Genomic DNA, 60,028 nt, shown 5'->3' on the forward strand with positions numbered 1-60,028 from the left:
TGTCTTCATGAGAATTGCTGCTATGGAAATAATGCCTGCACAGCTTTTTTAATGGCAGACTTGGTTCAAAATCCTTCTTATAAATCCAAAAAGTTCCTTCGTGAAGCTTTGTGTAAGGACTGCCATTGTCAACACTTCCTATCAAACTCCACACACAAGGATGAGTCCTCCTCTTTTACGTCACGTTAATACTCAGATCTGGAATATCAGAATGATGCGGTTCAGTTTTAATTTCATGCTAAGGAAATCTCAAAAAAGGTCCCATTTGAACACGGTATTTTCCAGACAACAAGTTCGTCCCCTTAACCACTGCATCATACATATATATCCAGGAGGGCATGTTCTCATCTTCTTGCCGAAACAAAGTCTCCGGGGTCAGAGATCGTCTTCTAAAGACGTGGCCGTGTTTGGACCACAAAAACTGGGACAAAATCTCACTGTCAAAACCCATTACACACACACACACACACACACACACACACACACACACACACACACACGAGGGAGAGAGATAGGCAAGGGGAAACAGAAAAAGATGTAATGAAAAAGACATGATGAGAGGAAAGGAGAAAATTCTGCGGGCTCAATTTGGCCCTTCCCCCTGCACCCTAAGAAGGCCGCAACATCAAGGAGTGCCATTTCAGCTGGGCCTGAAGAACAGTAAATGGACCAGCAGTGGTGTGTCTCGAGGGGGGTAACTGCATCTGTGACTTGAGCACCCCAGGTATCGAAGGCTCAAGCTGCCCTGAGGTAGGGACTGCCCCTCTGCCCCCCAACACACACCCCATCGCCACCACATCCCGCCATCCCTTTTCTTCTTAAAGAAGGGCACTTCAATCATCGTCCTCCGTACGACTGGTTAATCTCTAACTGGCTGGCGATTGTGGCCCGTCTCCCGCGGAGAGGAGTGCAGCTGAGAGTTTCACCTGAGGGAACAGGAGAGGAGGGGATCCTAAAGGGATCCTGAAGGCACAGCGCTGAGGTTCACTGTGAGGCCACATATCCAAGCCCTGCTAATAATCAGAGCGGCCTGTGGTATCCGGATAACAAATAACTTACAGACGGAGTCAGAAGCTCAGGCCTCTCCTCTCACTGCCTCCACCGTGAACCACCTCTTCTGCTCGGAGTCCCTGTGTGTCCTTGACTGTCCGGACCAGAGCTCTGAAGCCACTACAAACATCATCTCTCCTTTCATGTCCTCCAAGAAGCCTTGGTAGATTTCTGTAATTCATAATACTCCTTTTTAACTTCATGTTCTCTCATCCTGTTCTTTTTTAAGCTTTCTGATGATATTTAAGTCCATTCTATGTTTAACAAAAACAATACAAACACACACTCCTAACTAAAATGTACTCAAATACACATTTTATATTATGTAAGATATATAAACGAAAATTATATATATTAACATATATTGAGACAATAAAAATGTGGAAGTATTAACCTAAAATCTCCTCCGTGAAACACTGAACCCATCTCACTAAATGTCAGTTATGTCAGTTAGTAGTTTGTGAGGGCACATAATTTTTGTATAGCAGAATTCATAATCTGAGATCCATTATGTGTTTTTATTTTTAACAGCAAATGTCTCTCAGTAAACATATTTCAACTGTGAGTTCATTTCGTACCATAATAGATCATAATTAATACTTAAAAACATAAGGTATAAATATCGGTTGGTAATAACTGAGTGAAATAGGGCTGTGTGTGTTTGTGTAATTTGTGTTTAAGTATACAAAACCTAATAAGAAATACAGTTCCTTACACAAACAAAACACACAGTATCTGGGAGCGTTAAAACTCAGCAGAATAAATTAAAATATTATTATTATTTCGAGATGTCTGTGTGACGCCGCTCAGATTCTAAACCCTTTTGCTGAGATTATTTAGTTTTTCATCTGAACAGAAAGATTCCAGAGCGTTTTTTCCGAACTCTAATGCTGTTGCTTTCATTCCGATCAGATGAAGAATTTGTCTAATATTAAGATCTAAATGTAAATTATATGCCGACTTTTATTTTTAATTGCTGCGCTCATCATATAACACACAAGTAACCACAAAACGAATAGTTTTATTTAAATTCTAGCAGGATGAACTAATTAGGTCTGAAAACAAATTACACACTTCAGTCATGCATTTACCTGATTAAATTGAAATATGTTAATACGTTTCTGTTATTATATAAGGTGAGGAAACCTATTTAAGTCATTTAGCCTCATTTATACAAATATCATTATACTCACTTCACAACTTATACCCGTTGCATACTTTAAAATATTCTCCAAATCCTTTTAAGAACCAATTAAAAATTGATAAAGTTTTGTATGTAGAATAAGACGGAGCAAAAATGAATCATTCTATGTGGCTAAAGACATTTTTACAAGTTCATCGTTTGAAAAGGATGAGCAACATAAATTCGTGCCTTACGTTCTTTAATGTCCAGCCTTATTCATAAAAATGTTGACAGAGGTAAAGCTGCACATTCAGGAACTTTCCACGGGAGCGAGAAGCTGCATATTTATTATGCGTTGCGTTCAAAGGTAACCTGGATAAGGCGCATATCTCGGTTTTTATTTATGATGCAATTACTTGTGAATTTGTGAATTTGAGCCTCGCTAATGGATTTGACACGGAGATCCAATGTCACTTTGGAGAAAAGCAAAGTGGATATATAATATATTTCCTTCTCTTCTCTTCTCCTTAGAAACAGCATTTCGCTCAATCTTGCATTGGACAAAAGAAAATATTTTCTCAGCCAGTCGATTGTGAGAAATGCGCTAAACACTCAGTCTCAATATATTTATTATCAAGATGTTCAGATGTCTTTTTAAGTGCGACCCAGTGGAAGGAACATTTTTTACTTCTTTACAGTTTACTCACTGAAAATGAAATCGATTTCGGAATAATAATTTCATGAGCCCTACTTTTGCTCAGTTACGCAAACTCTACTTTGAATAAGAGGCTATAAAACACCATAAAACACAATGACATAATACCAAGTATCTTATTCTAAAAATTCTTTCTTACTTTCAGATACATTTCAACATGTCAATCGGGGGTGTTGTCTCACACAACACACCTTCAGGAGAGCAGCAGACCCAAAACCACCTTTCCCGCGCTTACTTATCACACTGTTGCATTTTTGTATCACACCACTTAAGACGAATCTTTGAAAATTAGCTGAAGGACGCGCGGCGCGCGCGGGGGCGGCTCGAGACGCCGGTGCGGCCGGATGGGTTGTGACAAGACTCATTAACGGTTCCTCACTTAGCCCATTTACCATATTAATCATCTCAGATTACGCGATATGCAGAGAGGCATGGAGGCGCAACTGGTTCCATCAAAACCTTAAGGAGCTCTGACGTTCAAGACGTTGCTCTTGCGCGCGCTGCTGTGTTCGCGCGGGATGCTCTTGGCGGCGTGTATTTGTGAAGCTCATGAGGTAGAATAAAGTCGCCCTGAGCACGTGAAAGGAGCCCAGTTTACCCCCTATCCGTCTTCCCTCCTGCCCCCCCACCCTCTCCCCCCTTTGTTCCTCAAAGGAGGCCAAAAGAAAACATTTCAAGTGTCTCTTCACATCAACAATGATGTCAGATGTTAATTGAGTCTGTTGTGGGCTGTGGGGTACCTTTTCTCCCTGGTAATGGAGGTGTATGACTGTACCTAAACTGCCTCTTCCTGCGGAGCTTCTTAAACTGTCGAAGCACCCCGTGTGGAGGGCTGAGGGTTCGCGATGGATCTCTCGGAGAGGTTATCCAGCCACCGCTGAGCGGGTCCGGACCAGAATCAGAAACTCAGAGCAGGAATTCTGAAGAAACCGCACGGCACGGCTGAAGGTGCGGCCTTTCTGACATTCTGTGAAAGGGAAATACTTGTGCACAATATATATCTATAGGATTGTACTGTGCGATAGACTGGCATCCCATCTAGGGTGAACACAAATTAGCTGTGCGTCCTGCGCTTCCCGGATAGGCTCCAGACCCCTGCGGCCCAGAAGTGGACAAGCAGTTGAGGACAGTGACTGCAGTCTGAGTACAGTATTTCCGCTTTTACACAAAATACAGATATGTGCTTATATGTTCAACTAGAACTGGGTCAAAACCTGCTCATCAGAACCCTCCGAATAGCTCCGCAAGCTGAGTTATTTTACAACATGTGCCTTTTTTTAATCTAAATCAAGTTTTTCATCGCATTTATTTACATTTATTCACTTAGCAGACGCTTTTCTCCAAAGCGACTTCCAGTGAACTCTATGTAGTGTTATCAGCCCGCACACCTTATTCACCAACGTAACTTACACTGCTAGATGCACTATTTACACCGGGTCACTCATCCATACATCAGTAACAAAAATTCCTAATTGCAATGCAATTGGTTTGTTTCTTTTTCCCCTACAATATCAGGATGCCATGCTTTATTATTTCACTGTTTCTTTTTCTTTAGTGTATCATTTATGTCTAAGCGTGTTCACTGAAAGCTGTGAATGGAGGAGAGCCATGCGTGGCCAGATGACCTTTGTCCGCACAAGCTCATCTTGGATAATCCAGTTAAAAGTGCACACTGCTCGGGACAGCTCGTGAGCTCTGTGACCGGGTGATAAAAACAGAGCTCATAACCCTCAGTCATGTATTACAGTCGATCTATAACATAGTTTGGCAAAATTGTCTGTTCCTTCAAGAAGTTCCAATAATTGCGTGGCAAGATAACCTTCTGAATAACTTATGATTCCTAAAAAATATTAGTTTATGGAAAAGTGTGAGAAGGAAAATCTACATTGTGCTCTTGTTCTGTTTTAGGCATCACTGAGAAGTGATGACCATGCATTTAGCATTAAATGATTGTCTGAAAATTCAACCATTTTTATTCAATATCAGTTGCGATTCCCAGTGGCTTTAATTGTCAAGCAAATAAACGTGTATTTACATTATATTCTGGTTGGCACCAAATTACATATAAACTGGACACCAAGCCCTTAATCATCCGAGACTGTATATCTCATTTTTAATTCGATCCACCACCTGTTCTTCTTTAAGGCATCATTTCAAAACATTTATTAGCCCCCCTCCCCCAAGGCCCTCAACGAGCTTCCTCAGGGTGTCACGTTTTTCCCTAACTTTACTGTCATGTTAATTGTTCTCATTCGCCGAGATCAACCGGGAAAACTTCCACACAAAGTCAGCGCTCCATCGGAGGTAACACTTCACGACAGAGAAAGAGTTCCGACTGCAACTGCACCAGGCCCCTGGGAAGAATAACAAAGCGGTGTGGTACATATCTGGGACTGGGAGTGGAGAGCAACCTTTTGGTGGAATCTGGAGGAAAGAGGGTCTTTGTTTTGTTTTCACTGAATGGCCTTACGGGGAATGATCCCCTATCCCTTTGATTGATTGGATGTGCTCAATGCGCGGGCCTTCTTGACTGACAGAGCCTCTTCAATGGACACTTTAACCCGAGAGAGAGACAGAGAGGGATGGAGACAGACAGAGAGAGAGGGATGGCGACAGAGGGTGAGAGAGGGATGGAGAGACAGAGAGAAAAAAGGGGGAGATGTTTTTTCTTCACTTTTCCCTGCCCATAACGGTTCCTTCATTCCAACCATGGCGGGACTTGACTTTAACTGAAATAATTAAGCGAGTGTGACCTTCATCGGCAATTAGTTTCCTTTTTTTAAAATTTGCATAAACTGAAGAAGAAGGCGTGACGCTTGAAAACCGGTTAGTGAAAGTGGAGAATCGGTGCCATCATCAGCCTGGGCTGTTCGGAGAGGGTCTCTGGGTGAGAAATAAAGACCCTCCACAAGTAGACGGTATTTACGGCACTGCTGGCGTCACACCCCGCTGCGGCCGCACACCGCAATCTCAACACAACAATGATACAATAAACTCTTTGAAACGGACAAACGTTTGGGGATGTTCACTTTCTGGAGACCAGAGAGACTGAACATCCGAGGTGTGCCGCTTAGGTGGTGTCCGCACGTCCCAACTCCCGCAGGTCCTGGAGACGAGCTCAAACGCCGCTTTTTCGTCTGCAAAGAATAATTTTCTAACGGGATTAAATGCCGCTCTCGTGGAATGGGAGAGTCAAGAAACAAGCATCTATAACGTGCACTCTGACAAATTCCAGAGTTATGAAAAACGAGTAAGAAATATTATAAGTTGACACTTGGGCACATTTGATAGAAAAATAAAGTTAATCCATTATTTGGATCTCATCTATCACCTTAAACGGGTCTGGTATCAGTCCACGCCGCGTTCCTCGCCGGACCTTCGGACATCGCAGCCTCCCGACTCGCACAAGTGAGAGGGAAAGAAAGTTTCCAGTCTCGACCAATCAGCGAGCTCCTTGTGGAACGTGGACGCTCCCTCTCAGCCAATCAGAGCGAGCGGAGAAGTGATGGAGCTGCGGGCGCTGCAACTCATAAATGTTGCTCTATTGGGCAGCGCTGCACTCGCTGCCAGTGTGTCAACAACAACAAGCGCACCAGTCTCCTCAATTTTGTCACGTCCTACACCTTCCCACGATCATTTCTGCGCGACTGGCTTGAAAACCACCGTTCCACTCCCGTTTTTTTTTTTTAGAGTTTTCCAAAACTTTCTTTAACTGTGCTTTTTTTTTTCCTAGAAGGGGGGATATTACATCATTTGGACGAGGAAGTACCCTGTTGCTCGTGCAGCCAAGCACACGGACACTGGAATACCAGACATCTGATCTTGACTTTTCTCCTCTGATTCCTCAGCTTCAGAAATATTTTTTCGTTCTGCTCCTCGACTGGTGGGACGTGGTGCGCAGTCGGCTAGAGTGTGGAGAAATGACAGCTTTGGCGGGGGCTGTGCCCAGGATGATGCGCCCCACGCTGGCCCAGAACTACCAACGGAGTGGCTTCCCCTTGGAAGGTACAGCAAATTCATAAAACCAAAAAAAAAAGAAAAAAAAAAGAAAAAACGCAGGTCATACAACACAAATAAAGGGTCCGCGATGAATACCTGTATGTACTTGTAATGTTATTGCTGCTGGTGCTCATTATTTCCCAAGAGTAGTTAATTTAAGTGCGAACATTCAAAGCGTCTTTAGTTCTGTGGAAATAATAAATGCATCTTTTGTGTATAAAGGAACAGAACTGTCCTTGTTGTTGGCGAGTTTGCTCTCACATGTGTTGTGCATCTGCCAGACTTACTGAGACTTACTGTCAACACAACTTCACATTTTTGCCATTCTTTTGTCCCTCCCGAACAAGTTCTTATGTGCGCACAATTTTATACCTCACACGGGACCTCCTTACATTGCTGACTTCAACATTAAATTGTAATTTGAAAAATTAAATGAATTTCAGAAATGTCCAGATGCTCATGGTTTAAATGATTGCTTTTAACCTTATTAATGTATACACACAACACATGATCTAAATCAAGTTTTGGATAACGTTAATCACTTTAACAGCGGGGTCGTTTTTATAACAATGTATCCGAAATTAATTTAAAACTTCAGACCTTCAAGTTCCCCTCCCATAAAGCAAACTCATTTTAAAGCTTCCTGGCTGTCGCATTTGTTTAGGAATATTTGTTTGATGGCTTTGTTGTTTCAGATGTCTACATTTTATGCATACGTACATTTTCAGACTACCAGCTGCCAGGTGCTTATATCTCATGTAATTTTTTTTTCTCGTGCGTCCACAGTGGAAAAGTGTTTCAGGATCATATTATTATTATTATTATTATTATTATTATTATTATTATTACAGCTCTTGTTTTTCTTTGTTTTGTGCTATGCAGTGTCCACCCCGTTGGGTCAGGGCAGAGTGAATCAGCTCGGGGGGGTGTTCATCAACGGTCGACCTCTGCCCAACCACATTCGACACAAGATCGTGGAAATGGCTCATCACGGAATCAGGCCCTGCGTTATCTCGCGCCAGCTGCGCGTCTCCCACGGCTGCGTGTCCAAAATCCTGTGCAGGTACCAGGAGACGGGCTCCATCCGGCCCGGAGCCATCGGGGGAAGCAAAGCCAAGGTGAGCCGAGACGAGCCGAGCCGAGCCGAGCCGAACCGAGCGGGACCGCTTCGAACCTTCAGCGCATGCAGCGCTCATGATGCTGGAGAGAGTTTGGTGTTTAAAACCCGTGCGTTCGGGAAAATCACACTTTCACTCTCCACTTTGTATACCCTGTTTCGGTCGAGCGAAGGACAGAGATCTCGCGTGGACTGCTCAGTTTTGCGCAGCAACAAGTTGAGAAGTGAACTCATGAATCGATGATGAATTGTGAACCGATCAGTGATGTGCGTTGAGAGCCAATCAATGGGGCCCAATCATATTGATGCACAGCAGATCAATGAAGGAATGTTGTTCTATTTTAATTAATCTCGAGGAACGTCGTGCAAAACAGAGCAGAAGCTCTGATTCTGAGTTCTTTACAGCAGGTGACCACGCCGGAGGTGGAGAAGAAGATCGAGGAGTACAAGCGGGACAACCCGGGCATGTTCAGCTGGGAGATCCGGGATAAATTACTGAAGGACGGAATCTGTGACAGAAACACCGTCCCCTCAGGTACGGCAAAGTGGGCACCTTGTCACACTGTTGTTGAAAACACACACACACACACACACACACACACACACACACCTCAAACATTAATGTTCACCAGTCATTGTGTCTCTGTAAATGTCTTGTGTCAAGAATTTCTCTCAAACCGAGTCACACAGTGAGACAGGCTACTGGGATTTATGAACAATAAAAACATGCAGCATTCACAGAATATTAATAAAACATATTTAAATACTGGACCCTAATGTTATAATAACTTTTAGAAGTTCGAAAACTCTCGTCACCGCAGTTATGCTTTCCACCGCAGTACGAATAAATGCTACATCGCTAGTTAAATAAAATAAAAAAGTTTATTTTTTTTTTACTTGTTTACAATCGAAAATGTTCAGATGATTTGCAGTATATTTGAATATATCATAAAAAGCAAAAGCCGAATATACGCACATACACTCCTGCGCACTCAGTCCAAGTATCTTCATTCATTTGTAACAAAGTATTTCAGTAAAATGCATATAATCTAAATAATACCAAAATAATAATAAATAGTACATTGATTACCAGACATCAACAGGTGTCCGTTTCGCTGAGATTTTCCAAAAACATTTTTTTCTTCTCACGGACATAAATATTTTGGAACTATTTTAGAACTAAACACGGCCTTCTGTTGTTTCTGTTCTGTTACTTCTACTGTTTTTGATATACATATATTAGTCTTATATAGATACAGATCTTCCGTTGTGTATTGATTGGAATATTAATGCGTGCTATGAAATGCCTTAATTATTAAGCCACGTGTTTTTTTTTTTTTTTTTGATCGTATCGTTTTTGCTCATTTCTTGTTAAAGTGAGCTCTATCAGTCGCATCATGCGAAGCAAGTTCGGAGGAAAAGGGGAGGATGAGGACGATGAAGATGAGATGGAGAAGAAGGAGCTGGAAGACAGCGAACGAAAGGCGAAGCACAGCATCGACGGCATCCTTGGAGACAGATGTAAGTGGAGAAAAGTTGCCCTTAAACAGAAGCTTGGAATCATAACTAAAATTATAGCTCCAAAGTTGAGGAATTCCCAGATTTCTTTGATAGTTAGTTTTATTTAATATGTTTTTATCAGCATGTACACGAAGAACCTTTTTATACATGTATTTAGTTGCGATGCGTTGGTTTCTTGTGTTGTGCAATTAATTAAAAAACGGACAAAATGTGAGTTGTGTGATAAAATGTGTAGATTTCGTTGATGTTAAGGCGTCCGGCAGGAAGAAGGTGTGTGAAGTTGTACTGAGGAAGTGTGTAGAGTTGCAGTGAGAGAAAGTGTGTGACGTTGTACTGAGAAAGTGTGTAAAGTTGTAGTGAGAGAAAGTGTGTAAAGTTGTGGTTAAAGTGTGTGAAGCTGCAGTGAGAGAAAGTGGAAAGTGTGTGAAGTTGTGGAGAGCAGCTCTTTGTCAGTGTTTTCTGAAGGTGATGCTTTTCCCAGGAGGTGCTACAGTAATTCAAACAGCAGGTGACAGGACAGCTTCTGGCAGGAGAGATTGGTTCTGTGTGTGTGTGTGTGTGTGTGTGTGTGTGTGTGTGTGTGTGTGTGTGTGTGTGTGTGGGGCGGGGGGCTCCTCTTCAAAGAGGGAATAAACCCATCTGTGGCGAAAGTCCAGTCCATGAATAGGTTCTGGTGCAGTACAGTAAGGCCAGCAGTGATTTACAGTCAAGTGTCCTATTAACGAAGTAAATACATCTATTAATATTTTACTCATCTGGTACGTTAATGTACACACATGTATATCGAACATGTTCTCTCTCTATATAAAACTATATAACAATATCCAGCGTTGGATTGTTTTTCTGTTTTACTCATGAGATTTTTTTAATTAAAAAAACGTTTAGGTTAAAAACTGATTTGTAATGAGAATTGGTTTGAAATGAGGTTTATAATAGAAATCATCTCGTCTACAAAAAACAGCGGATTGTACCTTATTTTATGTTTTTTTTTTTTTGTCATTTTGCACGTAATAAAATGCTTTTATTCCGTCTACAAGAAAAGTAGTTAAAATACAGTGCAGTTTCCTACAGCCTATGCAGTTATTTGTGAAATGTGCCGAAAACGAGGGAAATGTACTCTAATAGCATATATAGAGGAAATCGATCATACAGCTCATTTAAACCATATCATATATATTTTTGTAGATTAACATTTTTTAAAATATTGATTTTCTATATGGGAGAATTTTAGGACACTTTCTTGTAAACGATTTAAGGCATTAACAGTAAAATATCTATGAATTATTCTTTCAATCGAGAATAATCAGTTAGTTGCCTTGTGGGGATTAGAAATCACTTAATACGTCTGTTTTCCAAACAAAGTCGTATTTTTAATGCGGATGTAGAAATTCGGGAATAATTTTGTATAAAATTGCGCATTTCAAAAACAAATATTAGATATGGAAAAAAAAAGCTAAGATGACGTTACGTCACTGTTGTAATTGTTTCAGAAACAAATATTAAGATGTAGAGATGTTAAAACGATAGTGAGAAAACTTCAGCTGTGACCATACGTTTGTAGACAGAGAAAAGCATCTTTTTTCCCCCCACAAAGTTAGAGAAAAGGTAAATTCGTTAACAAGAACTGCGATCTTCCCTCCCCTCTCTTTAGCCTTTCCCGCTTCTTGGAGTTAATTATCTACTGTAATAATATTTTTGCACGACAAGCGAAAGTGAGGGAGAGAGAGGGGACAGAAAGTGGAAACAAAAGTCCCAAATGAGTTGATCAAACATTTGTTCAACTGTTCCACCCCATACAAAGAGCCCCTTTGCCAACACAATCAGACACTTGGGGATGAACTTGGGACACAAAAAGTGGAGAGTCCATTGAGACTCACACTTGGGCTGCGGGGGGACAAAGGGGCGCCCCGCAGCAGCCCGCGCGGGACAAAGGCACGCAAACTTTTTATAATTCAGGCAGAAAAGGAGAGAAAGAGCCACGACAAAAGACTGAGAAAAGACATTATGAGCTTGCAATGAGGGATGAATTATTCAGAGATGGCCAATAGCTGCAGCCTGCAGCACTTTTATGGGCTGTGCGGCGTGGAGAAATGGCCGTTTTCACCTACAAAATGTTCCTTTTGGACCTTTTAGATGGTCTAAAGATGCCGACTTCTATTTGAAATTACAATTGGAAACAGTTCTCCTTCTCCCTGCGTCTCGGTCTCTCTGGAGGAGACTCATCCTGGATGGAGTTCACACTGTAAAGTGTAAAGTGTGAACTGTGTGCGCACTTGTTCACCTGTTGCGCTCGCCGGGCTGCCGTAAAGACTGTAGGATTACAGTACAAAAAAGAAAAAAAAAGAAAACAGAAAAAAAAGACTGATTTAATGAAGGAGCGACACACTGAGCTGTAACACACCAACATAAGCAAGTAGAGCTATTTGTTTTCCTTGTCCCACGTGCACCTCCCTGCGCAACAAAGACCCACAAAGAGACCACTGTCTCAAATCCACTGCCAGAGATTTAATTAGAGCCTTACAGTTAAAAAGAAAACAACCACTGTGCAATTACTCCCAAATATAGTCAGTAGGAATTAATTTATACGAAGGAGCTAATTGCACTGCCAGTTAAACTGATTCTTCCTTAAATGTATTATGTCAGATTACCCCTTCTCGACTGCAATAGGCTTCCAACTCTGAATAAATTCAATTCCTTAGGTGTACTTGTCATCTATATTGCTCAGATCTTATTAGTATTATTTATTAACCATCTAATGCGATTTTACATTTCATAATAATAATAATAATAATAATAATGAACATGCAGTATTTGACAGTAATGAGGTAATAAGATACTCTGAATTTGTTCCTAGTAAACTAATCTGTATTAATTCTATATTAGTCTCCTTTGGCCCTTTATAACATTAATTGGCTCTTGTGAATGTTTCCCATGTTGAGCTACGTGACATGTAATGACGGGCAGAGTGTATTAAAGAGGACGTGTGTGAATAGACACCAATGCCCCCCCCTCCCCAAACTCCGAACCCAGAGCCCCACTGGCCTCGAGCCTGGTCACAATGGACCCACCCTTGTCATGCGCACTGCTACAATATTCGTCCATCACGCACAGCCCACGCACTGAAAATCTCTTCAAGCGGATTAAATCGACCCTTTTATTTCTCCTCACTTTCATGTCGGGACCGAACCCGCCCTTCTCGCTCTCCTGCCTGCGGCGCATATTCCTTTAATATCTCTGCCCGTTTTTTGGGGAGAGCAGAGCCACCATGAACAAAAGCAAGTCAGTTTCTCAGCAAAAAGTCTTAAAACACAACACAAGTTGGCGTCTTTTTTCCCCTTGTATTTTGTTCCTCCTCAACTTTTTCTGTGTCATGATGGAATTGAAACAGTGCGACTTTTGATTTCTGTGTCGGACACAGTCGAGCTCAGTATTGGCCTGAGAATAATAATAATAATAATAATAATAATAATAATAATACATTTATAATGCGTTGCACTAAATTTTCATGTTTTATTTGTAAAACGGCCAAGTGTTAAATAAAATGTAGATTTTAAGGGCGACTATATAAAGAAGTGTCAGATCGAAGCTCTCGGGATGAAATGGGAAATAGAATTTGTTTCCAAGAGCCGAAATAATCCTGAATTGTTACAGTGTTCTTTATAGGTCTGTATATTTTCACTCCAACTATTAACTCATCATTTTTTCTCGTAATAAAAGAAACATGTTTGAAAAGTGTCACTTCCCCGTGTAAATTTACCGTAAAAATTAAGGGAGCACAGAAATAATCGGTCGGTATAAATGCAACTTGCATGGAAAAACCCCGAAACTCGCTTTATGGGGACTGTTATTCCGATCCCAATAACGTCACAATGATGGAGAAGAAACTCCTGGTCCTCAACACTTGTTGATTCTGCAGAAATGCAGAGGAAAAGCGGAAAGAAAACAAACCACTGCGCAAGAATATATCTCATTTTAATAACGCCATAAACTATAATAATGATTTAAAAATGCTTGGGATGCACTATATTATAAATACATGCACACTGCAGTGCAATATTTAATGTACAAATTGGCGGTGGAGTAAAGACCTTCAGTTTTATATATGTCATTGTAGAACAACTGTGGCAAAATTGCTGAAATAAATGTCAGTTCTGTTTTGAAGTTGTTTATCTTTTATAGACACGGGGTGCTGTACAGCACAATTCGACGGTAATACTCGTGTAATCTATTATATATATCTACAGATGTATCTATGTATAATAATATATAGTTATATATATAGCATATAATAGATTACCCCGAATATTACTGTTCAATTGTGCTGTACATATATAATATATATTATATGTATGTATATGATCTGTATGTATATATATGCATGTATATTCTATAATGATATATATATTACACTGTTTGTTGCGCTGTTTCAGTGTACGACCGGTGATCATTCGGTGATCATTCATGTGATCATCAGTTCATACGTCATCAACAGGCTATAAAATCTGACAAAAAAGCCCAGTTGATTCCTTTAACCATTTTTATTACTTTATTTCACTAGTAGACTCTGACTCTCTTTTCTCCACTGTTTTCTTTTTACTGCTTTGAATTAAAATGTGAAAAGATCTTGTTGAGCAGCGCTGGCCAAATATTGATTAAGTAGTTGTTAGTGGGGGCTATTGTTGTGGAAACGGGGCCAGTAACTCTGCCCCTGGTCGTTAAAAACCCATTGTGGGATTCCCCTAAGTGCCCAGATCAAAGGCAGCTTATTTAGATTTATTTGTCTGGGAAAATGGTCTGCAGATCCGTGGGATTCCCTTTGCCATGCAGGAGAGAGGCTGGCTTGTTGTGGTGCCTTCCTCCACCTTCCAAAAGTCTCAAAGTCCCGGGTTGACCATGCGTCTCTGCGAATGTTTTAGGAGTTGAACACAGATCGTCCGTAATGCTGCTCATTCTGGGAAAAAGTGTTCTTCTTTTTCCGTCACAGTCCAACTTAAATGTGCTGATATTTGTGTAGGTGCAGCAAATTCTGGAATCGGTTAAAATGGGAGCATGAGCCGGTGGAGATGAGGTACGCTTGCGGAGTTTTGTCCGCTCTGGCCTGGTTTGGTCTCTTTCTCATGCTGCCTCGTCTCCGGCAGCACAGGCATTAGTACTGCTTGGATGCAAGTTGGCAGCGATGCCTCTTTTGGCGCCTCGTGAAATTCAAAGGATATCATTGTGTTAATTACCAAAATAGATTAATTTTTTCTTTTTCTTTTTTTTAAAGTATACAGCAGTCCCCCTGTCTCCCCTCCTCCGCATTTCGCTGCTTATCTTTTTAACCCCATTTAGCTAATTCAAATGAGCTGGAGTCAGTGAAGAGTGGGAAGGCAGTCTTGCAGATTTCCATTTGTGCCAGACAAAAAAATAACCTCTCTGAAATACAAACAGTCAAAGGGATAACTTTATTTTTGAAAGGGAATCCTGGAAAGGCTAATTGAATAAGCCTGGATCTTTCAGACCTGCCATGGCAAACTCAGTCAACATGTCATAATTAGGTTTACCAAGGCGCATTCCAACAATCTGCTGCTATTCTTCCTGCCTCATTGTCCTTGGCCAGGCAAATAGCCAGGGGACAAAAGGAATCAAGTGCTGACAAAACATGAAAGAGCAAAAAGATTTAGCTGCTTTTGTCAAAGAAACGGAGCAGGACTTTGTTTGTGTAAATAAAGTGAGGAACTGGCCGCTCACTATTTAGGCAGAGGCACCGCTCTATAGAATTTTTTTATCTGGGCACACTGGACCGGTGCCAGGGAGAGAGTGAGAAAGACGGAGACAGAGTCAAAGTGCAGTGTGTGTTTGAGTGTGTGTGTCTAGGGGGAGGAGTGTTTGCTCTTTTTTTTTTTTTACTAGGCGTCATTTTTTTAGACTTGTTAAAAACAGTTCAGCTGATACAAATCTGTCGCTCCAGATTGCGAGCGATAGGGATGGGATGTTTAGTCAGGGATGTGTTCCCTGTGGGGAGCATCGTCACGCTGGTCTGCACCCCCTCTTTTCTTCTAAACACAGCAGCATGGATGGAAACAATATAGTACAAATAATTCCATCTCAATCTGAAAATATCTAGGGGCTTAAAACGCAGGTGTAACCATTATGAACTTTGTTTAAAACAATGGGCCCGTCATAAGTGTAACGTGCACAAACTTCTCTACTGATCCTTGCGTTTCTCAAAACGGCGAAAGGTTCCGGAGGTAAACTTTTGGTATTTAAATACACCGCTCCGATTTGTTCTTACGCTATACTGAGATGAAGATTTTAGCGAGGCTTCCGTGTATAAATACTCAGGCAACTCGTACGAGGTTCTCCTCCATCCAGCGTTGACTCACATCCGACCAAGGACGTGCAAATAGTTTCACTCTTACTCCTAGTCCTTTCTCCACCTTCTCCTCTTCCTCTTCTCAACTTTTTTTTCCCTACACATGATGTCTACCCAAGCATAAAAACATGGTTATCTGCAAATGAATGGTGGCTCTATGCTTCATTAAAGCCTCTTTCTCTTTTCGCACTCGCATTGTGACCCTCTGATATTAATTCAAAGGGCAATTAATGAATGCAGCCCATCTTTGAAGTGGGGGATTCGGGGCGCGCTCGGGGACAGCCCCTCGGCACTGATGGACTCGCCACATTCAGCCGAAGCTCCGCAAGACGGTTTGAAGTGCCTGAAAGAAAATGGGCGAGCGAAGGTCAAGGAGAATAGCGCCCATAGAAAGGCCCTCTTTATTTGTTGGAAGTATTAGCCAAGCAAAACTGCAAGGAGAGACTGAGTGACGGGGGGTAGGATCTTGGCTGGAGGTGGGAGTCAGAGCACAGCAAAGGCGAAAGTGTCAAATTAAAATAGTGAAACAATGAAAGCCGGACAGACAGTTGTCAATCACCGAACTCGGAGAGCTTCCCTCTCAAAGTGCGCGATGTTATCTAATTATCTGGGAACACAGCGGTACGGTGAACCAAGGAACTGCCTTTTTTCCCCCTTTTCATTTTCCTTAAAGGGAGAGAGCAGAACAGTAATAAAGAGAGGAATGAGAGAGGAATAAGAGGAAGGCAGCGAGTGCGCTCTCTCGCCGGATCACAGACTGAAGACGGAAATATGTTTAGTTTTCAAGGCAGCAGCAAGGAGACCTTGCCGGCTTCCACGACCTACGTTCGCTCGGTTTTCTGTTCTTCATCAGCTTTCTTTTTTTAATCTGCTTCAAAGCATAGTTTAGGTCCGCTGCCGGAGAAATATGTATTTTTTTCTTCTTTTAAATCGGTAAATTGTTTGTTTTTGATGTTCTTAAGTTGTGTAGCCGAGGACCTTCAGGAAATTCAGAGCCAGACCTAATGACGTGGTTATACGATCCATTGTGCCAGTGTTCCCCCATATAGCCGCATTACTTTCTGTTAATTTCTTCTGTGTTTTCTTAATGGTTCAAAGTTACGAAGCCGCAAGGCTTTTATTTTCAAGCTTCTTACAGTTTTCACGAGTGGCATATTTGAGGCTGAATAGCTGCTCACATTTTTAGGGACTGAATTAAGATCTGAACTGTCGTTGCGCTGAAATACACTTACTTGTATGCGAGTTAAACACATGTCCGAAAGACTAGTGACGAATAGTCTAATGGAACTGAAATGAGTCCGAATGAAAAACTGCAGTACTATTAGAAATGAAAATTGTGTTATAAATAACCAAACAATAATAACCAAATAATTAAATAATATAGCAAAGTGCAAAAGTGTGCAAACTGTGACAAGCGGACTTCCTCAAGTGGCGGTCATGCAAAAATCAAAAATATGAACGATGACTCGACTTACTCATCAAAGCAACGTAATGGAAGAACCTGGATCATGTGGAACAAATACGTGTTTAGGCTATAAAAGAGCATAGAAACAAATCAGTGAATAATGATCAATGAGTGTTTGGTACAGTGGCTTTAAGACACTGGACAAGTTGGACAAGTGTCAGTGAGAACTGATGGTACCCTGGTTCAGCACAGCGGACCGGTGAGACAGATGGACGGACATACAGTCGTAGTGAGAGACAGACAGACCTCGAGATAGACAGGCAGGCAGACAGATGGACAGATGGACAGATGGACAGAAAACCGGACATGCGGCCACTGCATCCTATACCTTCTGGTCACTAGCTCTAATGGACAGCGCGTTCTTCTCGAGGGGGTTGGTGGTCCTTCTCCGGGAGTCTCTGGCGAGGCGTGGGGCAGGTCAGAGGGTAACACCGGGTCACTTCCTGTCCTCCCACAGTGGCTATTCAGGAAGTGAGGGTTAAAATCATGTTTGGTTAAAAATGACAGGTAACAACTTCCTGAGACCCCCCCCCCTTCCCCGCCCCGGCTTGTCCAGTTCACATCTGTCCCTTTGAAACAAAACAAGTTCAGCAAATAATAAAAAATAAATACGCCATCTACCAAGCATTTTCGTTATAAAACAACCTTGCGCTTTGCCTGTCATGCCCTTTACTTGCCGTTTGGGAAATCTACCATAATAATGATGTAACGTTGAACTATAATAAGCAGACTGCATCCCATCCAGGGTGTACCCCCCCGCCCTTGTCCCCGGTGACTCCGGGATAGGCTCTGGACCGCCAGGACCCTGACCAGGACAAGCGGTCAGTGAAAATGAATGGATGAATAAAATAAGCTGGATGATCTGGACTAACCTTCTAGGGTCCGAGTCGGGCTGCAGCTCCGCCACCTGCAAGGGAGAATTTTAAACGTCTCGGTTTTTTGGGCCGGCGCTTGCGATTATAGCGGCGGTTTTCGATTTTGGGGAGGAATGAGCGGCGAGGCCCCATGCGCTGCCCTCCGCGAGCCGGCTCCGCCGGGGGAAAGAGCCACACTTACGGCGCCAGTGAATAGCAGCCGCCTCACGCTGGGCGGACATAATATCCCAGTGTAACTGTTTATGGCTTATTGTCATTCGGAGTATGAACAAGATTAGGTAATGATTCATCCCTGGAGTTTCCCTCTGCCCATCTCAGTTTCTTTCTCTCTCTCTCTCTCTCTCTCTCTCTCTCTCTCTCTCTCTCTCTTCCTCTCTCTCGGTCTCCCGCTTTCTCCATGTCGCTCACTCTGCCTTTCTCCCTTTCACACACATGCACACACACTTCTCGTTGCCAGCTGTAGAGGTCGGGGCTCCTTAGCAAGTCAAGTGAGCTCCCCCCTTTCTACACAATGTTGGGCGCAGATGGACCCAGAAGCTGTCAGTTAACCATTATTCTGTATGCATCTGCTGGCCCTCTATGTACTGTTTTATGCAGTCAGCCAGTCACTTAGACCCCCGCTCTGTGAAAGGACCAGCGTCGCTCCCTGCGCAAATAAATTGTTCATTTGTCTCCTCTGCCTTTTGTTTTGTCAGGGGAACACATGTCACCAGCTCAATTACCCTCTTCATTAAGTGCCCCCAGAGGAAGGGCTGGACGTCCCCTCGGCGGGGGCCGTAAACAGCACACATATGGTCATCTCCGGAGCCCTCCTCACTCCGACTCCCTTCGCGTTTTTCAATCTGGGTGGGTGGGGGGGGGGTTAAGCCATTCTCCTTAAACACGGCAGCCGTCCGGTGCCCCTTCCAGTTTGGAGGGGAACAAAGTCTCTTTCAGTTAACTTCGTCTTTCACCTCCTTCGTTTTTTTTTTTTGGGAGGAGTGTGGAGTGCCGGGGGGGGGGTCTGGTTGGGCCAGAAAAAGGTTTTGGCAAACGTGCTCTACTGTAAACACGGCTTGGGTTATCCCGGAAAAAAAAAAAATCCGCCGTGGGTCTTATAGAGCACGGTGTCTCGGGTTCGAACGATCAACGTGTTTGTTTTCCCGTTCGCTCTGCTACGTATATTTGTTTCATATCTTTTCTTGGCTCGATTTTGAAGTCGAGCGCTTTTTCTATTTGCGGCCGTGCGTGATAAAGATTCGATGTGACTGGCACTCGCCGGGACGTCTGCTGAACCCATCAGCAATGCGCAATAATTAGTAGCATAACTAATGGCAGGTATAGGGAAACTTGGAGATGTTTTGGTGGGGCTCTAACATCTCACTTATACGTTTATATACTAAAAGATCTGCAGCATGTATGATTTCATCTTATTGGCCGCAGTGGTGCTGATGGAAAGAAACCCGATTCATTCTGCCGTCGCAAAGATTTGTTTGAGGGGTTTTTGATTACTCTGTAGTTTATTTGAATGCTTAAAATGAGTCTGGAGAGCCGTTGGCCTTTGGAGTATAAAGTGACATACAGAAACCAAAAATATATGTGCGTATTCTTTTCAGATTTTTTTTTTTCCGGCTTTATTGGTTGATTTGAGCAGGGATGGGTTTTCCGGGTAGGCCGGATTAAAGTGCGCTGAGCTCACTCAGAGGGCCGACTGTACGACAGCTGGCATTAGCTGGGCTCCAGCGCCGTCGACCGGGCGGAGTTCTGGGTTCTTGGTCGCCGTTATTCCCACGGCCCCGAGTCTGGTTTCGTGGTTTCCCTTCATGAGGAACGAAGAGTTTGGGGAGGTTGAAAGAGGCAAGCGCTTGTGCCTGCACCGCAGTACGGGACGAGCGAGTGGACCACGTGCTCTCGGGAAGCGGGAATTCCTGCATATGTGCACATGTGTATATATGCTTGTGAATGCTTGTGAGTGTGCGTGTGTGCTTGCGTGTGACTCAAGGGCACAAGGGGCAGCAGAGCTCCCGGGGGGGGGGGTGCGCACCGCATGTGTTCCCGCACGCCTGAGGGGCCGCGTGGCTCGGAGGCTGCGACGCGGCCCACGTGGGGTCTTGTACAGTGTCAGGGTTAATTTGCGGCATATTTTCCGGGAGCCCGGGAGCTGTCAGAGTCGCGGATGGGGTGTCGGTGGTCGCGGTGCTTGCGGTGCTGCTGGGGGTGTTTTTTTTTTGGGGGGGGGGCAGGTTCCTGTTAATGGATCCCTGCTGAGGGACACTGATTCACGGGAGGACAGAATTCATGGAAGGGGCTTGTCTGGTGGGGGAAGCCATGGGTGGTGGGGGGGGGGGGGGGCGCAGAGTGGGTGCAAGATGGGCTCCGTACCACCCCAGGTGCATGTCTTTGTACAGGAACACCAGCGCCAGCTGGATCCTACTGGGACGTCCCGCCACGGTGCACATCCTACGTGGCTGCGGTGCTCGGGGGCGACTGGGGTAGAACCCTGAGCTGTAACGCAACACTGCTCCCATGACCCGAGCAGAGCTGGGAGAGATGTGAGTGAAACGTCTTTGCGGTTTGAAGTTTTATCAGCGCTCATCCGGTAAAGTCCACTTGCAACCCGTAGCGAGAGGTGACCGCTCACTTTGCGGCGAACGCGTGGTGCGGTGTTGCGCAATATCAGCGTCGCCGGGGGAGAAGTCAAGGCCACGTTTCCGTGAGCTAAGAGCTCATTTCTGGGAGTTGCGTGTCTTTCGCTCAGTTTCTACGGTTGCAAAACGTGCGTGGGAACAGGGGGACCCCCGCGAGCGGCGTCGGACGCAGCGCGTGCACACGACACACACTCACACGCACGTAGACCCCAGGAGAAAGATGGAGGCAGAGAGTAGCGGAGTGGAGAAAGAGAGAAGTGAAGTGAAGTAAATCGAAGGGAGGTGAATTTAAATAACAGAGCAACAGAGACTGGTTGCTCACTCCCGCCCCCAACCACCCCGCACCCCGACACACACACACACACACACACACACACACACACACACACACACACACACACACGCACTCCCCCCTTCCCTGCGTTTCAGGTGCTCCCATGCAACCCCTCCTGGCCATGGTGGAAGGTTTTGGGAAGCCCCCTGCTGTGGGCTGCCGCAGCCCCCCGGCCGCCCCTCCCCAGCCCCCAGTGGTCTCTCTCCGGCCCCCTTTGTGTCCCCGGCACCCCTGCCAGGCAGGTGACAAGCCCCTCAATGCGGGCAAAGGCAGCCTTGACGGATTCCACAGATGGAGCGTGGAAATCGGCAGAATGGGCCTGAGCCACAGGCAGCCAACAAAGGGAAGCCAAATAACTCAAAAAGGGGAGAATGAGATCCTGAGGATCACAAAAGTAAAAGTGTCATTTGCCATTAACTCCGGGGCTATGATGGAGTATCGTCCGAGCAGTTACTATTTCACAAAAAACGGGAAACGGAGAAAGGAGAGGGGCACCGCCGCCCCCCCCCCCAAGCACCCAGGATACAGTACTTCTGAGGGCTTTTCAGCACGAGCTGCAGCTCTGGCTCTCGCCTCCCGTCGTCCGCCTCTCCTCCTCATTGTCTCTGAGGTTCCTGCTTTCTTTGTTTGTTTGTTCATTTCTTTATTTGTTTGTTTGTTTCCTCCCTTTGTCTTGCAGACAGAACTGTGGTGTCACTTCTAAAGTGGGTAAATGTAGCAAAAACACAAAAGGGGAAAACGGGACGAATGTGTTTGCGATTACTGACAGGCGTCTAGGGCGATGTGTGACTTTAGCTAAAACTCACACACACACACACACACACACACACACACACACAAGCGCGAACACCACTCCGAAAAGTGCTGCCGTTGCGGTTTTTTGCCGCCCTACCTATGCGGCGCCCCTGAGCCCCTGCAGCATTCCCGGGTCCAAATCCCTGCGAAATGCTTCGAGACACTCACACTGGCAACTGGCAAAAGCATTTCCTGAAGGACTCCGGGGGTCGGCCCCAAAGACGGATTCCCCACGCCGCGGCTCCGGGTTTTAATTAAAACCTTAAATCTGAGGCCATCACTTGCTGCTCCGGCCTGGTTATCCTCTCCCTCCTGCTCTCGTTCCTCCTCCGTGCCCCTTTCTTCTCGCTACCCTCACCGTGCTGTTTGCCAAGCCAACGCTCTGCAGTACCCCCCCCCCCCCCCACCCACCCCATTCCTTGTCTCGGTGCTTCTTTCCAAGCAGCCATCCGGTATCTCCAGCACTTTTCGCCATCATACCACCCTGCTCCGCCATCCAAGTGTAGTCGCCCGCTTTTCCACCCATTGGCTCCGGTGGCCCCTGGTGGCCCGTGCGGTCGGTGAGGAAGGGGGACGCCGCTGATCCCGCGGTAGAACCGTGCGAATCGAGTCCCGGCGAAGCGCCCCGGCTCCCAGCCCGATGGCGTCTCCAGTCTTTCCCGGTTTGTATCCACGCCCACCGCTCTTTACCAGTTTGGTTTTAATGCGTTAAAAGTTAACGGCGCGGCCAGTGAGCGGGCGCTGAAAGGGCCCGGCGGCACAGAAAGGGGATCAGTTTCACTTGAGGAGGCCCAAACTATTTGGGCTCCTTGTATTTTATTGTTGCGGCTCAAGAGCGGCGGCCCTCCTCCCGGCGCTGCGTTAATGCACTGTATACACAACTAAACTCGGGTGCTTTTATGCGAGAAGTGGAGGAGCGGGCGAAGCGTCGCGGGGCCCTATAAAAACGCGCCTCGCGCAAGCTGTCCGGCCAGTCGTGTTACCGGGGGCGCTCCGCTCGCCGCACGCTGAGCGCGGCCCCTCCGGGCTCCTTCAAAGCTGCGGCGCCGGGTTTTGGGCCCCAGTCCCCCCGCCACGACCGAGGCGCCGGAGTCACACGAGGGCCACTGCGGAGGCAAGGGGCCGTGAAAGACTCCAAAAGCCGGCGTCTGCGGACAATGGCTGCCTGTCATGCTGGTTTGAAAACCCTAATCATTTTTTAATAGACTAAGTCCCCTGCTTCGGGTACGAGTGCTGAGCTCGCGGCTTAGGGGCGACCGATTCATGCCCTCTTCTGCTGAATTACCCCCAAAAGGAGGCTGCATTCTCTCCCACGTAAGACTGAACAAATAGATTAGTATGCACCTGCCTGGAGAAGCCCTGCTTTATTTTTGTATATTATTATTATTATTGCGGTTCACTCGGCTTGAGCAAAATTGAATTTGTAAGGATGGATACAATGCCGGACGGCCTTCTCCTCCGGCCCGGATCAAAATTGGGCTTTTGTGCGCCCTTTGTCTGGCCGATCGCGCGCAAGCGCCTCGGAACCTTGTCCGGAGCGCGTACGGTGAAAGCGCGGAATATTCCGGCACAATGGAGCTCTGTTAACACACGCGATTCGAGGCTCCGTGCTCCCCGGAGGAGGTCATTCAGAGTAAACAGCGTGAGGAAAAGAGAGGCAAACCCGTTTGCATGTTGGGAGAGTGCCCCCCCATCCATTTGTTTGTCCCCCCCCAAGAAAAATTAAATGTCAGAGAGCGGGGAGGGAGCATCGACAGGTCAGTTTTCGAGAATGGGGAGACTCCAGGTCCAGGTAGGCGCTCCACACCCTCCGTTTCGAGCGTCGGTGCACGTTCGGATTATAGCTGAGAGCCATCCGAAGGAGACGAAACAGCCGCGTGACCCAGTCGGTAAGTTCCCAGACTGGCCGGCGTGTGGCGCTGCTGTGGTTCCAAACTCACGTGCTGAGGGGTAACTTCCTGCGTAGCGTCTCACGCGGAGGTCGGTCTCACAACTTATTGACGGCACCACGTATACGGATATCTCAGTTACTTACAGCGTGAGAATAGCAAAGTCGTATGATGGTAGTGGCGGGAACAGCGGTGGGTCTCAGTGCAAAGAGGTGCAACTGGTGACACTTTAATAGATGTATTATTTTACCACAGTACCAGATAAAGTCTTCACCGTATTTTGCTGCTTTGTACTGACGGTGGAATGTTAATATGTGATATCAGGGTGTGATATGAATTATGAGGACTTCGTATTAACTAAATGGTATCTGGCTATGAATTGTACTCAGTTCTATATTTCACAAGTGGCAGATGGTAAATATGTGTATTTCACCACACTGTGGAGTGTGATGGGGTGCCGAGGGGTGTGAAACGCAGACAGGTGGCGCGGTGGTTGGAGCTGCTGCTTTGTGCTTGAGGGTCCACGGTTCAAATCCCACCTCCTGCAGGCAGCCTCAAGCATGCAAAACACACACACAGACACACACGCACACAGGTGATTTGTGTACTCGCCTTTTCTGACGTAGCCCCCCCCATCCCCCCACAGCCAGCCACTCGGACGAGGGTTCGGACGTGGAGTCGGAGCCCGACCTGCCCCTCAAGCGGAAGCAGCGGCGCAGCCGGACCACCTTCACGGCGGAGCAACTGGAGGAGCTGGAGCGAGCCTTCGAGCGCACGCACTACCCCGACATCTACACCAGGGAGGAGCTGGCGCAGAGGGCCAAGCTGACCGAGGCTCGCGTTCAGGTAACGTACCGCGTCGTACCTTAACCGCTCCTCGGCCACGTTCTGCTCCGTTTCATCTGGATAAAGTTATCTCCTTCCTGAAAGTGTCCATTGAACCCTGTACCCAGAACCGGAGGTGTCTCCTGACACCCCCACCCCCCCCACGCGGCCCCATCCTCTCCTGTAATCTCTCACACACCTGATGATGCGATGCCTTAAACACTCTTCCAGTCCTCGGCAGGTCGCTGCGACCTCTGACCCCCACCTGCCCGTAAACCCCGCACCCCCATTACAGACCAGCTGCTGTGCTGTAGCTTTAACCCCGTGACCTGCCGCAACCCCCCCAGCTCGCACGCACTCAAACACACACTCGCACACATTCCTGGGTCCTTTATCTGCTCCCAGGAGCCCAATGTGACCCATCCGCAGCCCTCTGATCTACTACCCAGTAAATTCCCAGCAACGGTGAACATATGGGTGTTTTACTGGGCCCAGCATGGCATCGCAGCTCCCGGGATGTCAGTCTGTCACAGACACGGGAACGAGCCAATCGGAACTCGCCGTGCTGCGGTAGGGGCGGGCCTAGCAGCCGCACGATGGTCCTGCTCGGGCAACGTCTGTCTGAGAATCATAGAAACGAAGTTTGACTTTTTAAAAATCCGGTGACACGTTTCAAAATGTTGACCCCCTCCCTCAGCACAATCAAACCGCGAAATAATTTTAGACGTCTGCCATATGGAAACTAGTTTTTTACTTGATGTGAACAGTGTTGTGTGAGTTTGCTTTTGTGAAACAATTTCATTGCAATGTGCAAAATTTCCATTCTCATTTGAGGTTTAATTTTTTTTTTTTTCTTACGCGCTGTTATCTACTTTAAAACAATTTAAAACACAGCTATATACAGCATATGTTCACATAATTCTATTCAAATAAAGTCAAAACATCTAAATTGAGGTTTTTTACATTTATCTATGACTACAATATTATTACACTGTTAATTATCATATGTACATATATGTTGATATATAAACATATATAATAGATTTATATATACATATAATAGATTTATTTAAATATGTATGGGACAAGCGGTTCAGACAACGTGTGTGTGCGTATATATCAATACATATATAAATAAATCTTTTATATATGTATATATAAATACATATCTATTAGAAATACTAAAGAAAACCTGAGGTGTTGTATGTGCTAGTATCTATATATGTTTTTTAAATGTTATTTATATATTTATGTGTGTGTGTGTGTGTGTGAATTAGATCAATCCGAGAGAGCAGATGAGGACTTAATGGACATGAATGACTCTTTTTGACTCACTTGTTGAGCGTGTCACACGGCACGGTCCTGAACTGGCTCGTTCATTTCACCCAGACACATGACTGTGTTCCTCGGAGATGTGATGTCATGCCTTTGCCATCTTGGCCACATTTGGACAGATTCCTGTTTCTGTGGCCCCGGGGCGTAGCGCGGCGATGTGGAAGTCACACAGGCGCTCTCGGGCAGCCCTCCGCATTCTCTTTCGACCCGATTCTCGACAGCGTGGTGCACGGAGAGAGAGAGGAAGAGATGGAGAGAGGATGTCCTCTGCCGCTCCTCGGTTTTTCTGGACTCAGACGCTTCCCATCCCTTCGTTCCCGTTTCAAATTCTGTCCCTTTTAAGCTCCCGAATTCCGCACTCTTTCCTTTCCCCGCAGCATGACGAAAAATGTGCGGGCGGCGAAGCTCATCGGTGGTTTTCTGCTCGTTTCTCCACCCAGGTGTGGTTCAGCAACAGGAGAGCCAGGTGGAGAAAGCAAGCAGGGGCCAATCAGCTGATGGCTTTTAATCACCTGATCCCTGGCGGGTTCCCACCTTCGGCCATGTCCAGCCTGCCCCCCTACCAGCTGTCGGACAGCCCTTATCCGCCCACCTCCATATCACAAGGTGAGGAGAAAGTGACGCACTGCTGGGGAAACCATGCAATAAACTGCGTAAGTGATCATGTAGTATTAACTTTACGCTCAACGCTCACTTGGATCACGTTCAGCAGGAGACGTGGTGGTGGTGGCGCCCATAGCCTTGCAATCGCCGGGCCCGGGTTCGAATCCCTGCTCATGCTAGAGCGCTCTCAATCGAGGTGCTTGCCCTGAACCGTCACAGTAAGAATCACCCTGCTGTTTAAATGTGTAAATTACTGTAAGCTTTAGTGTACAAACCTAACTTTGTAAGTTATTATCGGAGAAAATTACTCAACAAGTTAATAATTAAAAATAATAACCAAGAGAAGCTGAGGTGTCACGAGTGCAAATAGCGATTCGGGTGATGCACCGCGATAGAGTTAAAGGGTGAAGTCACATCTGTGAGCTCTCGTCTCAGACCCAAACCAGACCCCCATCCCCCTTAGCGCCCTCTGAAACAGGACCGCTTCCCCTCCACCCCCGCCCCCACCCCCGCCCCAGTCCCCTCTAATCAGTTGCACGGGCTTAGCTGGACCACTTACACCCTCATCCCTGCCCTTTAAGGGTCACTGGCTTCCGCGGTCCTGGAAACTGCGCTGATCGGACTTTCACGGTGATGTCGAGGACCGACATGACCGTCGGTCAATTCTCGCAGTGCGGTTCAGTTTACCCGGTAAAGTTAAAGCGTGTGTTTCTGAGCGACGGACTGAATTATTCATCTCACCTGTCCCCCCCTCTCTCCTGTCCAGCGGCAGTGCCAGAGCAGCCCAGCACGGTCCACCGGCCTCAGCCTCTGCCCCCCACGTCGGTGCACCAGGGCGGTCTGGGCGGAGCGGGGGGAGCCCAGGAAGGGGGGTCTGCCTACTGTCTGTCGTCGGGGCGCCACGGCTTCTCCAGCTACTCCGACGGCTTCGTGCCCTCGGCCGGACCCTCCAACCCCATGAATCCCAGCATCAGCAACGGTCTCTCGCCCCAGGTCAGATCACGCTCGCGTACATACACTCATACACACGATGACACTAACAAAAATCCGCACACCTCGCTGGGTGTCGTGAGATAAAAGGGTTCCAAAGCGCTGGTGACTCACGGATTCCGCTCTGGGTTCGAGTCCAGAATCGGTGTGAGGGGGGTTTACAAGTTTTCCTGGTGTTTCTGTGGATTTTCTCCGGGTACTCTGGTTTCCTCACAGTCCAAAGACATGTGTTTTGGGTGACTCTAAATTGAATCCGTGTGTGTGCGTGTGTAAAGGATTGTCTATAATTTCCTTGAGACAAACTACAAACAGAATTTATCATCTATACATTTTCTGTCATTCACAGACCTCAGAAAATGTACTTATTTTTATATAATGGGTTTGCTGTGTTTTTAGATAAATGTTAATTTATTAATATTTTGATGATTATAAATCCTGATGATTATAAGTCCTGTCCAGGGTGCCCCTCCCCCCAAAGCTCAACTCCTGGTGTTTCCAGAATAAGCTCCGGACCGCCGCCAACCTGACCGGGACTACCAGTTATTAGCAATAAATGTGCAAACGAAAGAAAAAGGGCTTCGGTGGTGATTTCACTAAATGGATCAATAAACTTCCCAGCGTAGGAGTGTGTGGGCGAATCCAGTAAAATTTGGATCATGGAGCGTAATGCGCAGCGTAATATGGGTGGTATTCCATTGTCCGACGTAAACCGAGAACAACGGGAAAAGCAGAGCTGCGAACACATCAGCTGTCGGGTGTCCTCCCGGTGCGTGCGTGCCGCAGATGCTCTTCCTCACCCGCCCTTAGGTGCGGTCGGGAGCGCGCCCGTGGGCTGCGTTCTTTCACCTTGTCTGTCTGCGCACCGCGCTATCTGGGACGGAGCGACGCGGAGCGGGGCAGGACCCCGAACGGCTCCGGCGCCGCCGAAGCCCAGAGGATGTGGCGGAGAGAGGAGCAGCCTGGGATGACACAAATGAAAACTGAAAAGACAATTATGCCCAATTACACACTCATCACTGGCTATCGCGCCGCCACCTAAACAGTAAAGGGGCCACTTTAACAGGCAGAAAATGAGATTTTAATGGCGCGAGGATCTCTGTGGGCACGGCTGCCTCCCCCGCGGGACCTGGAGAGAGGGGCCACGCGGAGGGTCCCCAGCCCTCCCTGCGAGGCCCCGATAACGTCTTCCCCCGAGCGCCTCTCCCAGGAAGGAGGCCTTGCCTGAGGGCGCTCGGCCGTTGAAGAAACAGCTCCCTCGTGCGCTTTTTCCCCTCTTTTTGATGGGCGGGAACGAGATCCCGCCGCTCAAACTGCAGAATCGCCCCGAGCGAAAGGCGTCTGGCTGCTCGAGAGCTCAGCGATAAAATAAATACCCGATTGCTGCTTGTTTACATGACTTTAGAGGGTCTGCTTTTTTTATTTATAGGGGTCGTCTCCATAACTTCCAAACGGAACAGGTTTCAGACATATTTTCTAAACGGCAAGAAGGAGTTAGAGCTGCTGCATTGAAATGGAAATGTGTGGGTTTGAATCCTACCTCCCGCTGTAGTACCACTGAGCAAGGTCCTTACCCTAAAACAGCTCCAGGAAAATTACCCAGCTGTATAAATGGATAAATACCTGTAAATACCGTAACGGAAGTTGCTTTGGAGTAAAGTATCAGCTAAATCAATTGATGTAAATTTAATGATGAATTTAATAATTAGCACATTTATTTATTCCTTTTTTGCAGATGAGTTAAATTTGTTTGAGCGATGCTCCTTAGGGTGTTAAGTCTGACTGGATCATGTCGGAAGGGATCACGCTCTATTTGAACGGTTTTCCTTCGCATGCAAGCCACTAAGTAGCTGTTTGTTTCGTCCAGATTAACGGCCGAAGGGCCGTGTGTGGAGAGGGCTGTGAGGCCGAGCCGGGGCCGAGCCGGGGGCCAGTCCGGGACCGCGGACCTCATCTGTTTGTACCATTTAGCTTGCGGCCAGGGACGGGTCCTTCCGCGCCACCGATGGACCGGGGGTGGGGTGGGGGACCACTCCCACCCTAAATGAGCAATTAGTTAATGTTCCAGTGTCTAAATCGATTGCTGCTACGCGGGTCCCTGAAAAAGAAAGTATGCTAATGCGGTGTGTAATTTATGCAGATTATGTACCGTTTTGCATTTAATTTCACCATTTATATATTTATCTATGTATATTTGTGCATGGCCTGGATTGGTCAATGTATAGCCTCGACATTTGCTCATTTGCATATCAGATGGGATGGGAGGTGATCTGGAAGCGTTTTAATTAAAAGATACCCACATTTAAACAGCGGTGCAATACATCCAGGCACATGTTATCACCTGAGAAATGCGAAAGCCAGATTTAATCCTCGCCTTAAACTTTCAGTAACAGTTGGGGAAATTGAGGGCGGTCCTCATCGAGCCGCTAACTTGGCGGGACGTCGTGTGACAGATGTGCGCATGTGGGTGTCGCTAATGGACTTGTTAAACACGCGCGGCTTTTCGGCGCTCAGATCTGCGGTTCAATGTTGGCGATTCACACTGGACTCACTCAAAGGGATCAGATATGTAAAGAATATAAATCCCGGTTCTGGCTGAGCTGAAACGAAGCCACAGCAGCATGGGGTGTGGTGCTGGTGTAAATCAAGAGGCACATGTGGGTTTGCCAGGCGCAGCGAGTCCCCGGTGGGCTCCTGAGCTCTCTCCCCACCCGCGTCGGGCCTGATCCGGCACAGATCTGTCGTCTACGGGCCCTAATCCCCATGTAAACCCGGACCCCGGGGCCGCTGGCACCGGGTGGGCTTTTAAAGCACTTTTCATGAGAGGGTTGCACTCTGTCAGACAACCACTCATCAGATGCGTTGCGTTATGTTCTTCTCTCCGGCACTTTCCCTCCCTGTGATGATCACAGGACAGGAGCGATCACTCTGCATGTCCTTTTCTGCACCACCCCCCCCCAACACACACGCACACACACGCACACACACACTCCCCTCCCTCCGTCTGATGAATGTCTGACCTCCATGTGTTTCCCATTTGTAAGGTACACTCCGCAGCCCTTTTCAGGGGCGTTTGTCAAGATTCCTCTGACAGAGCTCCTGTAAATTACACGCAGTCGATGGGTGAAGCTCTAAGGTGGGAAAGACCCCCCCACATACACACACACACACACACACACACACACACACACACACCTGGCTCTGCAGCAGCAGATGAATGGATCTCTGCCCCCCACTGCTCTCGCAGCTGCTCTGCAGAGCTCACCAAGCAGCCAGTCATAACTGTATCTTAGGAAACAAGGCGCACACACACACACACACACACACACTAAGGGCAATCTAGAGTCACAAGACAAACAAGAACATTTAAGAAAAAAAGTTGTTTTCTTTAGCCTAGCAGTCCGCATGACACCTGCTTCTCTGGATTTCACAAACGTCGTCCCCGGACACACGGTCAGTTAACATAGCACACGCTCACACACTTACACGCACACCCTCGGCGTGGAGTGTGTGAATTCCGTCACCCGACAGCTCATTCCCCTTCCCTGTCCGTTCCACGTCCGCGAGTCCCGAGCAACGCGACACCAGCTGCGGCTCCTCCATCCACACGTGGGACCTGAGCATCTCCAGCATCCCCAGCATCCGCTTTCGACAAAGAGGACACAGCGAACAGGAGTGTCTCAGATTTGTGCGTTCTGAACCCGCTGTCGGCCCGCCACATATACACATTTCTGTTTAAACAGAAAGTTCCAAACACAGATAATTTTTAGGAAAATGTTACCAGGGTGAGGAAATTCAACTCCTTTTTAAAATCAACATTAGTCCCTCTATCCTTAGGTTGGGAAATTATTTAACTGGAACCAGCTGCCTGGATGAATGTAGAATAATATGTCAGTTATAAGCAAAACCAAGCGAGCAGCGATTTTTGCTCGTACCTGCTTTTGATTAACTATTAACAGAAAGTGGAGTTATGTTCTGTAGGACTTGATGCATTTAAGGTAGTAGAACTTGGGGTTTACCGTGATGATTCTCAATGAAAACATCCTGGGTTAAAGACGTCCTCTGCGCGGAAGATTTTTTCTGAAGATAAATTCAATAAATTTCGGGGTACATTAGAGGGTCATTTGGAATCTGTTCACCGGCACCCGGTACCCTTAGGCGCCTTTCCTCCTCTAAGCGCCAAGAAATATTCCAAAGATTTGATTATCTCGCCCCTAATCAACCACAGGTCAAAGCCTTACTTCCCTTTATTTATTTATTTATTTATTTATTAAATTATTGGCACCAGAATCATGTAGCCAGAAGTTGTGCTGGAAATGGGTCTTTGATGAAAGGTCTTCAACAGACACGTCCTCATCACCCTGTACGCTGTGGACAGGGACAGCTACAGTTGGCTGGTAACACAGGGGCATGTTTAAGGCAAGCTGCACACAGGGACACAGTGGCACAGCGAGTAGCGCTGCTGTCTCACGGCGCCTGAGTGGTGCGACAGGGTGTGGGTTTGATGCCCACTCTGTCTGTGTGGAGTTTGCATGCTCTCCCCATGTCTGTGTGAGATGCTCTGGTTTCCTCCCACAGTTCAAAGACATGCTGTTCGAGTGGATTGGTGACTCTAAAATCTCTCAGTATGGAGATGCGTGTAGGGGGTGTGGTGGTGCGGTGGGTTTGAGTGTGTCCTGTTCTCCGGTGGGTCTGAGGTTTGAGCCCTGCTTGGGGTGCCTTGTGATGGACTGATGTCCCGTCCTGGGTGTGTCCCCTCCCCCCTCCAGCTTTCTGCCCTGTGTTGCTGGATTAGGCTCCGGCTCCCCACAACCCTGTATGAGACAAGCAGTTTCAGGTGGTCTGTGTGTGAGTGACAGACAGAAACTGTGTTCCACTGATGTCTGGATGAGTGACCCAGTGTAAGTAGTGTATCTAGCAGTGTAAGTCACTGCGGTGAATAAGGCGTGTGGGCTGATAACACCACATAGAGTTCCTTGGAAGTCGCTTCGGAGAAAAGCATCTGCTAAATGAAGGAACGTAAGTGACTGCTGCGGTCCGAAGCCAAGGAAAAAAACACGCTGCGACTTTATCCTGAAATTGTTCTAGACCTGAATGTTTGACTCCAGGAATCTGCCTAAACTGTCAGGTTAATCATCATACTCTCCAGCTGGGATTTTCCAGTCGCCTCTCGCTCAAGCTAACGGGCACGCGCGCAGCCACGGAGGTTCCGAGCACGTTTTCTTTAAAGGAGCTTGTTTTGTTTTGCATGATGAGTCCGAATGCCTTTCTGGAGGATTCCGCAGCCAGAAGATGACAAGTCCGCTTGGCCCGCTGCTGCTCCTGTCTGCTCGGATCTGAGCGTGGCTCGTACTCACGGTTGGTGGGTTTCCTTCTCCCTTCTTTCTCTCCGACAGGTGATGGGACTCTTGAACCCGGGCGGAGTTCCTCACCAGCCCCAGAGCGACTACGCCCTGTCACCCCTCACCGGAGGCCTGGAGCCCAGCAGCGGGATGGCGGCCAGCTGCTCTCAGCGCCTCGATCACATGAAGAGCCTGGAAGGGCTGCCCAGTCTTCCCAGTTTGCCCAGTCTGCCCAGCTCCCAGTCCTACTGCCCGCCCACTTATAGCTCCACCGGCTACAGCGTGGAACCCGTCACGCCGTACCAGTACGGCCAGTACGGGCAAAGTAAGGTCAATACCTAGTCTTGTATTTATACCCTCTCTCTTCGTCTGTCTTTCTCTTTCTCTATATTATAGAAGCGATACGTGGCCAAAATAACTCCTCGGTTCGCTTTTTGTCACACCGCAAGTTTGTCTGTAGGTGATTTCTTTCCTTTCCGGTAAATTGTTGTCAGTTCCACGCCACCGGGTTATTTGTGGCGATTTGGTGGCCGAGGCCTCCTACACTGTCCCTTACGTTCACCGGTCGCCAAAGCAAACGAACGATCAAACGGACTCTGTGCGGAAAGTAGCCGTAGCGACAAAGACAAGCGAGCGCTTTTTCCCGAAAGGGCACTTCAGTTTACATTAGCGTTATGTTAAAGGGCGCGCGGTCGCGAAGCGTGCGTCATTGGCGGCGATGCGCTCCGTGATTGCGGCCCGACCGTTTCTCATTTCCTCCCGCTGGCTGCAGCTTTTAACCTGACAGCCCCCAGCGCAGCTGACCCAGTGTCCGCATCGATCGGGGACGGTTCAAATGAGGCCGACCGACCCGTCGAAGACGCGGCGTGACCGTCCAGCCATGAAACGATCCCCGAGCCAGCTAATACGCCCTCCTGCGCACAGGAGACCGTCAGCTTGCGTTCTTTCGATGTCCGTTGGCAGAAACATGCGGTCGCTGTCCGGCTCCCTGGCATTGACATCTTGATGTTATTAATTGCTGTGACCCGATACCCAGGCGCTGCCCGGGACGCAAAATGAAGGTTTGCGCTGAACTAAATAGCCCCTGGCAGGTCGGGATTGGAAACACGTGTGTACGGCAGGGGTCAGCCCGAGAATCATCACCGATCGCCGCCCGAGATTGCAGTCGTGTCGTCAAACGTCTCCTAATAGGATAAACATTAGTCTCCAATCTGCAAACTGCCCCACCCTGATACACCATGGCTCTGTCGCCGTGCTCCAGCTCCTCGAGGATGCTGCTGTAACCCCCCGTTTGAGCTGCTCTTTCTTTTCTCTCCCTTACGTTTCAGGTGCCTTTCATTATCTGAAGCCTGAAATCGCCTGAAAGGAAGTGTTTCCTCGAAGTGCTCCTCGCTGACCCTCTCATCTGCCCCTCAGTTCCGCGTCCTGGGGGTCGGGGTGGGTCGGGCTGGAGCTGGGGGCTGGGCGGGGTGGTGCGGGATGTGCTCCGGTCGAGAACCGAAGGGCGGGGGGGGGGTGGGGGGCTGCTTCATCTAATCAAGACCAAAAGGACCGCCTCTCCAGTTACCTGGCTTTCGACTTGGCCGTTCCACATCACGCTTTGAAAACCAAGCCAGTTTCTGATGCCGAAAAAGAAAGACTGTCCGAAAGACAGAAGAGGAAAGACGAAAAAAGGAAAAAAAGTCAAAACTCGGGCGCCGTGTTTTATCGTTAATGAAGGACAGAGATGCTATCCAGAACAGACTTTGTCAACAAGTCCCTCAAGAGCTAGTTGGGGCTAAACAGATTGGACAAGGCGAGGCCAAGAGATGGTCCTTCAGCTTGCGGTGGGGCCAAGTATGGTGTGGGGGTTGGGGGTTGGGGGGGGATGGGGAGGGTGGGGGCGACGTAGCCACAGTGCCAAGGAACAGTGAAATTGGACCTTTTCTTGCAGGAGGAAGGAGACCCAGAGCTTTCTCTTCTGTACTCCTCAGCACGACTCCGTCATTAAAGGGCCTTTTTTTTTTTTACACGTTGGTCTGAACGTTCTGAATGTGAAATGAGGCTTTCGAAATCATAAATATAATAATAAATAGAGAGCGGCCGCTGCGTGCTTGTTTGGCTTTGGTTGGGAGTGCTGAGTGCACAAAACGTTGACGTCAGCCCCCCGGAGAAGACGCAGATATTATTTCACGTATGCACTGGAAAATAACAAGAAAAAAATAAATAAAAATCATCAATGGAAAGAGATTGAAAGAAATACATTATAAGAGGCTGTGAAAGATTTAAAGCCAAAATTTGGGAGGAGCATGCGCACCAATCGTGGAAAGGTGAAAGGTGCCACGACAGGAAGTGACGGACCAAGGGGCGGAGACTTTGAGTCTGCAGAGACAGGGATTGGTTGACCTACCTGAATGATGCTGAGGGGCCAGTACACCTCAACCACACTTCGAAACGACCAATGTATGACCACGGCGATTACCGCAACCTGCCAATAGTGCAATGCTTCGTACCTCAGAATTACCGAAACGACGAAATACAAAGTGGACTTACAGATGTCGTCCCATTACAAGGCTGTTGTGCGTTTCTGTTTCTATTTTTGTACCGACCCAGCGCCCCCGGGGGTGTCTGGGATGAATGGAGCGGACTCAAGAGGAGAGAAAAAAAAGTACTATATTTGACAAAAAAGCAAATGAGTTAAACTGCTGCAAGACACGTTTTCTCATGCAAACCATTAATTTCATTATGAGCACACATGGATGGATTTAAAACAAACAGAAAGAATTAGTTCAACTTTTCCATGTGATGTATGACTAAGCCAAATTGTTCAGTTTTTTTTTGTTTTTCACTGTTTATATTCAGTGCATTCCCATTTCAGTACTTATGTATAAAAATGATCTGGATTGCTTTGACTTTGATTTATTGCAGCCTTATTTATTCTCATATATGATTCACACACACGCATATGTGCATTCACACATACACGCCAAGTGTGTGTGTGTGTGTGTGTGTGTGTCGGTGGGTGTGTGTGAGCGTGTGTTTAATGTTGTCACATCATTGCAATGATGTTTTAGCAGTTATCCCAATATTCCAATATTCCAATATAGGAAAGATATGCATTATCTGGGTAGTTGTCTCCAAAAGGTCTAGTCCATTATCTGGAAGTAGAATTTGAGGATAATTGTACGTCTGTCAATGGTTAAGAAAAATGCAACATTTTTGTCTCGTTTTTTTTTCTTTCATATGACTGCACAGAATCATTTTGGTGTAAAATGTGTTATGTACAAATGCAGTACTATTACTATTTATAATTAAAAATAAAGTGAATATAAATCTGTGCTTTTTCATTATGATGCTTGCATTTGAAACCGGGGGTGAATGCACATCTCAGAAATAATTTTTCTCATCGCGTCTGTGGTGCTCTTCACCAGCGTACAAAGAGAAACCAGCGGGATGTTCGGAATCCTAAATTTATATGTGAAAATGACTGAGAAGAGCTCTTTTCCGAGAAGACAAAGTTGTTATTCAGGGCTCTCAAACGCTCTCGTTAAAAAGACAGCCGCAAAGAGATGAGACTTGGACTTAAACAAACCTTTGTCTGAGAAAACGAGGAGAAGGGGGCGCATCTGTAGATGCTATTAATACACTGGCCCTCAGACAAACGCACTTTTGTTTCTGATGCAAAAACTGGGAAAATAACCGAGGGCTTTTTTGCACAAACATGTACCACTTTTTTCCCTTCCCCTCTGTCTTTAAGAGCAGCACAGAGAAGGCCAGTGTGCAGTGGAAGGAGCCCCCCAGGACATTAACCCTAATTAAAACACACCCCTGATGAACTGCGTATTGTCCAGAGCAGAGAGGGGAAAAAAGTGTTCAATAACGAAGTCCAGTTGAACTTGGAGGCGAAGAAATACACCAGATTTATTTTTACATTTCATGAATATGGAGCGAAAAAAAATTGATTCATACGTATTTCAGCCTGGTGCCGCATGTGTGCGCCGTGCTCCTAAGAGCTGCTGCCGAATCTTATGGACCACTTGGAGGGTCCGTGGATGGGCTTCCGCAGGTCCAAGACCCTTAAAAGGAACATTGTTTTGGCACCTGGTATAGCGGTTCAAGATTCTACCTTTACGTCCAAAGGTTGCAGGTTCAAATCTCACTTCCAGCAGTAATACCTCTAAGCAAGATACTTACCCTAACAATGGCTCTCTTAATATTACCCAGCTGTATAAACGCATAAATAATTGTTGAAATCGAAAGGGAGAAAAGCATCAGCTAAATGTACTTTGCTGTTATTATGAGTGACATAATTGTATGCAAAAGGGATTCATCTTCAGTGCAATACACTGGGAGCGATATTTTCTCCGAATTGACGGAGGGGTCCTTAGTTTTGATCAGCTCCTTAAATGGGTCTATGGAGGGGAAAAGTCAGAGGCGGCAGGTGGCGGAGTGGTTACAGCGGCTGCCTTCACATCTAAAAGCTGCAGGTTTAAATCCCACCTGCACTAGCCTTGAGCATGGTACCCGGTTATATAAATGGGTAAATAGCTGCAAGTCCGTTAATGTTGCAAGTAGCTTCCGAGAAAGGCGTCGGCTAAATGAATAAACGTTAAAAAGTCGGGAAGCACGCTCACAGCGAGGCGATACAGCCGAGCGTCCGCATTTTCCTTTACGTGATTGGCGCAGTCGTCAACACCAGCTCCGATGGTGAAAGACCCCCGCCTGTCCAAAGCGTGCTGGCATGTGTGACAAAAGTGTCCAAACACTAAAACTAGAAGATGTTCTTGGGTTTCTGTAGCTCTGGACAAAAATGGGTGTCCGTCCCTCGATACGTGTATTCGGTTTCAAGCGCGGCGGTCTCACGCGACCGGCCTCTCTCTCCCGGGGGCTCAGAGACCCTTAATGACAAAAACAGACACCTCTGAGTGACATAAACACTGGGGCACAATAAATACACCCGCATTAGTCATCACAATGGACACGCATAGTCCCGGGGAGTTCAGGAGGTCACCTTTCAAAAACTCCCAGCTGCCCCGGCGCAAAGACACCGTCCCTTGTGAAGCTGTGGCCCCCGCCCCTCCGACCCCCCACCCCCTCGGGTTTGATGTTGATTTTACTCCATTTCGGTTCTACTCCTCTGCCTGAATACCTCCGAGCAGCTGGCTCTGTCACTCCGGCGATGTGAAGAGCTCCTTTCTTTCCTGCATCTCTCCGCCGAGTGTCTGCGGGGCGAAGACCGACGTGCCATTTCATCTTGTTTTTCAGACTTCCTTCCCAGGAAGCTAACCTGTAAAACACAAAGGGGTCGCAGCAGGAGAGCAGGACCCCCCCCCCTCCCCCCTCGGGCTGCCGCCGGGCACGACCCGGCCAGGCACACACTGGAGACAACTTAACCCCTGACCCCTAGGCTCTTTGAAACGGCAGCCCACTTGACTGCGGCCCACAATGTGGGAGTTACTGGAGCTGAATCACTCTCCCAACCCAGGAGATGGAGTGACTGCAGTGGGGGGGGTGGGGGCTGCAGGTCTGGGGGGCGTCTCGTTTGCAAACTTATAAATGTTAACATGCCATCGTGATTCTTCCTTCAAAAAATATGCTTGAAGGAAGATGATCAGCGCCGACGACGGGCTGACACACATTTTTTTGTGTGACATTATTCACTTTAAATAGAATCACAGAGCAATAAACGAAGACCGTAATGTGGCGCGTGGCACCGAACAGCTATTCCCCTCGAGAAAATGCTCCAATCTTTCATTTAATGAGTTGTAAAAAAAAAAAAAAAGACAACAAGCTGGTGTAAAAAGGGTCCATAAAAGTGTGGAATGCATAAAATTCTGTGTTGCCCAAGCCTATGATTTCTTTCTGTTGCAGAGACCACAAGAATAATCCCACTGAATGCTGCCCAGGATAGGAAAAGGAAGGTTCTAGAAAGTCCATCAATCCATCCATCCATTATCAATAACTGTTTGTCCAATGCAAGGTCGCAGTGGTCTGGAGCCTATCCCAACAACATAGGGTGTGAAGCAGGGTACACCCTGGATGGGGCACCAGTTCATCCCAAGGAAATAACACATACACACACATATAGACACACACCCATTCACTCTCTCTCTCATAGACACGCACATACAGACACACAGAGTAAGGGCAATTTCAGTCCAAAGATGTGTTTCAGTCACCAATTCACTTGAAACACATTTTTGGAGTGTGGGAGGAAACCAGAGCACCTGGAGGAAACCTACAGAAGCCCAGGGAGTACATGCAAACTCCGCACACGCTGAACCAATTGGATTCGAACCGATGTCCGAACCCACGGCCTGGAGCTGTGATTCACCTGCACTTTAGGAAATCTTCAAAATCATGGTCCGAATTTGAAATTATTGGAGGTGATGTTCCTCTAAGGCCTTTATTTCAGCCGCTAAAGGACCACCTCTCGTTACGGCAGCAGGTGGTTACAACCTCGGCCTTTGCACTTAAAAGACTCGGATTTGAATCCCACCACCTGCTGTAGTGCCCTTGAACAAGGTACTTACCCTAAACCAATACAGTAAGTGTCCCAACTGTATACATGGGTAAATCGCTGTAAATAACTTAAGGAAAAACAGCAGCTAAATCAATGAACGTTGGTAGATGAGCGGTTGGGAGGTGCTGCTTTGGGATCCAAAGGATGCAGGTTTGAATCCCACCTGCTATTGTAGTACTCTTGATCAAGGTACTTACCCTATTCTACTCAAGTGAAAATTATTCAGATGGGTAAATATCTGAAAGGAGCTTAACATTTTAAGTCGCTTTGGAGCAAAGCATCAGCCAGACGAATAAATGCAAAAGTAAAGGGCCCCACTAAGTGCCGCTGCTTTACTACACGCTGGTGGCAGTGGCAAAAACGGTGGGTCAGGCCAACGAGAAAAATTTACACTGCTGCCCCTTGGTGCTCCCTACTGCCCCAGCGGTGAGGCCTCCTTCCACGTTGCCCTCGCTGGCTCCCATCACAGCACCACGGCCTCCACCCTTGGTCCCGAGCACCACGAGCGAACGGGGCCCAAAAAGGATCCGTATGAGGAATTCGCGGACGCAGAGCGGCCGACCAAGAAATAGAATCCAGGCTCGAGGATCGAGAACTTCCACTTTGAAGAGGGGGTGTGTGCTCCGGGTGCACAGAGATGTTTTGACAGTCGTGGAGCCGGGGAGGCATCAGTATGTAGGAGTGGGGGTCTCCTTCATTAGCTCACAGCCCCCTTCTGATTTCAGTTTTTCCTTCCGTCTTCGGGGTTCTGGGCCACAAGGAGGCTACAACGGGTGTACGTGCAACACATTCTGTGTGTGTGTGTGTGTGTGTGTGTGTGTGTGTGTGCAGGAACGAATCAAGTGCATGGCACATGTAAAACCCAGCAAAAGCAGCGGGTGACATTTCACTGGACGCCACCCAAGACGGCTGATTTTTAAAGACAGCCGACAAGCGGAGCGGCCCGTTGTACTTCTGCTTTCTTCTTTGCTGCTGATTATGATTATATGTTTTTATTTTTCTGAAAATGATGAATTGGGACATGAGGGCCCTTTGGAGCCAAATGATGCAGGATATTCCAGCAGCAGTTTTTGTTATATTGTTTGAATTCAGCTCTTTTGGGGAGCGTTGGCATTTATATTCTGCAGATGGGCGAAGAAGTCTTTAGTGTGACTGTACTTCATACAAAATTTTAATTTAAAATTAGATGAAAAATTGTCGTCGGGGAACTAGAGTGGGTTAAAAGAACTGATATAAATGATCCTATAGCCTATAGAAACAATTTTCAAACCTGAAAGTGAAACTAGGGGGCGCGGTGGGCTGGGTCCTGCTCTCTGCTGGGTCTGAGGTTCGAGCCTTGCTTGGGGCGCCTTGCGGTGGACTAGCGTCCCGCCCTGGGTGTGTTCCCCCCCCCACCCCCAGCCTTGCGTCCTGTGTTGCCGGGTTAGGCTCTGGCTCGCCGTGATCCCGCTCGGGACAAGCGGTTTCAGCCAGTGTGTGTGTGAAAACGAAACCGTCAGACAAGAATATTATTATTTTAGAAATGATTAAAGTGTAATTTTTTTAAACATAGCTGAAAATTGGAAGTAAAAAAAGTGGGTGTACAATGCTGTAAGGAGGACTCTAAAGAAGTAGGTGTGCTTTACAGAATTTCAAAGGCTACATGAAATATAATGAAAGGAGACAAGGGTAATCATTCTTAATCATTGTATTGGACACAAAGATACATAAATCGGAATCTTCCTCAGGAGGCCAGTTTTAGCCATAATGTAAAAGTGTGGCAGGTCCAGTGTGACTGTGTGACTTTAAGTGTGACTCCAGTGTTTCCAGTGCACTCTCCAGTGTGGGAGTGCGGGTTCCAGTGAGGATGGTTGCAGTGAGAGTGGGGTGGCACGGTGACACAGGGAGTAGCGCTACTGTCTCACAGCACCTGGGTGGTGTGAGAGGACGTGGGTTCAATCCCTGCTCAGTCTGTGTGGAGTTTGCATGTTCTCCCTGTGTCTGTGTGGGTTTCCTCTGGGTGCTCTGGTTTCCTCTCACAGTCCAAAGACATGCTGGTCAGGTTCTCCCATAGTGTGTGAGTGACAGAGTGTGTGTGTGTGTTCCACTGATGTACGGATGAGTGACCCAGTGTAAGTAGTGTATCTAGCAGTGTAAGTCACCACGGTGAATAAGGTGTGTGGGCTCATAACACTACATAGAGTTCATTGGAAGTTGCTTTGGAGAAAAGCAAGCATCTGAGAAATTAGTAAATGTAAATGTCCAGAATTGCAGTGAGGATTCCAGGGATGGTTGCAGTGAGGGCTCCAGTGAGGGTCAGGGTTCCAGTGACAGTGAGGGTCAGTGCAGTAAAGGACTGAGTCCCACATGTGCAGGACAACTTTGTCTCAAAACCTAGCATTTAATACTGTTTAAAAGAGAAGAACATTCGATTGTCTGATTTAGAGTGTGAAATGAAGTAAGAGCAGGGAGCGTAAACTGCTCCACGGTTCGGGATGAGCTCCCCCCCCCCCCCCCCCAGATGTTCGGCGCTGGAGCTCCACACGCACACGGACCACGCAAAAACATATTTCTGTTATTTTACGTTTTCAAACATAACAGTAGCAAAAAGAGGGACATCATGTTCATTAAATAAGTATTTGAATAACTATACCTAAACAAATACAGACACGAATAACACACGGAATGCTTAACAAACACGTAGCAGATAGAAATACATACAATTAATCATATTCATTTTTTTTGTTTGTGATTACTGAGATTCCAGAGCTTTCACTAATTAGTGTGTGACGCACAGCTCAGCTGCACAATCAAAATTCAGTAATCATCTCAATCATTAAATAATCACCCACTGTGGCGTCGCGAGAAGAGCACGCGTGGACCGCACTCTGACACCTGTGTCTCGCGTGACATTCACACGACGACGTATGTCGAGGTTATTAAAAGCGTTTTCTCTGCGAAACTCTCTCTCTCTGTTATGTCCCATATTTTTAATATGACACAAGATGAAAATGCGTTTATTTCGTATCATTTGATTTAAATGTGTACAAGCGTGTCAAAAATTCCATCGAATATTCCAGACTCTGGTTTTTCACTTATGTGAGGAGATGGAATGAATGAATGTTGAGACTGACATCCACGTTTCTAGCCCACGCGTCGAGGCCCGTTCCGTTTCCACTCCACGCGTGACACCCGCGTTCTCCAGTCCTGGGGAGACTAGACAGCGGAAGGTGCAAGTTAATACCGATGGCCGCGAGACTGCGGGTTGAGGGGGGGGGCGCTGAAGAGACACGCGTTTCTCATTTCCCCGCCGCGTGGCTCGCAATTGCACGGGCTGCAAAAGAAATAATAAAATAAAAAGAGTAAAACGAGAGCGAGGAGATGAGTGTAACGTGAGGTCTGTTTTCCACGTCCAGCCCCGATGCCTCCTCTCGGCTTTATAGCGGGTTTATATCTTGTTTCATGGGAGCTTTGAAGGAAATCAAGCGCGCGCAGTCACCCAAGACGTGAGTCGTCGTCCCCCCCGCCGGAGTCCCCAGAGCGCCCGCGCGCAGCGCTGGACAGCCTCCAGAACGCACGCGCTCGTCGGGATCGCCCGCGGGGGCTTGGCGACCCCAGCCGCGCACCCCACCCGGGGCAGCTCGCGCTCCACAGAGCTCCCTTTCACTCCGCTTCCCGCGTGTCTCCTCCGCGTCTCTGCTCGTCCGTCACATCGCAGCCTTTATTTTTCGTTCCATTTTGGGGTCTTTGTTCACAGGGGGTCATCCTTCAGAAAAGGCCTGCAACCCCCCCCCCCCCGTAGCACTGACTGGTGGTCTGGTGTCAGTGGACAGTCAGAAATGACCTGTTATGTGAATTCTGATTGGATGGCAGATCATCGCTGGACTCCAGATAGTAGACCCTGCATGGAGGACTCTGACTCTAGATGGATTCTCACTTGACTCTGAGTGGTGGGCTCTGATTGGACAGTAGACCCTGGATGATAGACTTACATTCCATTAACATTTATTTATTTATCAAACACTTTTCTCCAAAGCAACTTCCAATGAACCCTGTGTAGTGTTATCAGCCCACACACCTATTCACCAGGGTGACTTACACTGCTAGATACACTACTTACAATTGGTCACTCATCCATACATCAGTGGAATGCGCACACACACACACACTCTCTCTCTCTCTCTCTCTCTCTCTGTCACTCACACACTATAGGGGAACCTGAACAGCACGTCTTTGGACTGTGGGTGGAAACCAGAGTACCCAGAGGAAACCCACACAGACACAGGGAGAACATGCAAACTCTACACAGATTGAACAGGGATTGAACCCATGTTCTCGCACACCACTGTGAGACAGAAGCTCTACTCGTTACGCCACTGTGCCACCCTGATTGGACTTTGAGGGGTGGTTCTGACAGCAGCCTCTGAATGGTGGGCTCTAATTGGATGGTGAACTGTGGTTGAAAGAGCGTTTTTTTTTCTGCTGGTTAAATTGAACTGTAATGAAAACCCGAGGCTGGTAATGCAGCCTCATGTTCCAATTCATCATTTTCACAAAAAGAAAAACAGATCATAATCAGTGTGATGAAAACCCAAGTCAGATACAGTGTGAATGTGCTCCAAAGTCATTTCTAATAATCCGAACGGTGGATTTCATTTCACTTCCCATCAGAGTATTGAACTGGCGAAACTGAAGATTTAAGATGCTGAGAAAAACTGGAGACAAATCAAAAGTCAATTAATATAAGCCTGGCAAAACTGCATAAAAGAGGCAGAAACCAAAATAACGGAATTTCAAATAAACGGCAGCAAAAGGTCTAACTTTCCGCTGTGACTGAGTTTGTAGAACATAAAAGTCACGTTTCTTTTTATTCTTGTAAAAAAATTCAAAGAACTGGCAAAATCAAGTATTATTAAAAAGTACAGTTAAAGAGCTTTGTGCAAATCAATAAAACTGAAGGCCCAGTTCAGACATTACTGAATAGCTCTAAAAAACATTTTAACATTCTCTTCCTGCCTTTCCTGTATTTTACTATTTTATGTTAATATATTTGTATTTCCCAGCTACTGACCCTGTATGAGGCACAAAACCGACAAAGTCACCCAGGTCAGGTGGAGGGCCTTATTCCCATGTTCCTTACATATCCATTCCTATTAAGTTTTATTAATACATTCATATCTATCTGAGACAGTGAATCCCTGGGTCTCAAAGAATCCTTCCTGTATGAAAATCTGATTTATAAATTGATTTATAAAAATAAAAAAGTCTGAAACAACTGCTCTGTGGTCCTTGACAAAAAACCCCTTGTATTTTTTTGGTGTTGCTGTATGAAAAGACCACAAACAACAATAGGCGAGACATTCAAAATGTAAAGCCATTGAAACTACTCTACTATTAAAAATACAGTAAAGCCAGTCAAATGGTCAAAGGTTATTTATATGATTTATTATGTTTTACATATTACGCGGTTACATTTTCTTCAGCCTCTGTTTTCATACTGGCCTGCAATGTTTTGCCTTTGTCATCTTTCTCGTCTATTTTAGCTAATCCTGAAACCTTATTTTCTTAGGGACATAAAAAGAAATTTATTATCTAAATATACATAATATTTCTGTTCTCTTTTGGTAAATGTGGTGCAAAGAACTTAAGAGGGAATACAAACAATACTATTGATTTCCATACAAAACAATAACTGCAAAACACACACACACTGTCTGAAGCCGCTTGTCTCGAGCGGGGTTGTGGCAAATCGGAGTCTAACCCAGGGCGCAGGGCTGGAGGACACACCCAGGACGGGACACCAGTCCATCGCAAGGCATCCCAAGCAGGAGATGAACCCCAGACCCACCAGAGAGCAGGACCCAGCCAGGCCCACTAGGCCACTGCCCCCCAATTGCAAAGGAATATTACAAACACACACACACACACACACACACACACACACACACAGTCTGAACCGCTTGTCCCATACAGGGTCGCGGGGAGCTGGAGCCTAACCCAGCAACACAGGGCGTAAGGCTGGAGGGGGAGGGGACACACCCAGGACGGGACGCCAGTCCATTGCAAGGCACCCCAAGCAGGACTCGAACGCAAGACCTCCCAGAGAGCAGGACCCGGTCCATCCAATCCACCACCGCGCCCCCTCAAAGGAATATTAATCAACTATAAAAATGCTTTCAGTGCATTCTATCCAAAATATGTGAAGTACTGCTTTGATGTATAATTTTACACGAGGAAATCTACTTCCAACAGGAATATTTCATAAGTCTTCGTAAAGTCTGGTCTTTCAAAAAGTTCTCAGAAGTTCCGGGTACAATACTGTACTTGTTAATACCGCCGTCTACCGGCAGAAGTGCGCAACTGCACGTTGCGTCTAAACGGAGAGAACATCTGATTCACAGTAATGGCCTTGTGAAACCCATCAGCTGACCTTGACCTGCCTCTGAAATTGTGCTTCACCATCCCTTCCATCTGGAGGCCATAAGAAATCGTGTTCTCACTTAAAAAAAAAGTTAAAATGATTGCACCCCCCCACCCCCCGTTGTTTCATCGTGGGATTGCGTAGGCAAAAAGGAGTTTAACAAACCAGATTTTGTGGCCCCTCATTGGGAACAGAAGGTAAAACCCTCAGTGAGGCAGACCTGCACAGATTACCATTCCCAGCAGACTGTATGCTGCAGAAACGCCGCTGTACACTTGTGCGCCATTACGGCCAGCTACATCTGAGTTTATTAGTTAGCTCATAAATAATACAGAGCATGACAAATTGGACCAGACCTGCTCTGTTTGCTGAGCTAATGCATTCATAACCTCTGAGTGTTATTGATCAGTTAGTATGCTGGAGCAGTGCTTGTGCTATGAGGATTTTCCAACACCTTCAGGACCTGATCAGTCTCTGTTAGCATGCTACACCTCTCCACTTCTGGCTGCTTGGTGGTTTTATGCACAAAAGGTTCAAAATCAAAAGGCCCTGTTGATTGGCTTGCGCCCCAACTGTGAAACAAGCTCCCCTTGTCCCTCAGAACTGCCGAATCCCTTTCAGCATTTAAGAAGGAACTCAAAACACATCTCTTGTCATGATCACGTGTGTGCTTTTTGCACATCACTTTTATAGGCACCTACTTGAGTGATGTGAACCACTAGTGTGGTGGTGTCAGATGAAGAAGCTGTTCTTTGACAATCGTGTGGTTGCATCTAACGCCCTTTGTCAAAAATGCACTTTTGTTTCCCCTGGATTGTACAGCGTTTTGGCGAAAAGTGTCTGCTAAATGGATAAATGTAAATGTCACAAATACAAACCCAACTGTGAGAAAAATCACGTGCTACGTTGAAAAGAGGAAACACCACCACCTACTGGAGAAAGGAGGAAAAGCACATCGTCAGAGATTTATTAACTTGCTTTATATTTACATTAATTCAGCAGAGGCTTTTCTCTAAAGCAACATCCCGTAATACAAAAATCTGACCTATTTTTAAAACTGGGCTTTTTTTTCAAAATTTTTTTTTTTTGAATGGTATTACAAGAGGTCTCCGGATTTTGAAACTACAGGCCATGAGTTTTGTTCCCAGCTGCTAAGCATGTGTTTGTTATGTCTAAAAGTTTAAAAATCATCACTCCTCAGTACAAGGATTTTGACACTTCACAGAAAAACCCTTGTTAGATATGGCCATCTATATAAAGACAAACTTGTCAAAAACTTTCTGTTGGTCTAAACCTTTTTCTGAAACTCCAAAGAAATTAGGGTGAGGTCTGAGTAAGGAGCCTCCTGCTGCCTAATAGTTGAACCATATTTCGTTTCTACCAGTAAAACTTCAAAGATAAGTGGTAGTTCCGAAATTCAGAAGTCAATGATCATCGACCGCAACAAGTGACCTGCTGCTGACCTGTTGTCGACCTGTTTCTCTGCTGACCAGTAGGTGGCGATATTTCGGACACGCAGTAAAGAGCGTTACTTAAAACCCATGTCTCGTAAAATCGGAGTACCGGCGACCTCTATGGGTCAATAGTGGTACTGCATGTCTCAGCTGTTCTCCACACACGGACCTCCAGACACTCCCAGAGAACCCGAAACAGCAGCTGTTGCTGAATGGACTGGTGGGGCAAATGGTATCTGATCAGCCCGTCTTTAGAGCTTTTAAACTAAACCACTAAAGGGTAAATAAACAAACCCTTAGGAGAGCTGGCAGGAAAATGTGCCATAGCTGACATTCTCAGGAGGCTGAGGGAAACAGAGCACTGGCTGAAGAACAGACACAAAGGCACAGGTACATTCTAAGTGCTTTACACGCTGCTGAAATATAACACACTTTCACAAATGCGGGCGGAAAAATGACATTGCTGTAAATTGCAATATGCAGCTTTGTCTCCTACCACAAGGTGGCAGCACAGGACATTTACTGTTTGTCACTTCAACGTTCCACGTCTAGAATAGCTATTTCATGCCACAATTATTTATTTTTTATAGCACCTGTAAATGCTGCTTCTCAAAGCACTCTGCAGTTTAGAAAATGGATATATGCGTTGAAGGTGTAACTGTAAAGCAATTTACAATAAATATCAGCATTTAAAAAAAATTACAGCTATAGAAGAACAGATCAGTGGGGGTGCGGCAGCGCAGTGGGTTGGACCAGGTCCTGCTCTCCGGTGGGTCTGGGGTTTGAGTCCCACTTGGGGTGCCTTGCGATGGACTGGCGTCCCGTCCTGGGTGTGTCCCCTCCCCCTCCAGCCTTACGCCCTGTGTTGCTGGGTTAGGCTCCAGTTCCCTGCAACCCTGTATTGGATAAGCGGTTCAGAAAGTGTGTGTGTGTGAAGAACAGATCAAGACCAAAAAAACGCAAAGAGAAAATAACAATAAAATAAAGGATGAAATGGAAAGGGGGCAGGAAAAAGGAAGCACACAAGTGCATTATGCATAAGTGAATTTGAACATGTGGGTCTTAAGCCTGGATTTAAAGGTGTCCTGAGCAGGAGAATCCCTGATGTTTCTGACATTCTTATGCAATCCAGCAATGCACTAAATCACATCACCAACCTTACGGAGGAGTGTTCATGGGTTGTGCTGTGAGAATTAGTGTGAAAGTGTGGGTTGAGGCTCCAATGATGCTCTCTCCTTACAGGTCGGGGAGAATCCTGGGGCCAGGTGCTCCCCCATATGGCCAAAACTGCTCAGTGGGTCCAGATATTCCCACCAAAACAACTCCCTGCTCCCCCTGACGTCTCTGGGATGGACAGCTGCTGCACGTTTATTGCCAACCAACACTGGTGACACACCGAAGTGTATGCGAGTGATCACAAAGGGCTGCGCTTCAAAGACCGCTCCATATGGCCACCAAGGCAGGAGGAAGCGGCTCCAGCATGAAACTCCCGGAGCAGAAATTTGACCGAGCCGCACCATCACAGAAGACACCACTTATCACCCCCAGTTCACAGTATAAACTTACCGTTTTAATACGAACACTTCCACAATATCCTATAGAACATAAACCAGAGCGTACGATGCCCTCACCCGTGTTAAAGATGTTATATTAAATTGAAATAAACATGAACTAAAACTGTTGTGATCATACAAATAAATAATTATTTCAAAGGTAGATATTTCAGCGATGAATGAATGAAACTTCAGTAATTTCATAGGGAAACTCACTTTGGTTACATTAGTATACAATATACAACCTAAAGATATACACACAGGTGACATATATGTACAAACACATGCACATAACTCTCCAAACGTATAAAAAATGGAGAATGAAAGGCTAAAAAAATGTGTTAAATGACATAAAACACCTTACCGAGATGTTCAATAGCTGCAGTCATACATGTTTTGCAGAATAAATTTTCAATTAGCGCCCAGTCCACATGCGGAACGTCGGGTTAAATGCCTTACTGTTGCAATAATTACATCAATAAAGCAATTAAGAGCGGAGGTGGAGTGAAAACCAATATGACCACGGCCGCAAGGACACGTTCATAAACTTTTAGTAGTACCAGTCGTGTCCCTCGGCCACTCGCTCTCTTCTATAAGTGGGCATTTTTAAAGCATCAATCAAATTAATCAAATATAATCATGTACAATTTATTCCTTAACTCACTGCAGGCTGTGCTGGTTTTGTGTGTAAAAATACCGCCTCCGTGTTCATCTGAGATGCTGGGTAACCTAGCTGGCCGTAAGAGAAAGGGAGGGCCGTGGTTCGAGTGAGGTACTTTACCACAAAGGACTCGAATGAAAACGGGAAGAAAAATGGAGGCCACATGTGGTTTAGGTTCTTTGCGATAACCAAATAACGGTGCAGTAGATAACGGAAGTGCCTCGCAGTACCTGGGCTGTAGTTTCTGATGCGGGTTTGAATCTGCCTCAGAGTGGGTGGAGTCTGCATGTTCTCATTGTGTTTCTGTGCTTCTCCTCAAGGTGCTCAGGTTTCCTCCCACAGTCCAAAGTGTTTCTTGTCAATTGGTAACTCTGGACGTGTCTCTGGGTTTAGCCAGTGCCCGCTGTGTGCGAGTCCTGCTCAGAGTGCCTTGCGATGGAGTGGCGTCCTGTCCTGGGTGTGTGCCCTCCCTCTCCAGCCTTGCGCACTGTGTTGGTGGGTTAGGCTCCAGCTCACCATGACCCAGCTCGGAACAAGCTGTTATGGATGGATGGATGGATGGATGGATGGATGGTAACTCTGACTTGTGCTTTATGTGTGTGTTTAAGTGTATAACTGGCATCCTGTCCAAGCCATACCCTGCCTCCTACTCTATTATCCTGGGATAGGCTCTGACCACCATGACCCTACAGCACACAAATGGTTACTGCTGGTGGATCTGTGACTCATGGGTGAAAAGGACAATGTGTAGTGAAACTGTTTGATTTGAGGTACTGAGTGTGGTGGTTCTACATTCGGTATAAAACAACTCGTGGTACCAGGTGGGGCTGTGCGTGTTCCCAGTTTCAGCGGCTCTAATCCAGACACAAAGCCGCCTAGAGCATAAACATTGTGGAGCCGATCCTGTGTGTGTGATCCTCACGGTCCTGGCGCCGGGGACGGAACAATGTTGGACACGTCCATGCCATTGACACGCTATCAGTAAAAGGTAAAGGGAATCTGGGGACACATTTTAAAAAAAAATGACAGTTTATTTCGCCCCGATTAAGAGAAGGAGTGAGTGTGACAGGCGGCGCTTTCCTGGCACCAAACACTGCCGCGTTTCTGCCGCGCCGCGCCGTGCAAAACTTTTCCATCATTTAAATGGCAGAAAACACACACAAGTTAATTACGGAGTCGTTCGGCTCTCCTAAAGACACCATTTGATGCTAAATGCTAGGTTTCCAGGGAGCTAATTATAGAGCTAAACAGGCCATTTCGTTAATCAAAACCAAACTACGGACAAAGTTATATTTGTTCACCGAAGCAGGAATTGAGATTTTTAATGAATGCAAACAAAGTGAACAAACAGAATGCTAAGACTGTAAAAAGCAAAGAGTTAAAAAACAGAAAAAAACATGCAGCAATTTGGAGGGAAACCTGACAGCAGTGGGGGTGCCCTCATAGGCATGGGCGGCACGGTGGCACAGCGAGTAGCGCTCTGTCTCACAGTGCCTTGAGGGTGCGAGAGGGCCTTGGTTTGATCCCTTCTCAGTCTGTGTGGCCTTTGCATGTTGTCTGTGTGGGTTTCCTCTGGGTGCTCTGGTTTCCTCCCACAGTCCAAAGACATGCTGGTCAGGTTCACCCATAGTGTGTGAGTGATGGAGAGAGAGTGTGTGTGTTCCACTGATGTATGGATGAGTGACCCATTCTAAGTAGTGTATCTAGCAGTGTAAGTCACCGTGGTGAATAAGGTGTGTGGGCTGATAACACTACGCAGAGTTCATTGGAAGTCGCTTTAGAGAAAAGTGTCTGATAAATAAATAAATGTAATATAGGGGAGGCCCTGTCATGGTAAAAACCAGCATTCAAATTGCTGGTCCTGCTATAGTACCTTTGATGAGATGCAGTCACTAAGTGGTTAATGTGACATGTGATGGAAGATGAGTGGGACCCTGTTCACAGATAGTTGCTTTAGGGATGACACTCACATGTATGCATTTGTGTATACTTATGTCTAACACTGAACCAACACACACACACACACACACACCTGAGCGGGGTTGTGGCGAAGTGGAGCTTAACCCGGCAACAGAGGATACAAGGCTGGAGGGGGAGGGGGACACACCCGGGATGGGACGCCAGTCCAACACTAAGCACCCCAAGCAGCACTCGAACCCAGACCCACCAGAGACCAGGACCCGGCCAAGCCCGCCACACCTCCCCCATTTTAAAATATTTCTTGTTTTTAACATGGACTTTGAAACTCATTGTGCTCATATTTTATGTGTTTCTTCAATAAATGCTGGCAAAAATAAAATATAAAACTATGTATTCCCAGCAGGGGGTGCGGTGGCGCAGTGGGTTGGACCGCAGTCCTGTTCTCCGGTGGGTCTGGGGTTCGAGTCCCGCTTGGGGTGCCTTGCGACGGACTGGTGTCCCGTCCTGGGTGTGTCCCCTTCCCCCTCCGGCCTTACACCCTGTGTTGCCGGGTAGGCTCCGGTTCCCCGTGACCCCGTAAGGGACGAGCGGTTCTGAAGATGTGTGTATTCCCATTTCCCAACTGTTTAAGTAAAAGAACCAGTTCTGTCCCTCTGTAGTTACCTGAGGTGATGGAGTAAAAATTACCCTGCTATATAAACAGGTAAATCAGTGCTAAATTGTTCAGTTTAAAAACCCAACACTGTAATCTCCATTACAGATCAGATTAATTCATTATTATTTTTATTATGTCGGGGGTGCGGTAGCACAGTGGGTTGGACCACAGTCCTGCTCTTCGGTGGGTCTAGGGTTCGAGTCCCCCTTGAGGTGCCTTGCGACGGACTGGCGTCCCGTCCTGGGTGTGTCCCCTCCCCCTCTGGCCTTACGCCCTGTGTTGCCGGGTAGGCTCTGGTTCCCCGCGACCCCGTATGGGACGAGCGGTTCCGAAAATGTGTGTGTATTTTTATTATTTACTCTGATTCGGTCCAGCTGTGGAAATTTTTACAACTGCATAACAAAATAGTGTGTATGATGCCAACAGCTTCTCCCTTTGGTGACCTGCACCGGACGGCGACTTGAATGCTTATGTGCCGCGGCAACGCTCGCAGAAAGCCGAAAGTGACTCCTCGTACCCGGACACCGGCGTCCGTGCCAGAGGAGAGGGATAAAAGCACATTAAATCTCTCCCCGAAACCACGCGTCCAACCCCGCGGTCATTGATCGCATCTACAATCCCACACAGCCCCCCCTTGGCACTACCTAATCTCCACGTCCCGCATGTTCCCCGCGCTCCCCTGCCACCTCGGGCCGGCAGGCCGCTGTCCGAATGGGCGGTAAAGTCCGGCGAACATGCCGTCCTCCTCCGGCGTCCCCCTGAACCGTGTCACATGTGGACATTCTGACTCACGGTCCTCTCTAATGCATTTAACTGCCCGTCTCTCCCCTGTTTGCGCACTGCCATTTGTCACCTCCGTCACAGAGCTCGCCGCAGCGCCTGATGCAAGCTGAACCGAAAATGGAACGTGTTTCCTCGGTTATTCTTTACGCCCCTAAAGGGAAATGCTACTTATTTACTTGTCATTTACCGCTTACGTCACTGTTTGAAGGGAATGCTATTTATCCGTGTGACAGAGCTCCGCCGGCATGGTGGCTCCCCCCGCAGGATGAAATATGAAATATTAAAGGGGCCCCCCTGGGTGCGGTGGGTGCGCAGTTTGCTGCGGGTTTTGATCATTTCTCATGTCGCTTTGAAGATCCCCTCCTGTCCACTGCAATTAGCCGCCCTCGTCCAGCCGGGCGGAGATAAAAGGCGGAACGTGGCGGCTCCTCCGCCGTCGCCACCGGGAGAGAACTCCATTACGGCACCGGAGAGGTCACGTGTCTCCGAGGTGCCCGACGGCGGCACAGGCGGCAGGCTCTGGGGGGGAGCAGGAGACGGGGCCACGGCAGAGGAGCGGGGGAGTCAGGGAGTCGGGGGGGCAAGCGGGGGGAGAGGGGGTGCATCCTTGCGAAAGGCTCCCCCATGAATATTTGAACAGGTGACTAAAAATGGCGCGGTGAACTCGGTGCAAGCGAGACAGCCGAAATCGCTCGGGCGAGAGAGGCGCCGGGGAGAGGAGAGACAAGCGGGAGGAGGGGGGCGCCGTCGCCTTCCCGGGGGGGCTGCTGCTCAACTGCATTTGCTTTAGCTGTAAAAATGCCACGTCCGGGTGGACGAGGCCGGCCGGCCGGCCGGACGCCCGTCCCTCTCGCTCGAACCCCATCTAGTGGCCCAGAGGACGAGCCAGATGCCCTGTCCGCGGTGGACGCACACGCTGAAATATTGATGGCGCCTTTCGCTCATTCCTGTTGAAAGTCACCCCCGTGATAAATGTTTCATGAATACAATGCATCACTTCCCATCTTTAAAATATGAAGCGATTGCCGTGGAAACAAACAGAGGGGGGCTTGCGTTTCTTGCTCAGACCCTTGCGGTCCTGATCAGGAGACCTTGTGCTTCAACCACAGCAGACCAGCCGGATCAGTATTGCCGTGTTACAAGGTACGTAAACCGAGCGAGAGTGGTAAAATTTACCTGTCCCGTTTCATTATATAAGGGCGGTGCAGTGGGTAGAGCCGGTTCCACACGGCTGCTGGGCTGTGGGTTTGGATGTGGGTGCAAATCCAAGTCAGTTCCATATGGAGTTTGCGTGTTCTCCCCATATTCACATGGGCTTTCTCCAGGTGCTCTGGTTTCCTCCCACAGTCCAAAGACGTGTGTTTCAGGAAAATTGCTGACTCTGAGCTGCCCTTAGTGTGTGTGCGTGTCAATGAGTGTGTGTGATTGCCCTCTCGTGGACTGGCATCCCATCCAGGGTGTACCCCGCTTCACACCCTACGCCTCCTGGACAGACTCTGGAGCACCACAACCACGTAGTTCACAATCTGTTATTGATAATTAATGAAAGAATAGATTTTATAATATTAACATAAGATGCAGAAGAGGACAAATGAGGCGTTTCCGTCCTGCTCGTCAGAGTCCATCTGCCCCATCCATCCTGAAAGACAGCAGGAAACACTGCGATGGTGTGTCCCTCCGGCGGTCAAAGTGGGGCCCCTCTGTCTCCGGCTGATGGACGGACGGGCGACGGGCCCTCGCCTGCTAATTGACTTTCCTTTCGAACCTCGAGGAGCACGGAAGAGGGAATTGCTCGGAGACAGAGACCCCTCGTTTCATTTCACGAGGAAGAAACCCACTCAAGTGTATAATTGCAAATTAAGACTTTTTAAACTGCGCTAATGGATTTTAATTTTAGTTGCTCAAATTAAGGCCTATCAGCCTGCGGCTGTAGTGGCTCTCCTTTGTGCGGCTGTTCGCACTGTAGCTCTCGCTGTTTAAATTAGCGGCTGTCTCCGCCTGTTAACGGGCTTTTTAATTAAACCGTGCGTGATGCTGGAAGACAACGGCCTTCTGCCCAGGACTCGACCCGACGGCCGACTGACAGCGTTCACCCGTGACCGATCCAGACTCGATCCTGCGGACCGTCACCCGGCAGACTGGGGACACGTGGAGCTCAAGTCAACTTCGGTTTTTGCGCCGCACCCTAAAGGAGCAAGGCATGGGGAGGCACCTACCTGGACATGCTCGAGGTCAGGGACACTGTTGCAGTACGTTCCCGTGTTGTCTGCATGTCCCCGTTCGCACTTCGGAGACAGCCCACGGAACGGGAGTCTAAATCTTTAATGGACATCACAGTGTTCGGAGACATTTGGCCGCTCCCGCCTGGCTGAATGTCCACCTCCTCCAGAGGAAAGGCAGGTATTTACCGCTTGGTTTACATCTCATCACCTCTAGGATGGGAGCTTGAGTCAGCTTGTTGTCCCAGTACAAGTGGTGCTCAACTTACAACATGTGTGACTTACGAACTCCCCTACTTACAACGGCCGTCCCATCAACTGTATTGTATTATTTTCGAGTACCAGCGTTTGGTTGCAACATCTGACCGCTCCAATTGCGCTACAATACCATCGACTGGCAGCGCTGCCGCAGGGCACCACATTCCCTCTTGTCTCAGTCAGCATGTCCATCAGCGATTGCATTTTATTGACAGAACTTCTCATTTGTGATTCCGTTCATGTTACTTTTTATTTACAGTGGCCAGTGAGCAAAATAATGAGTGTTCCAGTGGTGCAGGAAAGAAAGGGCGCAAGACAATAAATTTAGCAATGAAAGTGAGAATAACAGTGTGGAAAGAAAATATAATATTGAGCTGTATTAATATGATTATTATTCCATATTAGTATTATTGTAGCATGAGTAATGTGTGAAATTAGTGGAAAAATGTAAGAAAGCCCTATTATACAATGTAACATTTAGACACGTTAATTGTTATACAGCTTTATGGTGCTTATATTATAATAACAAGGATTTTAATTTATGAATTATCCTGTATAAAATATCAGAAATGAAAGTAATGCGGCTTTGAGAACCGTTTCGGCACACGGTGGCAGTACAGAGGCTGCGGGAGGGATGAGTCCCGCCATCGCACCGCGATACCTGTGCGACCCAAGGGGGGTGATGATGTCATCAGAGGAGAGGTCATTCCAGGCAGGCGTCGGCCAGCGTTGCGCTCGAACCCTGATGGACACACCCTGTGGATCTCCTGCGGAGTGCGTTTGAAGTCCTGGGGTAAACGGGGACACGGGCTGAGTCAGACTGCATTAAAAAAAAAAGTTCAGGGCGAGGAAGCTGATTGGTCGCTTGCACCTTTTTGTTTGTTGGCTCTTTGGCGGGCGGATCGGCATGCCGATCACACACCCACATCTCGCAGTCCAGCGGAAAAAGGACCTCAGCGGAGAGCCAGTCCTACTCTTAATTCTCACCCGCAGCAGGGAATGGAGTTTATGGCCCAGTTATTAATGAAAATAATTCAATACCTTAGCAGTGCTTTAGGAGAGCCGGTCCAAAGAGTGTGACCGTGAGTCAAAGGTTGTCCGTTCACTTTGACCGGAGGGACGCTGAACCCACACGGGGTGTTTAGCATCCGTTACAACACCAGCGTGTTTTCTCCCAAGGACGGCGTTATGTAAAACACACGCCGGTAGTCATTTCTGTGTGTGAAGTTCTGAATCAATAGGTGCGTGTGTGTGGGTTTCGGAGGATGATAGCGAGCGCTCTCTTTGTGTCAGCGGGGTTAGTGTGGGAGCAGTGTGCGTGCGTGTGTGTGTGTGTGTGTGTGTGTGTGTGTGTGTGCGCACGTGCTGTGCTTATATAAGTGAGCTTGTGTGTGAAGGTCTCATGCGATTCCGTCTTTCCAGTACTGAGTGTGTGTGTGTGTGTGTGTGTGTGTGTGTGTGTGTGTGTGTACACATCTATTGTTTTTTCTGTGTGAACATGTCGGTAAATATTTTATTGTATGATGAATAAAAGTATGTAATAATTTATTGTTTTCTGACTCTCTGGAAGTGTGTGACTGCGCATTTGGTGTGTATGTGCGGAACTGTGCGTATCCGTGTGTGAACATCTGTAATGCATATGTGTGTATGGAAGTGCATGTGTGAATGTGCTTATCTTTCTGGTTCTGTGCGTGTGTGTGTGTGTGTGATTCCCCCAACTCTGGCAGCGTGACTTACTGCTCTGTGCCGCAGCGGCTCAGCTCTCCAATGCATTCTTCCCTCTTGACACACTCCTGTCTCTACACACTCATCCCTTCACACCCCGCCTCCCCCCCGCATCCCCTTTCCCTTAGAAAGATGTTTCCTCTGACCTCTCGCATGTCTGGAATCCCTTCGCTCTCTGACATTTTTATCTCCCGCAGACCCGGCGACAGCCGAGGGCACGGGGGAGTAAACAGAGCCCCGCCCCCCTCGCCGGCTCCGAAGGAAGCCAAGGACTGTCAACGCGGCCCGTTTCCTTCAAGATCATATTTCAATTAACCTTTGCCATATTGGTGAATGATTAGCAGACGTCGCTGGCAGCCGCTCGCCCGACAATATCGACAACCGGGGAAAATTGCTCGTTGAATCATCTCCCGCTTCCCCCGAGCGGCTCGACCTCCTCGGTTTCCTCGCTGGACTCCAGCCTCGAGGCTTTGCCATGTTTTCCTTCCCTCTACGGATCCCGCTGACAAATCTCGGGCCGAGGCGACGCTTGACTCACTTTCGGGATGATATTGCGTAGCGGGGCGCATTCTTCAGCCCTTACGAGCATTTCACCGGGACGCGTCTGGCACCGTTCCTCGCCTTCCTGGCCACCTCTCCTTGCTGCTCGTCCTCCGAATCCCTGCTGGATCTCTCACTGAACCAACATAGGGCTCCTCAGTCTCACCAAGGCACTTTGGCCTGGTGGAATCTTCTAGAAGGTCACATGTTCAAACATCTGCTTAGGACAGATTCAAAACCCTTTGGATGAACGCATCTCTGCATTATTTACTGCTATTATTTATCAGTTCAGCTGATGTAATTCAGGGTAAGTACCACGATCAAGCGTACAAACAGGATTCGAATCCAGGTCCTTCATGTAGAAGGTGTCCACTCTAACGGCTACAGAACCTGCTGGCCCACTAATCAGGTACTGACAGTTAAGGTTAGGGTCGTGTTAGGGTTAAGGTCACCTCTTCCAAGCCGTTCTGTGGGACGCAGGAGTCCGACAACACCTGCTCTCGGATTATTGGCGACGCCTCAGGAAGTGATGAGAACCAGGTGCGGCCACAGTTTGTAAGTAGATCAACGGAAGCCTGAAGGTCGTCTCACTGCAGAGCTCAGCTCGGTGTGGATGCAGATGCTGCCCAAATGCTCTTTTTTTGCGGTTCGTTGTGTGTTTGCTGCTCTGTTTATTTCTTGTTTTCTAACGAAACCTCTAGAAATCCAGCCGGTCACTCGTCGAACCCGGACGCGCGGGCTACGCACCAGCTATGCACTTGTGTCACATCACACTAGGAGCAGGACAATTGTGAGTAACACCCCCCCCCCCCCCCCAACTGCCGGCACGGTCCTCGGCCCTTCGTCGCCCCCCGTGTTAGCGAAAGCTTCCCCGCAGGACCATCATCTTGACCTTGGAGCCCAGAGAGGAGGCTGAACCCGGCGGTCAGCGCCGTGTGTCTGTGGATTAGTCAGTCCAGGGCTCTGCTGTTTACTCTGGATAACCAGCGAGATTAAGGGGCCCCCTCTGCTGCAGGGGAAGGCGATAACGGAGACAAAAAAACACCTGGATAACTTATCTGACCCCTCTGCCTTCGCTTTAAAACGTATAAACAACTGCAAATGAACTTGATTAATTGGAAGATTGTCGGGGAGGTGGGCATGTGGCACGTGACCCGGGTGCGAGACAATGAGGATCGGGGAATTCCTGCCTTCGTACGGCAGCCGTGTTCCTCCGGCCATATGCGCACTTTATTTGCGTGCCAAATAAACAACAAGTTACCAGTGTAAAGCGCAGGGTAATGTGGGGATAAGTGACCTGGCAGGATTTCACCAGGGTAAAAAGTACTCTCGCACCCACTGCATCCAGAACTAAGCAGCATTTATCTTTTTCCTTCGCCGTGACCGCACTCCGCGTGAGGTTCGTGACTCTACAGCGTTTTACCGACTGCGTCATGCCGTTTTCCCCTAGCGGAGCGAAGTGCCGCGCAGCTCCGGGAGGCCTTTCGGCGCAGCGGCGCCCCTCGCCGACTCCGCCGTCAGACACCACGCGACGCCTGCGCTGGGCTCGCGTGACTCGAGCTTTCAAGAAAGCCACCGAGAGCAGAAACAAATCTGCCTTTTGAAATGTTAAAAAATAATAATTTCCCCCAACAATGCCGAGAGCGCTACCCCCCCACAGCGCAGCCCCTCAAACGATGATTGTGGTGAAATCATAACAACGGCGGCGCGGAGATGATGGTGTCAGTGGGGGCCGTGCGGGGGGATGGGGGGCTCTGAGAGCGTGGGACTATTGTCAACCCCGCACAATAGCGCCCCGGCGCCGGGGACAGCAGATCTTCACAGCACCAAATTAAACCCGCTAATCTCGCTTCCGCCGGCGGGACGACTGTGATTATTTATTGTTCACCCCATCGTCACCCGCGCTCCTCGCCCTGCCCCCCCTCGCCCCCCGGCACCGCCACTCAATGAGGTGGAGCGCTCTGCCCGGGGCAGAGGGGACCTTCAGGCTTCGACCTCAATCATACCGCTGCTCGAGCCACGGGACCCCCCCAGCCCCCCCCTGCGCTCGCGGCCTATTCCCTTCCACCCTGTTGTTATCACAGCTCCGGGTGGCGCAGAAAAAACTTAATTAAAAGAACGTGCGGCGCTCACAATTACTTCATCGCGGTAAAATGCGTTAAGTACACAATGCGAAGGACCTCGCCGAAGATTTCGCAGCCGCAAACTCCCATCGTTACTCAAAAGGTGGTTTATGTTTTGTTGTAAACCCAGAGAAATGCAGCGCGGTCCTATAGAGCGTCCCAATTATATAGACACCGGGAGCCTGATTACTGTCATTGCACATAATTCACACAAATCACGGTGAAATAACTGTGTTTTGAGGCTCCCGCACAAGGGCAGGTATCTGAAGTTCATTCAT

The 60,028-nt window shown here is 47.4% G+C and overlaps 1 protein-coding gene across 2 annotated transcripts; it reads left to right on the forward strand.

The window, feature by feature from the left end:
- The first annotated feature begins 6,472 nt into the window (after nt 1–6,472).
- pax3b (paired box 3b) lies at nt 6,473–34,361 on the forward strand. 2 transcript variants are annotated; one of them, XM_029255598.1, is made up of 9 exons: nt 6,473–6,893; nt 7,770–8,005; nt 8,410–8,539; nt 9,382–9,525; nt 24,512–24,711; nt 26,466–26,631; nt 27,395–27,621; nt 33,012–33,287; nt 34,286–34,361. In XM_029255598.1, exons 1-9 carry the CDS (start codon nt 6,809–6,811, stop codon nt 34,301–34,303), a joined length of 1,482 nt encoding a protein of 493 aa, XP_029111431.1. In that variant the 5' UTR covers nt 6,473–6,808; the 3' UTR covers nt 34,304–34,361. The 2 variants fall into 2 exon arrangements, with proteins under 2 accessions (XP_029111431.1, XP_029111430.1); XM_029255597.1 differs by having other exon boundaries at nt 33,012–33,282.
- Nucleotides 34,362–60,028: the final 25,667 nt, after the last annotated feature.

Source organism: Scleropages formosus, chromosome 10 (genome assembly GCF_900964775.1).
Source record: "Scleropages formosus chromosome 10, fSclFor1.1, whole genome shotgun sequence".
Classification (NCBI taxonomy): Eukaryota; Metazoa; Chordata; class Actinopteri; order Osteoglossiformes; family Osteoglossidae; genus Scleropages; species Scleropages formosus.

Excerpts from the sequence above, each read along its gene's own strand:
- pax3b (XM_029255597.1), top strand. The coding sequence starts at position 6,809 with ATGACAGCTTTGGCGGGGGCTGTGCCCAGGATGATGCGCCCCACGCTG. Across the intron at positions 8,540-9,381 it reads CAGAAACACCGTCCCCTCAG|TGAGCTCTATCAGTCGCATC; the intron begins GTACGGCAAAGT and ends TTCTTGTTAAAG. Across the intron at positions 24,712-26,465 it reads TGACCGAGGCTCGCGTTCAG|GTGTGGTTCAGCAACAGGAG; the intron begins GTAACGTACCGC and ends TTCTCCACCCAG.